The 72,089-nt window shown below is 41.9% G+C and overlaps 2 protein-coding genes across 3 annotated transcripts; one reads left to right on the top strand and one right to left on the bottom strand.

The window, feature by feature from the left end:
- Positions 1 to 16,793: 16,793 nt before the first annotated feature.
- Positions 16,794 to 34,065, bottom strand: LOC143300542 (uncharacterized). Its single transcript, XM_076614293.1, has 7 exons — positions 34,042 to 34,065; positions 29,628 to 30,696; positions 24,855 to 25,276; positions 23,898 to 24,061; positions 18,509 to 18,719; positions 17,794 to 17,937; positions 16,794 to 17,324 (listed from the first exon to the last, which is right to left on the bottom strand). The coding sequence occupies exons 1-7, from the start codon at positions 34,063 to 34,065 to the stop codon at positions 17,163 to 17,165; spliced, it is 2,196 nt and encodes a 731-aa protein (XP_076470408.1). The 3' UTR covers positions 16,794 to 17,162.
- Positions 34,066 to 34,092: 27 nt separating this feature from the next.
- LOC143300239 (enoyl-CoA delta isomerase 2-like) lies at positions 34,093 to 53,572 on the top strand. 2 transcript variants are annotated; one of them, XM_076613825.1, is made up of 8 exons: positions 34,124 to 34,175; positions 39,988 to 40,041; positions 44,094 to 44,280; positions 44,932 to 45,004; positions 46,779 to 46,875; positions 48,939 to 49,059; positions 51,095 to 51,328; positions 51,696 to 53,572. In XM_076613825.1, exons 1-8 carry the CDS (start codon positions 34,129 to 34,131, stop codon positions 51,852 to 51,854), a joined length of 972 nt encoding a protein of 323 aa, XP_076469940.1. In that variant the 5' UTR covers positions 34,124 to 34,128; the 3' UTR covers positions 51,855 to 53,572. The 2 variants fall into 2 exon arrangements, with proteins under 2 accessions (XP_076469941.1, XP_076469940.1); XM_076613826.1 differs by lacking the exon at positions 39,988 to 40,041 and having other exon boundaries at positions 34,093 to 34,175.
- The last annotated feature ends 18,517 nt before the right edge of the window (positions 53,573 to 72,089 follow it).

Genomic DNA, 72,089 nt, shown 5'->3' with positions numbered 1-72,089 from the left:
TGACAAGCACAAAATCATTGTTGACCCCCAGCACGGATTTCGCAAAAGAAGGACAAAGGGTTGCCATCTTGCTGGACTTCTCGAAGGGCTCTGACAAGGTGCCTCACCATCGCGTCCTTCTCAAGTTCTGTCACTGTGGAATCCGTGGACAAACACTTCGCTGGATAGATGAGTTCCTCACCAACAGAACCTAACAAGTGAATGTTGAAGGACAGATCTCCACAATCGGCCAAGTGACCTCCGGGATTCCTCAGGGATCTGTCCTTGGCCCGATTTTGCCATTTACATCAACATAACAAGAGCATCAAATCCACGGTTCGACTGTTGGCCGATGACACCAATATATGCCTGCAGATCAGGTCCCAAGCAGATGCCAACACCCTCCAAGAAGATTTGAACGAACTTGAGCATTGGGAGAAGACCTGATAGATGTCATTCAATGCCAGCAAGTATTATGTCCTCTCAGTGACAAGGAAGAAAAAGCCCTTACCTACCACCTACTTTCTGCATAATGAGGAACTGCAGTTTCAGTTTCAGTTTCACTTTCTCAAGGAGGCGTCACTGCGTTCGGACAAATCCATACATGCTACACCACATCTGTTGAGCAGATGCCTGACCAGCAGCATAACCCAACGCGCTTAGTCAGGCCTTGAGTGCATGCTTACATATTTGTGTACCTATGAAAGTGGATTTCATTTTACGTAATTTCGCCAGAGGACAACATTCTCGTTGCCATGGGTTCTTTTTCAGTGCGCCAAGTGCGTGCTGCACACGGGACCTCGGTTTATCGTCTCATCCGAAAGACTAGACGCTCAGTTTGATTTTCCAGTCAAACTTAGGAGAAAGGGCGAGAGCGGGATTCGAACCCACACCCTCACGGACTCTCTGTATTGGCAGCTGAGCGTCTTAACCATTCTGCCACCTTCCTCTCAGGAACTGCAGGAGGTGGAGAAGGCCAAATACCTGGGTGTAGAGTTAACAAAGACCTTCACTGGGGAGCACATGTCCAGGCCACAGCAACAAAGGCAGACAAGAACAGTACCTACATGTACAGAAACCTGAGAGGATGCCCCCACACCACCCAGACATGTTAACTCACTCAGTACGGCCAGACCTCTCTTCTCCTCTACACAGACCCCTCGGATGTCCAGTGGGTGTCTGAATGACCCAACCTTTAGCTTCCGTCGTCAGAATTGTGGTATTCTTTGTCAACATTCACCTCTTCAGTATAAGAGCCTTCCACTTGCAATATTTTGATGATGGTAATTGGGGTGAAACGCTGTTAACGTCGTCTCTTTCGCCGTTCGTATGGAAAGAGTTAAAGGGGCTTGTGAGTCCTATCCTGGAGTATGCTGCGCCATTCTGGGAACTCAACAGTACCTCGCAACCAACATGGAGATGATGCAACGCAGATTAGCTCGGCGAATTATGCATGACTTCCGCCCCACCGCCAGTGCAGCCGAGTTTGCATCGAGGCTGGAACTTGACCCCCTCATAGGTGGCTTGGTTGAGGTGGCACCCCGGGAAGGTACTCTGGTGTGGATAAGTAGAACCATCCGAGGCCACTCACAGAAACTACAAGGCCCCCTACTCCCGCACCAACTCCCACAGGCATTTCTTCCCCCTTCAGCTGTCTGCCTGTGGAGCCAGATCCCAGACCAAAATTATCATTCCGTCCATTTCCCCTCAGGCTTTCAAGACCAGGACTGAGGCCTGGCTGCGAGCTACAAGACAGCTTTTTTTCTTCTTTTTTTCTTAATTATTTTTTTACTGATGCTGAGTGGGGCCAGGTTCCCCAAGGGGGTTGAACGGTCGTTGGCATCAGTCTCCAAGATCGTATCCCCCATCGTGGATTGCTGCCCTGTACAGGAACTACTACAGGAATATAGACAATAATATAGACAGGACGAAAGGACACATACCCGTGTGCATGTGTCACATAAACGGAGGTGTTCTTTATTCAAGGTATTGTTGAAATAGATATGTCTTTGATGCTTTTTTGAACATTGGTTTTGATCTGATATGGTGAATGTTAGGTGGCAATGAGTTCCATTGCCCGGGTGCATTGAAAGAAAAGGCGTGTTCTCCAAATATCTTTGTGCGGGTCTTTGGCATACATAGAACTAGCTGATTTGTGGGCGGACGAAGTGGCCGACTCGGAGAAGGCGAACAGACAGATAAAAGATCGGAAATGATTATAGGCTGGTGAAGAATCTGAGAAGAAATAAGGCAAAGGAGAGGTAGTGATAATGTATGTGTGTTTCAACAGGGAGCCAGTGTAAGTTTCAAAGTAGATTTTCATCTCCACCTGAAAAAGGAACCAACACACGACTTGCAACAGCAGGTATCCATTCCCCAGTCCCTTGCTGTGTCCTACCTGCGCACTGTACTCAACAAGATAAGTTTATCAAGCCACGCTGTATTCATTCATACCTGCCTCCACCGCCAAGTTGTCCCAAACGGTTTTCAACTGAACTTCAATCCATCATGTGGTGCTTCAGAACATTCCTCCAGAAAGATCCTCATGAAGGCCAGTCGCTCTTTGGTGCATTCAGTGCTCACCACACACGACAAGTCGCTCTTTGGTGCATTCAGTGCTCACCACACACGACAAGACGCTCTTTGGTGCACTCAGTGCTCACCACACACGACAAGACGCTCTTTGGTGCATTCAGTGCTCACCACACACGACAAGACGCTCTTTGATGCATTCAGTGCTCACCACACACGACAAGACGCTCTTTGATGCACTCAGTGCTCACCACACACGACAAGACGCTCTTTGATGCATTCAGTGCTCACCACACACGACAAGACGCTCTTTGGTGCACTCAGTGCTCACCACACACGACAATCGACGCTCTTTGGTGCATTCAGTGCTCACCACACACGACAAGACGCTCTTTGGTGCATTCAGTGCTCACCACACACGACAAGTCGCTCTTTGGTGCACTCAGTGCTCACCACACACGACAAGACGCTCTTTGGTGCACTCAGTGCTCACCACACACGACAAGACGCTCTTTGGTGCATTCAGTGCTCACCACACACGGCAAGAGAATCGCCTCAATCGATTATCGTCTCCACCACCTGAGAAGCCAGCTGAGTTCTCTTTGTGACAAGAACACGTCACAGTACATTGTCACCAACACCCAGAGAGCCGACCAAGAACTGTATGCAACGCTGAAGCAGACCAAAACCAGGAAACTGTCCAAGCTGTTAGCACACTCCACCAAGTCGGCAGCAGCCACTGATCCACCTGCACCCCACCCTAAACTCGTCGTTACGATTCCCACAGATCTTCAGCTAACAGAGGCACAACGTCAGCTTCTTTCAAAATGACTTAAATTCGTCCCTCTCCAGCCTCCAGTCAACAAATCCAACATGCTCTTTGACTGCGAAAGATACTTCTGACATCTCCGTCTAGCCACTTTCTTTGAGGGCACATCACTGCTGTCTGACCCTGCCCCAGACCCTCAAGATTTGGCAGGCTTGTTCCCACAAGAACGCAGTATGTGGAGCCCCAAACCAGACCAGTTGGCAGCCCTCGACTACTATACTGACCAGTGCAAGCATGAGATAGCTCAAATAAATCCCAAACCACTGAGGAGATCCAGCATCAGCCACTCAGAGCAGCAAGCCCTCAAAGAACTGAATCAGTGGAAAGACATTGTCATCAAATAAGCGGACAAAGGTGGCACTTTGGTGGTTTGGCGCAAGGACCTCTATGAAGAGGAAGCCCTGAAACAGCTGTCAAACACAGCCCACTACACCCCCATGAGCAGATCCTCCACCAAGAGTGACAATGCCCTTGTACGCCAAACAGTGAAGGAAGCAATCTCCAAGGATCACCTTCCCCCAGAGGCAACAAGAGCCATCACCAAGGAACCCCGAGAATCGAGGTTCTACATGCTCCTAAAGATCCACAAGCCAGAAAATCCTGGGAGACCTATTGTGTCTGCATGCGCTTGCCCCACTGTTCAGCTCTCTGCACGGCATTTCTGGACAGGCTTTTCCAGCCACTTGTGGAAAAACTCCCTACGTAGATCAAAGACACGAATCACGCCCTTGAGCTCTTTCACAAGTTCCGTTTCTCCAACCAACTGGAACCTCCTCTGCTCTTCACCATGGACATCACCTCACTCTACACCAACATTCCCCACAAGGATGGACTCATTGCCCTCAAGCACTTTCTGTGCAACAGCACGTACAACGTCCATGTGCCCACTATCCTTCACCTGGCGGAACTAGTGCTCACACTGAACTCTTTCCAGTTAGGAGACTCACACTACCCGCAGACAAGTGGAGTAGCCATGGGAACGCACATGGGCCCCAGCTATGCTTGTTCGTTGGCTACGTGGAGTCCCAGATCTTCCAGCAGTACAGTGGCCCCATGCCAACCCTTTTTCGCCAGTGCATCGACGACTGTGTGGGCCTGTGGACAGGTGACAGAAGCGAACTGCTGTCCTTCATCAGTTGTGTCAATGCCTTCCACCATTCTCTGAAGTTCACTCATGAAATATCTGACAGCTCTCTCCTTCCTGGATATCTAACTCATGATCACACCTGACAACCAAACCATCTCTACCTCAGTCCACTACAAGAACACAGACTCACATTCCTACGTGCTCTGCTCCTCAAGCCATCCAACCGCCACCCAATGTGCCATTCCATTCTCCCAGTTCCACCGCCTCAGACGCCTGTGCAGCAATGAGGAAGATCTTCACACCCAGGCAACCCAGATGATCAGCTTCTTCAAAACATGAGGATATCTCGAAGAGTTGATCGCACTGGACCAGGCCAAGCGCATCTCCAGAGAGGAGGCCTTAACACCCAAGACCAAGGGAGATCACAGTAACCGCACCCTTTTAACTCTGACATACAATCCTCACAACATGGAAGTAAAAAAATTCTCTTCAAGAACTTTCCTATCCTACAGTCTGACCCCAAAGTTGGCCAGACATTCAAGAACCCTCCTCTGATGGCCTTCAAACGAGACCATAACCTGGGCGATCATCTGGTTAGGTCGTCATTCCGACCCACAGCCCCCCAGAACCACCGCTCCCTGGGCAACAGTTGCTGTGACAGACCAAAGTGCAAACGCTGTCCCTTCCTCAACACTACCACACTCACCTTCAAGGGGCCCTCAGGACGCCAGTTCACCACGAGGAGCAGTTTCACCTGCCGAACCATTGATTTGGTATATGTGGTCCACTGCAGCCTGTGCGGTCGTATCTACGTAGGCGAGACATACCGCACACTGGAAGAACGCAGCAAAGAGCACAGGGACAGCATCCTCCAGAAAAAGCAAACCCCTGTGGCTGTACACTTCAACACTGATCCCCACAGCAAAACCCACTTCTCCATATCAGTGGTCTGGCGCAACAGCACTGGTGACCCCTTCAAGAGAAAGAACATGGAGAAACGGATTGTCCACCATCTCGAGGAACTTCAGCACCAGATGGCCTCAACATCAAGGACTAAACCAAATCACAGCTTCTCTCGTCCCCACCCTGCCCATTTCCCCCTTCCCTTCCCTCCCCCTCTTTTTCCTCTTCCCCCGCCCCCCTTTCCTCTCACTGTCTAGATTCTCTCTCACTTCCTTCGCCCATCCACCTTTTCCAACAAGCAGTGAACTGTTCTCAAGACAAGTGAATATTATTCAACAGCCAGAAAACTGCACTTGAAACTGCTGCTATCTTCAGTTGCTTTGAAGATTCTACGAGTCGAAGTACACAACTTCTCCTCTCCCAAGTGGGTTCAAAGTTGTTGTTTTTTCCTCTTGTGTTTTGTGTCCATGAATCTCTCTGTTCACGTTTCCCACTGTGACGTGTGCCCCTGCGCGTAAGGTAACGACCAACACGGTGCTCTCTCAAATGGCACACAAGGTCGGGGGGTCAAGGAAGCAGCACGCACTGACAACAGCTGTTGTGTGTTTCACAGTGCCATTTTGAGATGAACGGTTCTGTGTTCATCTTCTCAAGCTGTGTGTGAATGTCTGTGTAGGCGTGTACGTGTACGTGTGTGAGTGTGTGTTGACAATGCAATGGTTCCTGCTCATGTCAGCTTAAGTGAAGATTCACGCATTGAATTCGTGTACTTGCTCGTATCAAAACAAACGAGAATCACGTGCCGAGTTCATCTTCTGAATCTCTTTTGTTTGTGTCGTTTGTTTTTCACAGTGGTCTAAACACTTGCCATGGAAAGATTGCCTGTCATGATCTCATGATCGGCATTTTGACAACTGTGGACTTGACATCAGTCGACCGCCACACTAAGGGAATGTGTTTGAAAAAGGCGCTCTGGCAAGTCACTCTCAGCTCAAACTTGAAAGCCCCTTTAGAGTGCATCTAATTCAGATGAAGAACCATGCGCGCAACGTGTAGAAGAGCATGGCGTTTGGTGGCGTTTTGTAACTGGTTCTATCAGGTCATAGCTTGCATACAGTTCGCCGCATTTTGTATCAAGTAAGAATCCAAACCGCTTGGGAATATACGGATCGATTTTCTCAAGCTCGACCCATGGGGCTCCCAATTTTCGTAAATTTACAGAAAAACCTCTTAACTAATTTTGCCAGACTCCCAGATTTTATGAGCTGGAGGACAAGCAACCACAAACCTTTTGTTCAATTTATTACTCACCAAGGTTTTGGAATCAGTGATGCACAGTAAAAGAATATATCCTGAAAATTTAATTCAAGAACCGTGACAGCAGTTTAAAAAACCCCAACTTATTATATATATATATATATATTTTTTTTAAATCGATTTCATTTATAATCATCAATCATGCTTAAAACCGGAACAGTTGTTGAAAAGAAAATGTCAGGCAGAGGCAAGATTCAGCCAATCCCAGTGATCTTGAAGTCCTTGAATGGTTGATTGCTAATCTTCAAAATCAGATGTTAAAGTCCTGTTCATCTTACTCAAAAGAATCTATCGTTCTATGGCAGCAAAATACTTGTTCCTGGCAAATGTGCTAAGAAAAGCCCGGATCTGACAGAAATGTTTGTACAAAGGGGAACAGAACACTAGATTATGGTCAGAGCAGCTTGAGTCTAATAAAGAGATGCAGAACATAGAGAAACCCGTTTTTTTCAAGAAGAAAACTGCATACAATGTCTCTGAATCAGCCTGGACTGCAACTGGTATGAACACTCCACTGCACAACCAACTGTGTGAACACCCCACAAACAAAACACTTTTTTTTCTTTCTTTCTTTTAATTCCAACATACATTATGTTGCAACGAAAAATTACAGCCACACATGGAACTGAAGAACAGCAAAATTTACAGCACAAATGAAGAAAAGAAAAAAAAACCTCCCATGCCCTGACCTGGCAATAAATAAAATGAGACATGTACACAGCGAACACCATGAATGGCTGTACACAGTACGCTTCTCCAAGCTTGCTGTTACACCGCAAGAGGTATCAAAATGAAAATAAAGCAATGATATACCGCATAAAACAAAAACAATCTAAACCATGCTGTATGCTTTCTTTCTTTTCAACATACTGAAAAAACAACCACCCCTCCCCCCCAAAAAAAAACAACCAAAAAACAACCCCACCCCCCAAAAAGAAGGAAAACAAAATGGAGGGGTGTGTGTAAAAAAACAGCTGCACACCTGTTAAATGAATATAGACATTGACCATTGGCATGCCCACTGGAGATTCTCTGAATATCAATCAAATCACAAGTGTAAGCATCTCTGAACATAATCCATCTTTCTTCCCAAACAGTAATCCCTGAATGGTAAATGCAAAAGGACTAATATCCCAGATTTTTTTTCTTTTTCGATTAGAAACATAATAAAGCAGCATAGTCTATCTTAATGTATTAACTCCTTCAGCTCTCATGCAAGTCTTGAAGAGGTTTGAATGAGACAGGCTCCATTTTCTGTATTTCATCAATTTCTGATGAATATTTGTAATGAAGCTTTTCGAAGTGATACTCAAAGATAGGACCTCCAATTTTTCATATCTGCCTACATTAAAATCTGCTGAGAGAAAAACACCACCACAAGTACCCAAAACAACTTGCCTCTGAAAAAACACAAAAAAACCCAACAAACTTACACACAGAGAAAACATCATTTTTCATTTTCATGAATGGGTAGGACCGAGATCACTTTAAAAATACACAACAGTCTGCAAAATGCCAGCATAAATCTGATCCTCTCATTCATATTCACTTGTATGCACCTTTTATTTGTATGACCAGTTTTACCCTCACCATGTAGGCATACTCTGTTTTCAGGGGTTGGGGTAGGGGGTGCATGCCAATAATGTTCTTTTTACAATAACGCAGCAAATACTGATATGGACTGCGTGAGCTTTAACGTGCATATTTGATCTTCTGCATGCATTTACACAAGAAGGGGGTTCAGGCACTGGCAGGTCAGCACATCTGTTGACCTGGGAGATCCAGAAAAATCTCCACCTTTTACACACCAGGTGCCATGACAGGGATTTGAACTTTAGACCCTCATTTTGAAAGTCCAGCACTTCAAGACTTTTACTGATCTGTTGCGCCCGTCAAAGCCTTGATGTCTCACATTGTGATACTGACTTCACACTAGACTTACTGAATAGGAAAAAAAAAGGACACTGTAAAGAATATAATTTTGTAACGTTTATAATTGTACACTTGTGATCTTGACCAATTACCTTTAAACTTGACTTTGATAGCATTATTGCTGTAATTAACCACTCTACCAGGTTCGATAAAAATTGGATGGAAAATAAATAAGCTGTATCATACCGCTACATTAAATTTGGTTTCTCGTTATGTCATGTAACCTTGAACTCTGACCTAGACTCTATACAGGAATCTTTTTTTTTTATCATGACCAGTCACTGTACCTAGTTTGTGCACAAGACCTTACTTCTTTTTGCACCTATAAACTTCCCCCCCAATTATCATGATATGCTATTGTAATCTTTGACCTTGAATTTTTGTGTTGCTATGGCCAGTCATAAAACTAAGTTTGATGAAAACTGATTGCAAGACGTGAGTTCTATTGAGCCTTTTTATTTTTTAAAAATAATCTCAACATTTGACCTGTCACCCTGCTTGCCACAACATCAAAAGTGGGTGATTGGATAGGTCACATTTATGGGGACCATCCTACCAAGTTTGGAACTTCTACAACTTGGACCATCCTACCAAGTTTGGAACTTCTACAACTTGCAGTTGCTGAGAAAGTGCCAAAGCTTAAGTCGACGATGGATACAAAGCACACACACACTACCAAGAATGTGTGATTACACAGACTCATTTTGCACACAGAAGTCAAGACGGATTGTTTCAAGTCAGAGATAATACAATAGTGAGGGTATTATAATGTGTACTACAAACATCGACTCGTTTAAGTTAAAAACACAGAAGGAAGTCCAATAATGTTCAGTCCTATTTCACCTTCAAGACTGAAAAAGTTTGAATGCATGGCAGTTTGTTGATGCTGGTCAATGACAACATATAATATAATATACAGGTCTCTGCGCTAAGGATGGACTCTGGTGCATTATATCAAGTATGAAAGAGAGTGTTCCCAATATGTATGTCTACAGACTTTTTCTACATTCCATTTGTTTTCTGTATTTCTACTTACTGAGCAATGTGTATATTAAAAACTTAGAAGGAACGGGGCGGGTGGGGGGTGGGGAGGGGGGTGCCAGGGGGGTGGGGTGGGGGGAATGACAGATAAAAATGGTGAATGGCTAACGTCTGAACAAACACCCAAAAGAGAATTCCAGGTTGCTACTCTGAAGTCTGAAGCACACACCATTGGTTAGCATCCTACAAGTGCCACCACTGTCTTAAGACAATCAAACCCCCACAAATTCCATATGCCCTGTGCTGATTAAAATACTACTACACATGATACAACTATGTCAATGGTTTACAAGGCAAAAACAGCATGATCTCAAACCAACTTGTGACCATGCAGAATTCTGACTAGCTGTCTTGCTCAAATTTGCAAACAACAAACTGTTCTGCTGTTTATCACAAATGTGGATGGTGAATCTAGTTCTTAATAACAAGCGTTTCACATTTCTTTGTTTCAGTCGAACTCTACAATCAAGACCAATGTGCATGATTATGTCAGTGATGAAACTCAATAACCTTTGCTCCTAACAATGGCACAAAACTTAAGCCATTACTACACTTCCGATCAACTTGCAAACAGGAAGATAAAGAACACATCATTTTCAGTTTCCTTGTGTTGTGATACATTGTGCCATTGACATTTCCTTACTTACCTGATGTGCAATACTAGTAAAAATTACATGCACAGTAATAAAAACTGCATCCACTGTAATCTTTGATCTGTAGCTTTCAGGCAAGAGAATCCATATGGTCAATCCATGGGGCCTCAACAGATCGCTGATTGTCATTAATGTGTAACCCATTTCATCAAAGTCGGATAAAGTATGTGCTTCTGTCATTCTGATATATCTCTAACAAAATGAACTTCAGCTTCATCATTGATTATCCAGTTACATTTTTCAGTATCTTCAGCTCATTTTTATCTGAAATGACCGCAACACTCAATGCATAATTGTATGACTGTTGAATTTTTTCAAATGCACATATAAAATTTATAAAATAGGTCAAGTTCAAGTCTTTAACACTATTTCTATTTATTTCAATATTAGTGTTATTCATTACTGAAAGAGTGCACATTTCATCATTCACATCACCAAGGGAGAAAAAAAAATTGTATAACCAATACATAGCATAAAATATCATGTTTGTTACATGGTAGCATTCACAGCTGGTGCTCTTTTCAAAATTCATATTTCCTAACATTTTTTTTCCCCAGCAAGAACCCCAACAAATGAATAAACATTTCTAAATTTGGAAATCTAAAAAGGACTTGCTCCAAACAGACTACAAGTTTGATTCTTCACATTATACACAGCATGGAACATGCATGCGGCGGCTCACACATGAGATCATAGTATTTTGCACAGTTAATAAATAACTGAAACAACTGTTCTGAACACAGTGCAAAAGGATATGAATGCATACACATGCCAGCTACTCTTATCTCCACCTCAACAAATTGCATAATCCATGTGGAAAATGATGAGAGGGCAAGTACAGAAGAAGAGAAACACATGAATCTGAAATATGCATGAACATACTTGTCAAATAATAATAATTAAAAAAAAAAAAAAGGACAATAAAAATATAGGTGGTACACCAAAAATAATTGTGGTAAACAACCAAAAGTCTGGTAATAATATCATTTTTTCTTTTCTTTTTCAATTAGACATCCATCAAAGCCATGGAAAAATCAAGGATGGAACATAGATTATGGCTTTCTTTATTAATGCAACCTAAAAAGCCAAAAGCTGCAAGCTACAAAGCCAACACACAATTTACCCGTAAGAGATGGTGGTTGGAACAGACAGTACTGTGAGCAAGCAAGACACGTTTTGTCCTCCATCTGCTGAACCCACAGTGAATCGTTCAAAGATGTACTGTTTGTACAATGATCTCTGCAAAGCTTTAAAAACACCCTTTCTTTAATCTCCCTGGCAATCCAAAGTCCTGTTTTAAAATGTAGGATTGTTCTTCATTTCTTAGCTTGACATCACTTCACAGATGGGAATATTTAGACCATAAGAGGTTGTTTGGGAATATGGAAATAAATGTCTTTTAATTAAGTGTCAAATGCCAAGTTTTTCTATCATTATCATTTCTGCTTCAGACTGATACAGAATGCAAATGGTATTGTCATGAATACTACAATGAAATTAAAAGTCCACTATCAACTCTGCAAGTTATTTGGTAACCTTAAGTCCTAAGGGCCAATGCACCAGGTGTTTGGAATGCTTGGTTTCTGGAAATTCTCCGACACTGAGAAAAAAAAAAGAAGAAGAAAAAAAAAAAAGCTGCTTCTGTCTCCCATTGGTAGCTGAGCGCAAGAACGTAGGAAGAATTAAGGTGACAACAAAGCTGCCAGTGTGTGTCATTGTTAAACTTTCTCCAGACACATGGTATGCAAGCTTTTCTGCCCAGTGGACACACCTGTAATTTATTCAGACATGACACACCTTCTCTCACAGACACACACCTGCATGTCACAACAGATATGAATATAAATTGTTGTACATTTTGTTCTCTTTAGTAGTCAAAAATGTTTATCCTCCACAATCAATTTACTGACAGTCTTACTCTAAGATCTGTGTTGAACTGGGTTCATACACTGAAAAAACAACAACAAACAAAACCCCCCCCTCTGTATAGATATCGCAGAATAAAACTTGATGGACATGGCAGAATTAAACAGTACCTATGGATGTGCTTGGAACAGAGACACATGAGCATGTGATCTTTCTGCTACATATGACTGGAATTTCCAGCGTCATAAAAATGTTAGTCAAACATGGTGCTGATGTGTTCTATCTTTCATTTCTTTTTTCTTTTCCAAGCTCCAGTCACTTCTTTTGGAGTACTACAACAAGGTTTTAGTGAAGATGGATTTTGGGGCAGTGAGCTGTGTTCTCTGACAGACAACTGAATGAAAGCTGAATTCTCTGATACATCACTGAATGGGGGTGCTTAGTGAGTGGTTTTGGCAAACTAAAAAATAACATGCTGGAAGCCTGATCTTTCCAATGATATAAAAATACACTGCCACTTGTATGTGAGATTTTTTTGCAAAGTTGTAAAACTCAGGACAAACAAATCAGAGCCCCAAAAAATTAACCAATAACTGCATTAGCGAGTAGGGAAGGGGATTTGGGGGTAATGGAAATATAACATTCTATGCACTTCTAAAAAGTGATTATATTCCACTGTAGAATTTCACTTGAAGCAAACTTCATAAAGGACACATGTTGAAATAGAAAAACTAAAAATTCCACTCAAAGAATGATATCTTACCACACAGAATGCAAGGCTGAAAAAAAACCACAAAAAAACAATGAACAGAAGAAAATTTGAACTGCTGATACTAGACGCATATTTGTCAGAACTGGTATCAGTAATCCTGGCAAGAAGAATGATTTCAACAGAAACCAATCTCATTTTTGTTTGTTGTCATCACACTCTGCATTTAACACATCAACACAGCAATAAGAACATGTTCCTCATTGTATTTTCACCTCAGTTTAAACCATCAAATTTGTTTGAAAGAAACAAAAAGGGAGAGAAAATGGATTATCAGAGGTATATAGTGCAAGCAGAACCCCCCCCAAAACAAAACAAAAAAAAAAAAAAAAAATTTTTTCACACGCACACACACATTATTCTTTCTCACCACTAATGTAAACTACAAATTTATCCCTTTAAACTGCAACATATTTGGCCACATTGTTTATTTCACTGTTCAGTGTACTGCTAATTCAAAGGCATTGCAATTTATTCACATTCATGGCAGTGTTACTCTAACCATTCCCAGCTGACATCTTTTACTTATTTTATATTCATCATTCGTTGACAAACCAAAATTAACCACACATGACTGAGCAAGAAAGCAGACATCCAAATAATGACTCATTAAAAAATGTATAAGATTCTGCAAGGAACATATACATACAAAGAAACTTCTCATAGAAACTTATGAATCACTTTTGTCTTTTACTAGTTTTAGATTTTTTAATTAGTTTAGTCAATTTCTTTTTTGTTCTTTTGTTTGTTTTCAATCTGCTCAATTTCTTTTAACTACCTTGAAGTAAATCCTGGCATTTTAATAAGGAAATGGCAATGAATGAATACTATCTCATACTTCAAAGTCATTTTTAACAATTCAATTATCTAAAGTAAATATGTCCATCAACAAAACTAAAAATGATTATTGTGAAAATGGTGTTAAAAGATTTTTTTTCAATTATGTACAGTGCACAAGTGACCAATGAAGAGTGAGGAAAACTGTGCAATGGTAAAACAAGCACTCATTATGACACAAAATATGACATTCATATTCTGCATCTGGTTTGCCAAATTTCAGCTGAAGCATACTAACTCACCCAACAGGCACAAACCTGTTGCATTCTGTTGAATGAACATGTGTGATTGGTGACAACTCATGCTGCTAAGAGGCATGATTGTTCTGGCTCATAGTGCTGCTGCCTTGGGGGGCTAGTTGGCCTTCAAGAACCACCAAAATGCTGACTGTCCTAAAACCCTCTTGGCCAAGAGAGTGGGGATGTAACTTGTGCACGACACTCTCCATTATTATCAAATTCTAGCCCAGATAATTGTGACAGCAGTTACCTAGTCTGATGTCCGGATGGTCATTGTCGGGCACGGCTATCATACATCACACATGTACATCACATATAAGACGTATCGACACATCTACACCATAACTTATTGAGCACAGAAGAGAATCATTCTTTTCACAAAACGAATAGTTAGACAGCTGTTCTCACAACTCCATTTTCATACAAATAAAACTTTTTTTGGGGGGGAGGGGAATGGTGGTTAAAAAGAGTTCAAAAGGCACAATATCATTCTGCAATGACTCCGGATACTGCAAGATGAACAAGTTTAAAGTCTGCTGCCTGATGGTGCTTCTATGTGCTTGATTTCATGTTCTGTCATCTCAATGAGATTTCATATGCAATATTCTGATCAAAGCTAAACACATACCTGTATCAACCCCTGCGTCTTCTGTCAGAAAGACAGCACACACGTTATCTGTCAGTTTTGCTGTTGTTGATGCTTCCTTGCACATTTTTAGAGTGTTAATTCAATAAAATACCTGACAAATATTGACTTTCTGTTTCACAATCTGTAAATGTGGGGGCTACAGGACAACACCTTTCTCCAGAGCATCTTTTGTATGGCCGTATCAGTTTAACTCATTCTGCCCAGCACCCAAACATTACCCTGGTGTACATGTTCCTATGTATGCATTAACCACAAACAAAGGGAACTAACTTCTACAGTATTTCCAGCTGTGTCCCCATGTGTCAACATGGAAGAAAACCAAGTCAGTTTCAGCACGTTTTCTTCATTTTCCTACATCAATACTGCAGGGGAAATCTACCGAGGCTGTAAATTCCTGGGGTTGAACGGGTTAAACAGCTCTTCGTACAACTTATATTCATCCATAAAAACAGGTCTGTGTCCCTGTCAATCCATTCAAAAGGTCGATTACATTGTATGCCCATCTGTCTTGTCCACCAGACAGGCACCAGCAGGTGTTCTGGGTCCATATGCAAAGGCAGGATTCTCTCACACACATGCCGACACTATTTCTGACATCAGATGTTATACACAGCAATGACAGCCAGGTTCCCACCTGAACTCCTTGCCATGTTCAGTACCAACAGCCAGAATAACAACACCTGCTGCAGAACAGAACAACTCAAGACCCTGAGGTACAACTTGGGTACCACACAGAGACTGGCACTTCTTTGCTGCTTCCCTACATATAAGAGGGCATAATGGGTAGTAGGAAAGTGAAGATAACAATCTCTCTGGCTATTTAGTATCAGATTTGGACTAAGCTGTTTATATGCTGTTTCAGACTAGTACTTTAAGTTGCTTGTTTTTTATTTATTCAATTTTCATAATTTCTATTTCATCTTATTTTTATTTTTTAAAACAAAATAAGATCAGACATGATGTTTCACACATTTGAGTTTGTTTCCTCGGCCATTGTATCGGGTGTAGAATGCTAGTTCAGTTTATCCCAGCCTGTCTGATCTGTATTTTAATATGAATTTACTGTTATTCAGTGAGCCTCAGTTAAACCCTCTTTAAGTATAGAAATTTTCTTCTTCTTTTTTTCTTTCTTTCTAAATCACGGATGTGTCCTGTAGCCCCCAAACTGCAATACCAGGCCTATGACCTGACCACTATCACAGACAAGGGGACACCAATACAACATCCACAGTACATCTCTAACCCCCCCCCCCCCCCCCCCCCCCCCCGAGTCCTTAACAAAGACGACAAAACTGTCCTTGTAATTTGAGTGCCAGCCTGTTTGCAAGTGAGGAATGGAACAATTGTACACTTCAAGCAGCCCCACTTATAAAAGACATGCAAACATTCTCAATGAACACCTGGATAAAAGAAGACTAAATTACCACTGTTGCTGATCAGACCTACCCCGCGAACAGCAAGGGAACAACAAAAAGCTTTGTCACCTGTAATCAACAATGTTTTCATTCATATATCATAGCAAATAAGATATCATATAAATCAAAAACTTAAAAAAATAAAATAAAATAAAATAAAAACTGGGGTACAAACCAGGGTCTTGGGAGTCCAGAAACCAAAAAGATAGCTTGTATTTCAAGACACCTCAACAATCGTTTCAATTTGACTCAAAAAAGAAAAGAAAGAGAGAGTGGGAAAACGAACCCTAAAGAACTGCTGCATTTTCAAACAAACTATAGAGAGAAAGAACCCTGAACAAATGATGCATTTCAATACACATGCTAAATTTATGGAAGGAGCAGGGATGATCTCCAACAACAGCAAGATCACACAGAAAAATGCTGCAATTCCATGCTGCCAAATAAGCTTCTTTATTTTTTTCTGAAAGTGATCAGTGCAACAACATGAGCACTGACTTTGCACTAAAAAATTCATAAAAAAACAAACAAACAAACAACAAAAAACGAAAGCTGCTTAAGTGGCTTCCTTCAGACCACAATGACTAGACTGACTGCTGCATTACGCTGCCTTTTGCACTTCTCTTGCCCTGACAGCTACCTGTTAAGCAAATAAATAAAAAAATAAGATCTTAAAAAAAAAAATAAATAAAAATAAAAATAAAAAAACCTGACCCTCAGCTCCAGACTGGTGGGGGGTCTGAAATCTTGTCATGAAATATATCAAGTCAGTTTTTGCTGCAAACATATATATTTAACTTGTTTCACACACACAAAAATACACAAATGGGTTAAGTTGAAAATAAAAATAAAAATATTTATAAAAAAAAAAAATCAAGGGGGAAGGGAAACATTCAACGGTCAACAAGTCTCTCTCTCCCTAGGAGAACTGTCGTCATGGTCATTGTGCACCATGGAAAACGAGGCGAGGACAGACCACAACAAACCAACACTATGCTGCAGAGAGAAGAAGAAAAACAAGTCCTTGTAGATGGGCGCTGCTAGAGATGCTGCTTAGTGAACGGGAAGGTCAGCTGCCACAGGCGCTAAGAGGGCAGACCACTGGGGCCCGTCATCAAGAGGTGAAGTTCTTCTCGTCGGCCAGGTAGGCCTCCATGGCCTGCTGACACTCGCTGGACGACCAGTGCTCCAGCAGCAGATTGCACTCTGTTTCGTTGGTCAGCTCCATCTTGGTGCGGTGATGGGACCGAATCAACAGCTTTGTGTTCTCCAGCACCTGGGCAGAAAAAATAACATGTCTGTCTGGGTCCACATGTGGTGACTCCGCTCTTTCTCCTCCTGGTATATCCCCTCCTCCTCCTCATCTGTCTATCTATCCCTGCTTCTGGAATCCAGTTCTAAGAATAAGATGATCGTTTTGTGATCAAATCAAATCAAAGATACCATTCGTGATGAAATCAATTATAAATCTTTTTTTGGTTGTTTTTTTTGCATAAATCTTTTTTCTTTTTTTTCTTCTTTTTTTGGCAAAGAAGGTTCAGGCCAAAGTCATCACCTACACCACACTCCAAAATGTTTACCATTTTCCTCTAAACCTAAGAACAATTTCTATACCTGGAATAATACAACTGTAATGAAGTGCCCTGACCATATCATGATATGACATACAAGCTGCCCAACCCCATTCCCACTAATAAACCCTGTGCCCCACATGCACGTTGTTCAGGACGAAAACAAAGCCTCACCCGCGGTGACCCCTTGGCCATCTTCTGTGCGCGTGGAATGACCTCCTGCATGAGGGTGGTGGGCCAGAACACCTGGGAGACCAGTCCCAGCTGGTAGGCTTCCAGTGCTGTGATGCGCCGACCTCCGAACAGCAGCTCATTCGCCTGTACATGAACACAGTCAGTTTTAGTGTACTGTACCCCTCAGTTTGCTTTCATGACGAAGGCAAAGCAAAGCAGTGATAGTCTGGATGCACACAGTTTTGTTGTACCCTTCAATTTACTTACATAATGCAGGCGCAGCAAAATTAAGGTCGAATCACTCCCAGCAGTGTAAGTATGGTTATACTCACAAGCTAAATATTCATCCTGCTGTGTTAATTTAATTGGTGATGTATTAATTAAAAAGAGCTCACCAGAATGTACCCCATTAATGATGGATTATTTGTATCACCTTAGTAATCTGTAGAGATTTGCTTTGTATTCTAGTAATAAAACACTAATTCCGTTTTTTCTTGCTTGGTACAGTTGGCATTTTAAACTGAACCGTTTACGGATTTCGGAAGCTTGAAAGCGAAGCTTTGACCAATTAAATCAACAATTATCCATCAATTTTCACCGTTCTAGTGAACCACAGAATTTTTTTTTTTAACTGCAGAGGTATCATGAAATGCTGGTCCATGGGAGTTGTAGCAAGACATGTAGCTGTGGGGTAGAAAACAGAGTTCAAACTCACCGTGGCCAGTCCCAGGTTCAGTGGCAGTGTGAAAGACGAGCAGCCCTCTGGTGGCTGCAGCAACTCGCAGTAAGGCAGGTGGAAGGCGGCTTTGTCGCTGGCATAAACGATATCACAGAGACACAGCAGGGCCACCCCCAGCCCCACAGCAGAGCCCCCCACCGCAGCTATCACAGGTTTGGGGAAGGTGATGAAAGCCTTGGTCAGTTCCCTGGTTGCAACACACACATTTAACTCATGAACATAATGGGGCAAAAAAGACAAAAAACGAAACAAAACCAACACCCATGAATATGAAGGATAAAAAATATCAAACAAGTACAGTATCAGTATCTCAAGGAGGCGTCACCTGCGTTTGGTCAAATCCATATACGCTACACCACATCTGCCAAGCAGATACCTGACCAGCACCATAACCCAAACACAAAACAAATACAACAAAACCATTCAAATTTCAAACATCAAAAAGTATTACTCACAGTGGCAACCAACAACGCCTGCTAACACAAATGTATTAATGCTGCCGTATATTGCGAGAATTCTGGAATGACACAAAGTTCATGGCTGTACCAGCCACAATGGCAAAGTAGTTAGCCTTGCTGACTGATGGCTTGGAAGACGCTGGATTGGTTCCCAGTGGAGGTGTGTTTTATGGCCGAAGGCCAGCTCCTACCCAGAGTTTTGTGTGCTTTGGGCTTAAATGGGAAGACTGAGACCATACAGCTGAGTATCATCCACTTCACAGATGTGTCTTTAAAGTGTGTTACTCGAATTTCTTGACCAACACTGCAAGTATCTGTATCTCTTGGGCCTGGTTAACGCTGGGATACCATCATGACAGGAAACGTAAAGTACACATAGTTCCAAACCTAATGAATCTCCATAGCAATATCATCATCAGCAGCACCATCCTCCAATACAAGAAAAAAAAAGTCATGGTGATCTCTGTTTAAATCCCACTCCACTTCTGTGATTGGGGTGAGTCCTATCAAGGTCTTAAGGCCGGACACGGGGGTGAAAAATGTAGCAAATAGATTATTTTTCATGATTTTAGGTTTTTGCAAACAATGACACAGAAACAGGTCTTCTTTCAGAGCCCAAAACTTGTTTTTGCATTCAAATGTTGAAAAAACACAATAATGTAACATTAAAGATGGCAACCCAGTCACCTACTTTGCCGATTTTTGTCTGGACTGCTAAAAAATGCGATTGTTTTGACTGTAGCAACAGCGTGAAAGCAGACGTCCCACATGTGACACATGCACAGAAATGTCTGTTTATCGGCTTTTCGAAAATTACCATGTCACAGCTGCGAGACTGACCTAGTTTGGAGTATGGACCTATTTTTGACACAGTGTTTGAAAGAAAATTGCTAAAAATAGTAACTATACCATCACATGGTCCAATCTGACCAACCAGCAATCGCGATTTGCAATGACATAATCCCACAATCCTATGTGAGGCAATGACTGCTCATGTAAACACTGCTAGCTGATACAACTAGTGACTACCAGTGACAGACTCCCATCTTTTTCTAACCATTATACTCTGTATCATCAATTACAATGCCTCGTCTGGGGAAGAAAAAGAAAGTCTGAGCAACTTGCCTATGCTCACAGCATGAGGAATTTCAAGAAAACTGGTGAAACAGACTGCGAGACGGAGGAAATCAAGTACTCCACGTGTTCGCCAAGAACTTTATATCCGACTGATAGCTGATGCCGAAGTTGAAACAAATGATGAGCAAAACTGGATACTGGTTCGTGTTTTTCAGATCACAAATGATGTAGCCTGTCATGACTAAGGAGAAAATCGGTTGTCGGTAACTATCAGTGAGGAAGAAAACATGAGTTTCGCTTTGAAACTGAAACCCAAGTGCTCGGTTTGAAAACTGTGTTATTCACCATGACTTCAGGCTTCAGGACTGTAAAAAAAATATATTCTGAAATCAACCGCAAAATGAATTTCTTCTACCAAAGGACTGGAAAAAGCCACACTGCTCTGAAACCCTTTGGATCAATTGTGGCAATGCCAGCAACGTGACTGGTGAGTTTTCATTTCATCTTTTTGATTTGTGTTAGTGTTAGTGTTAGTGAGTGAGTGAGTGAGTGAGTGAGTCTGTGTGTGTGTGTGTGTGTGTGTGTGTGTGTGTTTAGACAGTGTGTGTCTGGTGAGAATGGGCTGAAATTATGTATCTGTAGATATATGCAAATGTATGTGTGTGTTATTAGACTGAATACATGTGTGTGTGTGTGTGTGTGTGCCCAGACTGTGTGTGCAACTACTTGTTTCACTGTGTGTGAATGTGCACATGTTTTTGTGGGGGTGGGTGGGTGTACGTGCCATAAATGAGACTTCCTTTTCATGTGTGTGTGTGTGTGTGTGTGTGTGTGTGTGTGTGTGTGTGTGTGTGTGTGTGTGTGTTATACATACATAATATACATGAAATATATATGTGTGTGTGTTTGTGTGTGTGTGTGTTACAAGTCAATATAAGCAGTGTTCTGTATCATCTTGATTCATGAATTTCAAAAATCATTAACAAAGTTCCAAGTGTTTGTTGTATTATCATTTCTATTTAAAACACAAATTGTTTGCTCCAGATGAACCAGGCTGATGCTGTCAACACTGCTGTCTCGCAAGGACTATGCCGCACAATGCCGCCGCACTGCCTGCGAGAAAGAAAGGGTGGATTGTGATGTGTATGGCGCTGGTGTCTATTGGCTGCTCTTCAAGTAAATGTGGACATTATTAGCATTCTCCTGATTTTAAATATGTTAATGTGCTGCACTACTGGAAATATGAAGGAAACAGAACTCCAGCAAAACAATATAGCTGGTATCACACTGTTTTGTCATCTGAGACGAAAATACAAACTGATGTCTTGACTAAAAATTGTGGACCTGATATTGACCTGACATATATTTGGCCTCTAAAATGCCGTACACTAATGATGAAATGCTAAATTATAGCTAGACAACTTCCAGCAGCAATTGTCTGTTTTGGTTTATGGTGTGCTGCATGTTTGTTTTTCTTTCCTTGTTTTCTCAGTTTGTTTTCCACCCACAATATGCTTCTTTTAAAACAACAAAACTTAGTTAAGAATTGAGCTACAGCACTAGAACTTGGCATGTGGTTTGTTTATGGACAGATCCTAAAACGTACAACTGGCTTTATCAATATCAGGTATATGTTATGAGTTAGGGCCATCAAAAGATCTTTAGTGGTGAAAAAATGCTGAAATTTGATTGACAGATCAACCAGTACAGTGCCAAAGAATTTTGTAAAAAAAAAAAAGTGCTTTCCCCTTGCCAGGGAATTCTGAGGATTCAGGGGTAATAAATCACAAAAAATTCTAGCACAAAAGCTATGGGTGATACAGAAAGAAAGTAAACGTTTTTGTGATGGAAAATGAGTGTAGATTCTGCTTCTGGGGTCTTTTACCCAATCAGGTAGATTGTAGATAACTGTTCAGGCATGTAAAGTCAAGATAATAATTTTTGTGCAACAAAAAAGTCTATCTCCGCCTCTACATAATAACATCCATAAAGAAAACAAACAAAATACAGCTAGAAATAGCATGTCTATTGTCAGATTATACCTGTACAAGAAATTAAAACAGGCTATAAGTTTATAAAAACAAATCACAGCTTGTGCAGACACATAAGTAAATCACTATCCCAACAATGACAAAGGTGGGTAAGTCAACGTAAAAGGTCAATCACCGTCTCAGAAACTGAGCTGGCAAGCTTTTTTTGACAGCTAAGACATTTACTCCTTTCAAGTTGCACATGGGCCGACTAAAGTGTCTGCTGTGCATACGGCTTGCCATCTCTTCAAACAAGTCAACCATCTGATTCAGCAAAAAAAAAGCGTGAAAAACAAAAAGGCATGTGTTTCACGTCCAGTGCAGGTTCCACCCTGCGTTTCGTGAAAATCGTGGAGCATTGGCGGTTGTCAACCCCACAGTCTGCTTTGAAATGTGAGCACACTCATTCCAAAAAGCCACGCCCCCTTCATGAACTCTGGCTGACATTCGACCTATCGTCTTACATCACTCCTCTCCCTCTCCTCCCCTACTTCCAATACTCGCTGCATGCATTCTGTCAGTCATAGCCACTTGTTCGAAAACGCTGTCTGACTGGATAGATGGATTGAATTACCATCAAATGGGCTGTCAGTTTCGTCACTGTTGTTGTCAATCACCTTTGTTTTCAAACCAATTATCAGACAAGAGAGATCCTTCTCCAACGCGAAAGCTGTCCATAACCACAAGCAAAGCTTTCAGAATTGTGTAAATCTGCTGACTGTGACCACCTCCTTTACTGGACAGTTTTCAATGCTTTATTTTGCACATGATGCAACCCCCTTTCCATGCGCGTATCACGTTGTCAGTTAGCAAATTATTATCAAATAGGAAGGGGTCTTCTACCTGATGAATGTTCATTTAAATAGTATTTTTATAATCCAGACACACCAAACTAACTGTTCAGAGTCTGTTTATGTGAATTGAACCAAACTCCAATGAAGGAAAAATTGGAACATATGCAGAATGTCAGTGGACGTCTTATAGGCACTCTCTGGTTAAAAAAAACATCACAGAAAATCACACACTGCTTGCACACAAAAACAGTTGTAAACTTTTAGAATGTGTATTTAGTCACTTATCTGAGCAGACAGAATCAAAATACTTCCATTTCTTTTGAAGTTTTGTCCTTTCAAAAAATTACTGTTTTCAGCCTATTTTGAATGGTTTCCATAGCAACGGCAAGTCAGATTGCAAAGTTGAGAATATTTTTTTGCTTCCCAAGTCACATATGATGCATTGTGACCATCAGAATATATCAAAATAAAAAATAGTTTTTGTTCAATTTGAACCCCCATGTCTCTCCTTAGGTGTCAGCAGATTCATGGGGAACTGTGGCTGGAGGGATGTAGTGACAGTCTCCACTCTTGGGGGAAAGCTCAGTCAGTCTGAATCTGTGACGAAACTTTTACTGTTATCAGAAGGGGGCTTAGTTGGTACTGTCCTAAGTACATTTAATCAGAACACCATCAGTTATCTACAGCTGTGCAGGGTCTCCTCTGGTGTGTGGCCTACTGGCGACTTGACATCAATAGTTCCCTATAGCCAGTCAATTCTGGGACTATGACAGATGAACCCGGGTGTGGCTGTGTATGAGAGAGTCGGAATGAGCGGAGTGGGGGAAATGCAAGTGAAACGATGCAAATGATGGGACAGCAAAAGAGAGATACCTAAAAAAAATAATGAAAATCACAAATATATTCCTTATAAATATACTATAGACAGAACGAAAAGAATGGTCACACACACACACACTCACACATACAGCCCTTCCCTCCCATTTTCCTTCTGTCCAACCCCTACCTCAGGGCATCTGACATCTGGCGTGCTGCCACCCGACGGTCTCCCGAGGTGAGAAAACGAAGGTCGACGCCAGAGCAGAAGAAGTTGCCGATGCTGCTGAACAGCACCAGGCTGCTGTCATCATACTTGGCAGTGTTCAGTGCTGCCACAACTTCTTGGACCACCTGAAAGTTACAATACTCTATACTGCAAATGTCTTTGCTCATAATGATTTCCTGAAGAAAGCAAACAATAAGCATGCACATCCCTGACTGTAAATATTCCTTGTTTTCTCTTTTAATCATTAATATCTTCTTCATCTTCTTCGTTTGTGGGTTGCAACTCCCACGTTAACTCATATGGGTGGGCTTTTTCATGTATGATCGTTTTTTCCCCCCGCCATATAAGCAGCTAAACTTGGTTTTCGGGGGTGTGCATGCTGGGCATGTTCTTGTTAGTGTTACCATCACCCACTGAACGCTGACATGGATTACAGGACCTTCATGTGCGTATTTGATCTTCAGCTTGCATTAATATAACATCATTCATTTAATATTAATTGCAAAGACTTCAGTAAACAAACACAGATGAAATCAGCAACATCCAAGTTATCAAGAGGCGAAGAGATGAAAAAAAAAAGGAAAAAAAAAAGGAAGCAAGAATAAAGGGGAACAGAAATAAATGATTTTAACAAAGTCCCCAAACAGCTAGATCTGATATAAAACTTTCATTCCCTCCCACCATCATCATTTATTATTTAAAGAGCTGACTCTACCCCTTGTAGTAATTAGAAACCTAGCAATAATACAGACCCTTCTCCATTATGACATTCCAAACATTTTTTCCCCTTAAAACATAATCTATCAATCCATAAAATAACAACAACAACAACAAAAACCCACAGAAACAAGTCAAATTATCAATAATTGAACAAACGTGTACACAACCAACACAACCAATTCACACAATAGGTCTAACCTGAGGATTGATGGCGTTCTTCAATGTGGTCTGAGTATTGAGCCAGATCTGCGTGTAACGATGGCACTTCTTCACCACAATCTGCTTGTAGCGGAACACACACTCTACCGACCGCACACTAGTCCTTCGCTCAATGGGGCCCTGCCCTGAGCTCTGCCCACTGCTGCCGCTGCTGGTGCTGGCGCCATTGCCGTTGTCCTTGCGCTTCTTGCCCTTGGGGTGGAGGTGGTTGGGGAGGTTGTCAATGATGGCACGATAGGAGACAGTGGAGGGGCTGAGGGGTCCGGGGGGCACGTCCCCCACCAGACTGTGCATGGTGAGGGAGGTGTTGGGTGCCATGCCCAGCATGGGGCTCTGGACCGCCTTCAGCGGGGTGAACACCGGTGTCGGGGAAGATGGGCGGAGCAGCTGTTCAAAAGCCCCTGGCAACCAGAGACAACGCTCATGATTACAACAAAAAATCAAAAGAAATGAATAGAAAGTAAATAGCTCAGGGCTGCCTTGGAAGGGTTCAGGAACTTAGCAGCTGCTCAAAAGCCCCTGGCAACCAGAGACAACGCTCTTGATTCTGACAAAAATCAAAATAAATGAACTGAGATTAATGAAAATAAAAGGCTTAGGGCTGGGCCACCTTAGAAGGGTTGAACTCTTGTTGTCAAGGAGGAGGAGGGGGACTTAGCAGCTGTTTAAAAGCCCCTGACAACAAGAGGCGATGCTAATAACAACAACAAAAAACACAAAAAAACTGCACATAACATCAAACGAATAGAAAATAAATGGCTCAGGCCTTCGGAGCGTTGAAGACTGTTGTCAAGGAGGAGGGACTAAGCAGCTGTTCTAAAGCCCCTGGCAACAAGAGGCTACATTGACGATTAAAACAAAAAATAAAAATTGTACAAAACATCAAATGAACAGAAAATAAATGACCCAGGCCACCTTAAAAGGAGTGAACGCTGTTGTCAACGATTAGGGACATAGCAGCTGTTCAAAAGCTTCTGGCAATGTGAGGCAACACTACAGATTACACCAAAAATAATATATAACCTGAATAAATTGAAAGTAAATTATGCCATAAAGTACAGCTGCTGTTTGCTACAGTATATTACCTGTCTCTCTTCATTTTTGAAGAGAAACAAATTGCACCCTGACTTTGAACTTGCGTTAAACTGTTTTTTTTCTTCAGTTTTTGTCACTAGAACTGACTGCAGAGGTTCATCACTATCCAAAACAAATGGGCTTTTTGCCTCCCATAAATCAAAATAACACAATCACTTGACACCTTGCCATGATTTTGTTACAGCTGAATCCTTAAAAGTACCAGTGATTCATAAAACCAATTAAGACAAGCCCTGTTGGGAACTGTAATCCATCAGAGCAATCAAGAAGCAGATATGACAAATATAATGATAAAAAATTAACACGTTCATGAACACCAGTCAGTGAATCACTGAAGTGTGTTGCTGGGATGTCCTGTGAACTGGCGTACCTCCTTCCATCACCAGTAACCTAACCCAATGACCAATGTAAGACAACCCCAAAACAGAGTATGGTTGCCTAAAAAAAGAGGGGCAAAAATAGCCATGCATGCTTTAGTTACTGCACAGATTCCTCTGTGTGAAATTTGGGCTGCTCTCTCCGGGGAGAGCACTTTGCTTTTCTGCCTGCAAGTGTATTTGTTTTCCTATCAAAATGGATTTTTTTCTGTGGCATTTTGCCAGGGACAACCTTTTTGTTGCTGTGGGTTCTTTTATGTGTGCTAGTGCATGCTGCACACAGGACCTCAGTTTATCATCTCACCTGAATGACAAGCATCCAGACCACCACTCCGGGTCTACCAGAAGGGGAGAAAATACTAGCGCGAGTAGGCATCAAACCAGTGCGCTCAGATTCTATCGCTTCCAAGGCGGGTGCATTATCTCTATGCCAAGACTCCACTAAAGCCCACTCACAGATCTTTTGATATCAGTGAACAAGGGATTTGCAGCCCACAAATACAGAATAATACATCATGTTACCCTTTGCTTCAATCAGCACTATAACAGTATAAGAATAGGCCATGCTACCTGCACAACATGGCCACTGTGAGAAAACACAGCACACTGAGTGAAATCCAGAGAATGCACAATTTTAAGCTAGAAATGTAGAAAGAAGTTTGAAATATTTATTTAAAATTCAAATTTCTGAATAATCTATTTTCAATTCCATTCTGGAGCTTTTTCCCCCATTAAGTACTGTACTATTGTAAATATCCATAAAACACTTTCACAGCATTAAAACTGCCTGGTTATTGAGCACTGCAGCTGGCAATGAAAGGTGTTGTCCTTTATATCATTTAACTTAAGTATACCGTCCATAATTTAGTTCAACTGCAACCGTACATCACTACAGAAACACTTCTAAGTATTCCTGCACCCAGCAAAGCCAGATGTTTGACTTTGAGGAACTGTAATATCTCATCAATGCTTAATTCAACACATCTGTTAACACGGCATGTAGCCCAGGGATCCATTAAAAAAAAAAAGAGAGAGAGAGAAAAAGTGGGGAACTGGGGCTAGCAACCTACAGCATGAAGTGATAATGGGGTCATAGTACTAACCTTCTAACAGGATTTTAGCACTCAGTGACAAACAGGGTCATACTCATAGTATTAATTAGCTAACCGGGTCAGAGCACTAAGTGACTAACAGGGTCAGAGCACTAAGTGACTAACAGTCACAGCACTAAGAGACTAACAGGGTCACAGCACTAAGAGACTAACAGGGTCACAGCACAAAATGACTAACAGGGTCACAGCAGTAAGAGACTAACGCAGGTCAGAGCACTAAGTGATGAGCAGGGTCACAGCACTAAGAGACTAACAGGGTCAGAGCACTAAGTGACTAAAAGATTCACAGCATTGAGAAACTAACTGTGTCACAGCACCAAGAGACTAACAGGGTCACATCACTAAGAGACTGACAGGGTCACAGCACAAAGTGACTAGCAGGATCACAGCACTAAAAGACTAACAGGGTCACAGCACGTGGTGACTAACAGGATCACAGCACTAAGAGACTAACAGGGTCACAGCACATGCACGTGGTGACTAACAGGGTCAAAGCACTGAGACTAAGAGACTAACACTACAAGGTCACAGCGCTTAGTGACTAACAGTAACAAGGTCACAATACTAAGTGACTGACACTATGACAGGATCATGTGACTAACAGGGTCACAGCACTGAGTGACTAACAAGGTCACAGCAGTAAGCACTAAGTGACTGACAGGGTCATCGCACTAAGTGACTAACAGGGTCACAGCACCAACGGACTAACAGGGTCATGGCACTATGTGACTAACACCAGTAACCGAGTCACAGCACTAAGAGACAATCAAGGTCACAGCACTAAGTCACTGACAGGGTCATAGCACTAAGAAACTGACAGGGTCACAGCACCAAGTGACTAACACTAGTAACAGGGTCATAGCACTTAGAGATTGACAGGGTCACAGCACCAAGTGACTAACACTAGTAACAGGGTCACAGCACTTAGAGACTGACAGGGTCACAGCACCAAGTGACTAACACTAGTAACAGGGTCACAGCACCAAGTGACTAACACTAGTAACAGGGTCATAGCACTTAGAGATTGACAGGGTCACAGCACCAAGTGACTAACACTAGTAACAGGGTCATAGCACTAAGAGATTGACAGGGTCACAGCACCAAGTGACTAACACTAGTAACAGGGTCATAGCACTTAGAGATTGACAGGGTCACAGCACCAAGTGACTAACACTAGTAACAGGGTCATAGCACTTAGAGACTGACAGGGTCACAGCACCAAGTGACTAACACTAGTAACAGGGTCACAGCACTTAGAGACTGACAGGGTCACAGCACCAAGTGACTAACACTAGTAACAGGGTCATAGCACTAAGAGATTGACAGGGTCACAGCACCAAGTGACTAACACTAGTAACAGGGTCATAGCACTAAGAGACTAACAAGGTCACAGAACTAAGTGACTAAGAGACAAACAAGGTCATAGCACTAGGAGACTAACAAGGTCACAACACTAAGATACTAACAGGGTCATAACACTGAGTAAGAGAAAAATAGGGTCACAGCACTAAGAGACTAACCACAGTAACCAGGTCACAGCACAAATGACTAACAATGGGTCACAGCACTGGGTGACTAACTAGGTCAAACACAATGCCCTTTGTCAGCTTCTTGCTTATACAGTCAAAGGGTAATACTAACAGATGCTGGCATGTTTTTTGGGGGTTTTTTGTTTGTTTGTTTTTATTTTGGGGGGTGGTGGTGGTGTTGTTTCTTTGTTTTTTTAAAAACAGCTTTTTATTTAACAAATCTGAACTCTTACTTAGCTTTGCCATAAGACCCAACACTTGATATCAGGAAAAATACACAAGTTATTCTTTTAAAGCCTAATATACTCGCAAATTTCTATGTGGTAGAAGAAATACAGCTCTCTATTTACATGCAGGTATGTAGACTTTTCATCATTTCATTATCAAAATATTTGGTTTTCACTTTTCAGCTTTGCATGCTCAACCAATGCAGCTGGTCTTGAAACCTACCAGAATTCAGCAATGCCTTTTTTGTTTCTTTTTTTAAATTTTAACATTCTAGCACAACTAACAAGATGAAAACAAATGAATGTCAAAAGCAAACACTGTATGTGTGTGTGTGTGTGTGTGTGTGTGTGTGTGTGTGTGTGTGTGTGTGTGTGTGTGTGTATGGCAATACAAACATATCATTATGATTACCTGGTTTTTGTTTTGTTGCCTTGGGTTTTTTGAAGTCTATCAGGGATAAGCGTTTGGAACTTGATGCCTTGCTAGAAGAACTGGATGAAGTCTGGTGACTGTGTGAAGACTTCTTTGATGACGTCTTGTCACCACTTGACTTGTCAGCCATTGTTTGACTGTATGCTGACTTAGCAGGGCTGTCATCCCCGCTGACATCAGCATCCACACCATTTATCAAGGAGTACAAAACATCATCATCATCCGACTCACTGTCCGATACTATTGTCACCTCACAGTCCGTAATCTTGGACTTGGACGCTTTCTTTTTCGACCCTTTACTTGAATCAAAGCTCTTTGTTTTTGAACCTGCTTTGGATGCAGATGAGTCTTTTGGGGACTCTGACTTTACAACAGTATTCTTCTGCTTTGAGTCTGCTTTGGCTTCTTTAGTTTCTTTTGTGGACTTGGCACTCTTTTTTGCCGGAGTTGGTTTTGGAACGTCCAATAAGTCTAGCTTTGCTTTTTTTGAGTCACCTTCAGACAGACTTTTTAGTTCAGAGACAGATGTTTCTGAGGCCCGTTTGGAGGCAACTGTTTTCCCCATCAGTTTTTTGTCATTCCCTTCAGCTTCCTCTCTTTTTACACTCAATTTCTTGTACTTCTTTTGCATTTTGGTACCTACAATTAAACTACCTGATTTGTTCACTAACTTGTTTGCTTTTTTGCTCTTGACTAACGATTTGGTTTCTTTCGACAGAGTCTTGGCAAGATTCTTAGTTTTTGATTTCAATTCTGCAGCTATCTTTTGTCTGGCAATGATCTGACTTTTTTTCCTCACTGCGTCACTGGTGATTTTAGCTGCATCTCCTTTCGTTTTAGAGAGTGCACTGGTCCTTTGCAACAGTTTGGCTGCAACAGCCGCTGACTTCTTTGACTTATGTTTTTTATCAAAGTCTTTGAACATCACTTTGCAGGCTTGTAAATTCTTGGCAGGTTCCCATGTGTCATATTCTGGTGGGTAGTTCTTCCATCGCACAAGATAGAAGACTTGCTTCTTCTCCAATTTCTTTCCAAGCAATCTCTCCACCTGTTCAGAAAAAGAATAAAAATTGTAACAATTCATTCAGTGCAACTCAACCATAAGGTCATGTGATACCAGTGGAAAAAAAAACAAACCCCTCTCATTTCACTTTTTTTTCAGGAAGAACTACATTTTTCCCCTGATGGTATCAGACAAATGAAAACTGTTGCAGATCTATGGGGTATGCTTCCTTATCATCAAAATATAGACCTTGCTGTGTCTTCATTTCAAAATTTCAGTAGAATATTAACCAGTTATCAGTGATTCAATATGGAATGTCTTGAATCCGGAAAAAGAAAAAATGTCAAAAGCAGTGAATAAAATGGTGCACGGACAGAGTAATGTATGCACAGTCAACCAAGTTAGGAACAAAACTGATTACACTGATCTGGAAAGCACATACACTAATACAGTAGAGTGGTGGCTTAGTGGTAATGCGTCCACTTAGGAAGCAACAGAATGTAAGGTGTGGCACAGAATCCTACACTCATGTGAACTGTCTCCTCCTCTGCTTGACCTTGAGTGGTGGTCTGGACACTAATTAATCAGATGAGAGGATAAACTGAGGTCTCTCCTGTCTTGTGAAGCATTCACTTATTGCAGGTAAAATATCCCATGGCAACAAAAGGATTGTCCAAGGCAAAATTTGAAGAAAAATCCACTTTAATATTTATCTCTGTGAGTGCATGTGACTGGTATGACTGAATGACACAAGAAAAGAATGAGGAGCACATAACAGCAGTGGTCAGTCGGCTCTACCCAGGTGCAAATGACTGTGTCTGCAAAGCGCTTAGAATTTAATCTCTGGTCAAAGATAGGCACTATGCATAGGTATCAGATAGTCAGTCAGTAACTGAGCAAGTAATAGTTCACTTGCACTGGATGTTGCAGCTAACTTCAACACAATCTCTTATCATAAAAGGTTTCCTATTATATATTTAAAAGCCTTCTTTCCATTAATTCAAAGTAACTTACTGCACATGACCTCTCCTGTCTTGTGGTACATCTGAACTCTCTCAAATATAAACCTTATCAGCACAGAATAGTGTACCAATCACCTGTTACTGTCTGGCTAAATTATCATGTTATACCTGAAAATCAGTTTTTAATTTAATCTCTCCACTTCAAGTTTTCATCTTCCTTACTAGTACTTATCAAATGTCATTATGTCCTTTTCAGACAGTAAAAATTCATTAACTGGTAATTAAATTATGGGTAAAATACTGGTTGTAGTTAAAATATTAATGAACTTTTTTTTTCAACTGCCAATCAAAGGGAGTGGGGTGTTTTTTTTGTTTGTTTTTTCTTTTGTGTGTGTGTGTGTGTGTGTGTGTGTGTGTGTGTGTGTGTGTGTGTGTGTGTTGTTGTTGTTGTTGTTTGTTTTATTATTTTTTCTTGGGGGGTGGGGGTGGGGATGGGGTTGTTTTTTGTTGTGGCTGGTTTTTTTTTATTGTTGCTGAAAAAAAACTGGTAAAGACCCAATCAAATACTTTTTCTTTCAAAGTGATAGTTTGCCAGCTTCCACCACCACCACCTCATTCCCCTTTCTTTGAGCTGACACAGAGTAGTCAATGGTGACAAAACTGAATCAGCACTTTCAGTACTTTGGAAAATTAACACTGTCGCTGGCTCTGATCTATGTTTCTAGATAAAGCTGCATTCATTCCATTTTCCAGTCAGCTTTTTGCTGAGTTGCAGAAGCACTTTTCAAATCTGCATTATGCTAGTTAAGTTAGTTGCCTTCATCTTGTCTACTTTTACCATGGCAACAACTTGTGAACAAGGCAGCAAACTTATCTCCTTTTTTTTTCTTTTTGTCACAAAAGAAATAACACAAATAGTCAAACTGGGCAATCAAAATGTACAGCAAAAGATGACTCAAATCACCATCAAAACAGATAACAGGAACTGACTCTGTACAGAATATGTCTACATAGTACATTCATGAAAAAGATTATGAGAGAGATGTATGTATTTCAACATGACAGAATACCAGAGACCATTTCTGTTACTTTGAAGGAATGCAGAAATTAACAAGGTAAACACTAAACAGCCTGTAACAGCAGTCTTCATTAAAAATGAAGTATACCTGTTCAAAACAAAGATTCCAGTGGTTCTTTTTAATATTTTGTGTTTTTTTGTATTATCTTATTTTGTTTTGTTTTCATAACCATAAATTGTTTAGCTGGAACCAGTTTTGCTGTTTATGATTGATTGAATGTCTTCAGGGACATGTGAAAAGACCCCATTTCAAAATCCCTGCTCCCTGATGATGAGGCTAACATGGAAATCAGGACACTTTGACAGATGCTGAGTTGAAGTACCAGTGATGATTTAGTTCAAGAGCAGGGGATACCTTCTTTAACTTCAATATCTGTCAATGACTTTTTGGGGAAAAAAGTCAAGCAGATGACTTCAAGTGGGTGGAGGTAGAAATGGAGGTGGAAAAACATTTCTGTCAAGGCCACAAATAGATGCATTAATATTACACAACAAAATACAATGGCATATAATTCATATAAATATCACATAACACAATACAACCAAATAATAACAGTACTGATCGTGAACCACATATCTCATTACGACACATGTGTACATCAGTTATCTCTTTCAATATATGACTATATGAAGTCAACAATGTAATCCAGTTTCAGTTTCAGTGGCTCAAGGAGGCGTCACTGGACAAATCCATATAGGCTACACCACATCTGCCAAGCAGAAATGTAATCCAAATAAACCAAACCAAAACTGGATTACAATTCTAAGACTATTCTTTTAGAATACCATATCATCCATTCATAATGCACTAATCATTTATTATTTGAATTACTCAAAATAATACCAAAAATGGCAAAAAAGGAAACACATTTTTTTTCACAGTCACACACGCACGCACGCACAGACGCACGCACGCACACATATATATAGGCACAAACACACACTGAGACTCATGTGAACAAAGTAACACAACGACAAGGACACTGTGATCTGCACGTTGGCGCACACTAACATTAACTCAGAGACACTGGAATTTAACCGAGTTTCTGTGAGTTTCACGCATTTTGGCGAAAAGAGTGTTCGCGGAAAATACTATACACAGCTGGTCGATCTGAATGATTCTCTCCAACAGGACGATAAAAGTGCTAAGCGGCAGGGTCGATCACCTCGTTGAAGACGGCGCGGCAAAGCCAAAAACTGAGCGCTGAAGACATTGAAAAGAAAGCGCTGCTATGTGTCCATACACTAAAACATAACGTGAGTAAACAACGAACGCCTACATAAGGAAACTTTCATGCATGCTATTGACCGATAGAGGCATCATATTATTTTTTTTTAACAACGGTTTACCTCGTAAAGCACTGAGTCCGCCATTGTTGTGAAGAGCAAGGGAGGTAAAGCAGTGCCCCCTAACTTCCGGTGTTTTCCAGCACGTTGATGTCGGGACGGCTGCAGTCGATCCGAGTCTCAGGTGTTCAGAAAAGGTATCCTTAAACATATGAGTCCAGACATGTGGTACCCGTGATGGAAATTAATTAGATCTAGTTTGCACAGAGTAGACTATCCTTGTTTTTTGTTTTACTGAAGGTATTTGCGTTCAGAGAAAAAAATCGTCTGCTACACACATGAGACGCAAACTCCAGGTAACGTGATCAAGGACCAAGACAGGACAAAGTCCAAAACCAATATATGACAAAGTAATAATCATAGTGACTGATGTAAGTGATCGACAGGGTATATAATGGGGCAGTGGACGAAATTATTTGAAAAAAATCCCATAGAATTGTCATTTGATTTACAAAATACCTTGACTTGTATTATGTGTGCACTTTCACTTTCGGGTTCAATCGTTTGTCACTGAATCCATAAACTTCTGGCTGCGAATTCTCAATCTGGATGGCAACAAATAACCGAAGAACTTTACATATATGTAATTTTCGAAATACAGTTAATACACTCATCAGGTTATTCTTTGAAATATTGTGTTTTTTTCCCCCACTTAATTAATATGAAAGCTAGATTTTTGTTTCTCCCCATCCCCACTCCCCGCCCTCCTAGGAACCTCACACTTCCTAGTCCTCCCCGAATCCTCATTTTTAGACACTCTTGCATGCAAAAAACATAAAAACTCATACTAAATATCACCATTTGCAGAATATAGGCAACATGTTAAAATGCTCACACACACACACACACACACACACACACACACACACACACACACACACACACACACACACACTCTCTCTCTCTCTCTCTCTGTGTCTCTCTGTCTCTCTCTCTATGTCACTATCTCTTTCTCTCCACATGCACCCATATGATAAATTATCAACATTCCTGATATTTTATTTTGAGGATATTGACAGAACATTTGGAATTTGTTTGATCTACATTTGGTTTTGTGAGTGTGTGTGTGTGCTTTCTCTCTAAGACCAATTATTATCTTTACAGAAGATAGCACACATGAATGGATGCAGAGGTGGACAAACTGTAGAAATTGCTACACAATAAGATATATTGTTTGACAGGTGCAATAGTTGAGAGTGGTCAGAGTTTTGGAATTTAAAACTGAGGGTCCTGCTGGGTTCAACCCCAGCATTGGCATCTGGCAGTTTAAGAGTGGAGATTTTTCCAGTCTCCCTTGTCAAACATATACATGTGCAGACCTGCTATTCTGTCTGAAAATAGCCCATGATGAATATACCCCTTCAGAAGATCAAAGATGCATTTTAAAGATCCTGTACTCTGTTGTCAGTGTCTGACAGGTTATGGTTGTATAAATACTCAGCATGCACACCTTCAAGAACTGGCAAATGAACGCAGTCATATTAATTTATTTGTAGAACAAAGTTCATATCAGGCATAACACTGCGTTATGTTTTATGAACCACTTGTGTGTGTGTGCATGTGCCTGTGCATGTGTTTGTGGGATGGGGGTGTCTATGTATGCGTGTATACCACTATGTGTGCGTGTAAGTGTGTGTGTGTGTGTGTGTGTGTGTGTGTGTGTCTGTCTGTCTCTATGTGTGTGTGTGTGTGTGTGTGTGAAATACTGATGTTATTCAATACAGGAATGTGTATGGTCTTGGTTTTGAAATTCTGCACTACTATGACAATCAGTTGTTGTTTTTATGAATGCAATGTTTTTATGTGCATGTGATTAAAAAATAAGCTAAAAAAACTGTTTTTTTTTTTTTTTGTTTTTTTTTTAACTACTTTAACATCTCACCATGCTTTGATGAAGATAGCTGGGGAAAGAAACTAAAGAAAAATAATGGAATTTTCCAGTCTGAATAGTAAAAGAACTATCAACTATCCACAGAGCTTGCAGCAGAAAACACAAATTCCAAATTTCATGTGTTCTAACTATTAAGTGAAGTTTGCACAATGATGAACTAATTGTTGAGAGAGAATAAAAAGAAAGCAACCTGAACAACATGCAGGATTCAACTGGCATTGATCATTTTGATGAGATGACAACCTGAGGTCCTGTGTGTGGCATGCACTTAACGTGCGTAAAAGAACCCATGCCAACAAAGGGGTTGTCCATGGCAACACACTCACTAGAGAGAGCGGCCCAGTTGTGACAAAGCATAATGAAACACAACACATTGCCTGCATCGATGATCAATGTACATTGTATCATCAAAAACAAAAACATCTAAATCTATAAATGAAAGTTTTTATTTTTTAATTTTTATATACGTATCATGTAAGAATTCTTTTCATCATACAAAAATTGTCAGTAAGATGATTTTCAAAAAATTAAGAAATTGTCTCAACGCATCCACACAATAAAAAATGAAATAAAAAAAATTACACACTGATAGAACTTCATCATATATATATATATATATTATCTCTTTATATATATATATCAATCTGTGTGTGTGTGTGTGTGTGTGTGTGTGTGTGTGACTGAACTAATGAACATGCTGAAAGAAGGAATGAAGGAAACAAAACAGAAAGCAAAACCCACAAAAAACCCCACAGGAATAATAAAGAAAGATTAAAAACAACAACACCAAAACAAAACAATAATCTGAAGTAGAGTAAATAAAACTCAGTGAAAAGAGCTGGCTTGACAGATAGATTTCAGACAAGGAAGGGGGAAGGTGGGGGTCAGTGAGGGGAGGAGGGAGCCAACACAGAAAAAAGAAAAGGAAGAAAACAAAAGCAATAAGAACAAATAAATAAAAAGTTATAAATACATGAAAAGAAGTGACTAAGTCAAAAAGAAAAAAAAGAGAAAGACATAGCCTACAACAGACATAGAACAAGAAGGAAAGAAAAGAAGTGAGAAAGAAACAAAACATGAAGGATACGTGAAAGAAAAGATTGATTTAAGAAAAGAACAAAATGAAAAAAAAAGAAAGAAGTTTTTAATGATTTGTCAGAGAAAGAAAGAAAAGACAGAAAAGAAGAAAGAAGCACGATAAAAAAAAAATTTTTAAAAGAAAAAAGAATGAACAGTGAAAAAAGGGGGAAAAAAAAAAAAAAAAAAAGAGGCAGAAATGTGCTACACTAATTTTAGTAGTAAAAAAGGTGAAGAAAAAAGTAAACATTTGGTTCAGTAGTTGCATGTCCACATATCATGGATATATATATATATATATATATGTCCATATGTTGGGTCTGCATGTGTTGTTCTGTGATGGCCGTTTGCACTGGGTATTGCATGTTCACTTGCGGGGTCGGGGTTTGATGCTGCCTGCATGGATTATTCAATGTTAAATGGCATTTCGTCCCATGCACTCCCCATATGGTGATCTCAGCCCAGAATGTCCCATCCACGTTCATGCTTGCGGTTAGTTCCTGCCAAGGTCTTTGGTGTCGGCAGATTCATCATGGAAAGATTGTCGCTGGAGGGACATACGTTATGGCGGTCACCACGCACAGACTTAAAACAGTTCTACAGTTTACAAGTTCGCGGTCGCCACTTTCACTCTGTCTGGCTTCGCACCTAAGCGATTATCATTAGCGGCCTTAGTAGCCTGCGGGTTGTCCGACATTAGTGTGGGAATCAGGACGTGCTCGCCACGAACACTATCGATTGGGATCGAAGCAATTCCTTTAAGTAGAGTTTAACGGCGGGCAAATCCCCATTAGGTCAAGTTGTTCATGGCTGGGTTCTTGGGAAGAGATGCGATCAGCAGCAGTTTATACATAATACATACATCAGGGTCTCCTCGGTGTGGCACGTGGCTTCTTGGCGACCTTACGCTGATACCGCTCCCTGTTGACTGCCGGCACGTGCGTGGATTCAGCAAGATGATCGACGCCCTTTTCAAAATGGTTGTGTGGGTTTGTCAGAATGAGCAGCATTTGACTCGAGATCGGCCGAATGTCTCTAACAGCGCGGACGATTTGACAATTTAAAGAGAGGAGAGAGAGAGAGAAGAAGAAGAAGAAGAGAACCAGAAACAAAGGCCGAGAGACTGATGAGGAGAAAAGAGGTAGAGGATAGAGAACCAGAAACAGGTAGAAAAGGGATAGGTGAGAACCAGAAACGAAAAGAATGAATTTTAAAAGGGTGGATACGAAGAGAGAGAGGGTGGGAGAGACAGAGGATGAGGGAGAGAGCTGGAGGGAGAGAGAGAGACAGAGAGAGAGAGAGAGGAGGAGGGAGAGAGCTGGGGAAAGGGAGGGAGAGAGCTGGAGAGAGAGAGAGAGAGAGAGAAGACGCTGTCTAGTCTCAGCAGTACAAAGTCATGCGAAATAACCTTCAGTGATAAAAGAAAAGACGTTGTAATATGTTTTAAAAGATAATAACCTTTTGAGAGACGCACAGAGAGAACGCTACAATGATACGGGATTAACATACCTCTGTTTTTGGTGTCAGTTACTTATGCGGGGCGTCTTGCCCTCAGTGCACGTGTAGATTGGACCGCTCACAGACTGTGTGGCTGCCAGCGAGTCTGGTGAGAGACTGAAAACGAAGTGAGCTAGAGCCCCCAGTTCCGTGACGGTTGACTGGAGACGGCATCGAACATCAAGCAACCTGAATGCTGACGTAGGCAACGTGTCTGATTGGTCGAGTCCCCTTTCACTAGGTTTGGTGGCTTGCAGGCCACAGTGTGGAGTGGCCCGTGTGGAGTAAGCATGTCGTAACTATTATAGGTAGTAACTACCACAACGCTTTAGACACGTACTACATGGTCGACTGAAAACCCGAAACGTTGTTTTGGTGTCATATACCATCAATAAAACAGTTCTAGTGTTGATTAGCGTGGACTATTCGTATTCTATAAACAGAACTGTTCATCCATAACAAAAAAAGGAAAACTGTTCGCGCATAATTATAGTCAGTACAAAAGGACTATTCGACTACATATAGTGAAAAAAGGGATATATGTAGTATGCAGTGTGCCAGTTTAACCTTTCGCATTCAACAGTGAATAAAGAGGCATCCCGCCTCTGACGATTATAGTCTTTTTCAGTTTTTAAACAGATAAGAACAATCTGATTGTGGTGAAAATGCTTGCCGTTCTATCAGTACACACACACACACACACACACACAGAAAACATGGCGGCTTGTGACGACAAGTTTCGGTTCGGTTCTTGTTATGGGTCATATCGCGTCGTATTCTGCCTAAGTCTTGATTAGAAGGATCGATTACATACAACATATCAGTTCTCAGATGCTTCCATTGCAAATCACACAAAGTTTTCGTTAAAATAGGTCCCAGAATTTAGGACGCTAGAATAGGACATGCCCCCTCCTATACATTTGACACTATAGTATTCCCATCGATGGATGGCAGCCGGCTGTCACGTGGACTGGCAGCACAACGTGTTCGCCGAAAGAAAGAAATATGTGAATGGTGGTTGTTCTCTGGTCATTGTTTGGTTTGGCACATCCCATGCAGGCTGCTTTGCTTTCAGTTCGTGTCGTGAAGTGTGTGTGTGTGTGTGCGCGCGGGGGCGGGGGGGTGGGGTGGGGGTATAGTTTTAGTTTGAAGTGTTGTATTTTGCTAACATGTTCCGTGTTCCTGTTTTAGTACTGTGTACTTGGTTTACATGCGTTTCCCAGTTTGAATTCACGTCCTCTTGTGTGGAAAGAGCGTTATTTAATTACAGGATTTGCTGTACACACGTGTATTTCTGTCGTCACCCTTTCAACGCGTCAGTTTAGAGTGCAAATTAACCTTGTGCAGGAGCCACAGAAAAGATGGTGTCTAAGAATAGCTGGGGATTCCTCTGTGATGTGTAGAAAAAAATGGCCAGTCCTACCACTGAAAATTAAGAGCATTAGGTTAATGCACAAAAGGCCCATCATCTGATTGCATTTCAGTGACATGGGTGCTTTGCCTTGCTGGAGCCGAAATGCGACCATGGCGGTGAAAAGGTAAATTATAAAATAAATTAATTAAACCAGTTTTCCAGACTGGGAGGCAGTCGTAAAAGCCTGTGCTGTGACTGACCTTGCGAGTTCGTCGTCCACTCATCATTAAAATTTCCCCCTTAATCTGTCAGTTAGTTCCCCTGACTTTCCCCACATTCATTTCACACTTCATGCAGGGCAAATCGGTTCGAAGCACAGTGCACTTGACTCAGTTATAGGAGGTGCACTATCCCGGCAGACCAGCCTCCAGCAGTTTGAAGTGTTTGTTTTGCTGCAGTGTGCTGTGTCTGTGCGGGGACGGGTTAGGCTGATCGGAGACGTGAGGGTGTGTAACTTGGACATTATATCTCGTGGATTGGCACATGGCAACATTTCCATGACACTCTGAATTTTGACTACTATTTTCCAGAGTGGTTTATGTGTGTGTGTGTGTGTGTGTGTGTGTGTGTGTGTGTGTGAACGTGCTTTGGTGATGGCTGGATGTCCGTGTTGGCTATGGATGTTGGTTTTTCAGTTTGTGTTCAAGTGTATGTCTTACTCGTGGGCCGGGTTTTACACTGTACAGCGCAATCAAGCATGTTTTGCACAAGGGGGACCGTGCATGTGGACTGGATTATTATTGCTACTACCTTTGTATGTTTTTTTCTTTGTTGGATCAGCCTGCATATTTTAATGGATTGTACATGTTTAAAAAAAAAATAATTGGCACTATTGAAAGTGTAAAGCGCCCAGAGCAAAATTATTTGGTTAGGCGCTATATAAATAACAACAACAACACACACACACAGACACACACACACACACACACACACACACAGAGAGAGAGATTAGTTGATTTTCTTTTAACAAATTGAGAAAGAGCGGTTTCTTTTATGCAGTGCATTATTATGCAGTTTTCGATGAAAGGGATCACAGACCACAGTTACTTTTCTATTAAAAAAAAAAAGAAGACAGAGCTGTATTAATAAAAAGAAAGAAAAAAAAATTAAAATGCCAATCCACATCGAAACCTTTCAAAGTATGAATTATTAATTGAATGTTTCTTGTTTCACCTTATTTCTGGACAGTGGTAAAAGATGCCTGTTTCCTGATATGATCTTTTCCCCGTTGACTGTGTAAATGAACGAAAACATACTTGATTTTTGTCATGATCAGTAAGATGTGTCCTTTCTGTAATCTCTGTTCGATTGTACGTCTTTTTGTTGTTGTTGTTGTTGTTGTTGTCTTTTTTGTCTTTTTGTTGTTGTTTGTTTTGATTTTTGGCGATACGAAAAATTACAATAAAATCACACACACAAAAAATGTTTCACTTTCGAGTTAGAGTCTCGTCTCCCATGAAAGGATTCAAGAGACCTCAAAGCAACCCGTGCGCATGCTCTCTCTCTCTCTCTCTCACTCTATTATTTTTTTTATTATTTTTTCCCAAGGCCTGACTAAGCGGGTTGGATTACGCTGCTGGTCAGGCATCTGCTTGGCATATGTGATGTAGCGCATATGGATTTGACCGAACGCAGTGACGCCTCCTAGAGCTACTGATACTGATTCTCTCTCTCTCTCTCTTATCGGGATCCAGGACTCATTGTGGGATGCTGCCTGAGGGTTTATACCTCCCAGTCGGTAATGGGGCGCTCGAAGACAATGTCAACCGACTGACGTGGCCAGTCACAAAGACCTCCCCCACCCCCACCCTTTCTTTAGGTCAGCTGGCCAGTCACAAAGACAGCGTCATTTGACTGACATAGCCAGTCAGCACTGAGTCACCACCACCCTTGCCCCAGAGCGCGGACCGACGCACACATTTTCTTCTTCTATTGTTCCCACCCCTTATTGTTAACGTCCGACATGCTGGTGTTGATGATGTCATTCCGATGGGAGCTTTCAAGGAAACCACAGTTTGGACCAACCTTAGGTGTTAGGAGAGATGGACGGAAGGGAGGAGGTCTTGGGGTGGGGGCGGGATCTAGAAGATCGAGTGATTTCAGCAACAGGGAAGAGAGAGATGATGGTGAATGGAGGCGGGAGGGGTGAGATAGGTCAACATGAGAAGCCTGAAGCACAAAGCTTCATCATAAGCAACCATTGTGCACGAGAAGATGGGCAAGAGATGATGAGCTTCACGCGGCCGTAGGAGGCTATTATCACGAGTACTCACTATGCCAGCACCTCACTGCGTCTGAACGAAGTTGTTACGCTCACTGCTGGGACGGGTTGGGGTTGCATGGAGACCACTGAGATATATATTTACATCTGCTCTATATAATTATGTCTATGATGGAGACGCGAGTTTGTGTGGTCTCATTCGGCTCTCAAGGCCTGACCAGCGTGTAGGGTTTATGCGAAGTACTGGCATGGCTCCCCCGCCCTTTGTTTTATACTACTTATCTGTTTATTAGTTTGTTAATTTATTACAGCAGGTGCGATGAAGCGGATTATGGTTCTGTCCGCACGCTCTGACACCCCAGTTCAAACTGAACTGAACCGAAGTTGTTACATCACAGACAAGCGCTCGAGAATGTCGGCTTTGTGTAGGCCCTACTTGCCTTGTTAACCCCACTGACATCCAACAGTCTGAAACAGAATCGCATAGCATGCACTCTTATGTAAAGACGTAAGACTGTGTGACTACACCTGGAATAGTGAGTCCCTGATGTTAAAATCAACAACGCGTTTGTTTTTCAGAAAGAAGTGTCAGCAGGACCAATTAAGTAAAGAAGAAGCCGACACCATTGTCGCCTTTTTCTCTATGAATACAGGTGCCTTCCACAAAAGGAATTTCCATGAGAGCTGTCCAGCCAGTTTACGTGTGTGAAACCAAGTCCTGTTCTATTTACGGAGGGGAGGGTAATAATTCGCAAGGAAGACGTTTGTTTTTTTGTTTGCTTTTTTACACCTAGCACGTGTGTGCCTGTTCACTCTCTCTGTCTCTCACTGACGTGTATATATTGTTCTCTGACATCACCGTCAGCCGGTGTACAAACGTCAAAAACCGAACGAACGGGTTTTGTTCACTTTTCATGACGTCAGTTGTCAGCTTTGAAACTCAAATTCGGGCACGTGACGGCGCTACTATTTCCCGCGTTTGCCATTGTACGTATTGGCCAACAGCAACCACACGAAATCGATTGTGGGTGTGTGTTGAGCTTTATCTGATAACACCTTTGCTAGACTGAAGCAACGGCCGAGTGGTTATAGTGTTGAACTTCCAATAAGAGGGTCCTGGGTTCGAGTCTTGGTCAGAACACATGCCGCTGAAGAGAGCACCTGTAATACCTACCGCCGGGCGTCTGGCTGTGCACGATGACGTTCACCGCCGCCATGTTGACTTAACTGTCTTCTACCGTTCAGTTCTGCTGGACCAATCGCTGATATTGAGATGTACACTAAGAAATACTGACACACCTGTAGGCAACAGGCAATATTCACCCCCCCCCCCCCCCCCCCCAAAAAAAAAAAAAAAAAAAAAAAAAAACCAACAAAAACGGAATGAACATTTTTTGTTAACAACAAGGCGTGGACGTTCGCTTCGTCAGTCACGACAGAGGGTGGAGGAGAAATGTGGGCTAGGCTACACACGCGCACAGACACAACACACACACACACACACACACACAGAACGAATGCATGAATGAATGAATGGGAAGTCAAAACCAAACAGAATGAATTTATGTATCAGTAAGCACATAAGGCTCATTTAAATCAACCTTTTAGCATGAATGCATCTTACATACGCAGAGTATGAAATGTATGTGTGGCTGTGTGTGTCTGTGCACATGTGCCGTTCATGGTGGCAGAGGCAGTAATAGGAATATGTGTGTTAATTAAGTCAGCAGACTGTCTCATTAATGCAAATCTGTAGTATTTCATGTGTGTGATGTTGAAAGATGAATAATAATATAAAAAAAAAATCGATAACAGAAATAATAAATAAATGATAATAAATGAATGATTAGATAAATTGATAAAGAATAAGATACAGACGTGTGTTCTTCACTTGCAAGACAGGGGCAGGAAGACACAAATGTTGAAGGACTAATGATAGATTTGTGTGTCTTCAGTTTGGAGGCAGCCAGCAGGATGGAAATTGAGCCCACAGAGTGCATGTCGGGACCACAGAGTGCAAGGGGCCCAGCGGACACCCAGGGAGCAGAGGATCGATACCAGGGCATGATAGTCACCAAAAGCAACAAGGTGTTCAGCATTCGCCTGAACAGACCAGAAAGGAAAAACGCCTTCACAACGCAGGTGTGTGCATGGTCAAGAGTACGTGGTAAATTTAAGAGATGGATAAAAAAAGAAAAAAGCAAAAAAAAAAAAAAAAAAAAAAAAAGGACACGTACATATGCATAAACTGGCATGCACACATACACACACACATACACACACACACACACACACTGAAATGTACTCTGACTCTCACACACCCATACACACACACACACACACACACACACACACACACACACAGAGGTGCTCACATACACTTAGTTTAGCCTGTACTCCACATAAATGCACAAACATGGAGACACATATGAAGACATGCACACACTTTGACATGCAAACACATGGATGCATGCATCACAAGTGTCTGCATACACCAGCACACAGTTGTGTGCTGATACGCATGCACACTTGCGCACATGCCCATCCACACACATGTGCAGACAGAGCAATAGACAAGTAAGTGTAAGAAGCAGCAGGTAGGTAGGAAAGCTGGTGGATGATTAAATGATCAGAAGAAATGAGTTTGATGACAAATGAGGATCTTGGAAGGTAACAGTTTATTGTCCTCAATTTGCATTTTTGTGTTTAGATACACATCTGTCTATCTGTATCTGTATGGGGGTATATTACATTACCACAAGAACAGTCATGTGACACTGTGTTTTTCCCCAGATGTACCTGGACCTAGTCAGTGCTCTACAAGAGGCTGCCACAGATGAAGATGTTCATGTTGCTGTCATTACAGGCAAGTTAGTAAAGAGGAAATCCATACCTCAGACCATTGTTGGGTGTGCCAGATGAATGACAAGGAAGGTAAAAGTTTTTTGGTTTTTTTTTTGCAAAACATTTGAAATGAATAAGCAAAATACTGTTGACATTAAAGAGGGGGAAAAAAAATCACACCATTGTCTGAAGTGCACAGAGTGAACTGAAGCTGATGTTCAGTACATCACAGTGGCATTTGATGAAGATGAGAATGACAGGAAGCGTAGAGTACAGCCTTGTCACGCAGTCGCAAACCAAAATGGACCTCCATAGCAACATCGTCATCCTCCTCCTCCTTCATCTTCATCAGTATAAACAAAATAGTCTCACAGTCTGTGGCCTTTCATGCCCTGCTGTCATGGTGACCTCAGTTTCGATACCCCTCCACTTCCATGCTTGGGGTGAGTCCTGTCAATGTCGTCAGTGTTGGCAGATTCATGGGGGGCTGTTGTTTGAGGGGCGTGGTGGCGGTCTCCACTCTGGGAGGGACACTCACTCAGTCTGGCTCCTCGACTAAGCCATTATTGTCGTTAGTAGGGGGCTTAGTGGGTGGTGTCCTAAGTACGTTAAAACAGAACAGGCACCACTGAACACCACCGAAGTGACTCAGCAGCAGTGCAGGGTCTCCTCTGGTGTGTGGCCCTCTGGCGACCTAACATCGATGGTTCCCTGTGGACTGCCGACGCTGGAACTGCGACGGACAAACCCGGGTGTGGCCGTGTATGGGGGAATCTAAATGAGCGGCGTGGGAGTAATGCCACTGAAACGGTGCAAGTGATGGGGCAGCAAAGCAAAAAAAAAAACCAAAAAAAAAAAACAAAGATGAAAATGTTGTACTCATGCAGGAAGCTCAAAGCATCCAGTTGTCCCTCTATCTGTATGACCCACAGACTGCTTTATGAATAGGTTCAGTGCCTCAGCTTACAGTTCTCTCTCTCTCTTACATTTTTGTCTATTTCTCCCTCAATGTATACTCATACATCTGCACATATTTCAGGCTATAAGTGAGTCAGATCTAACTACATTCTCAGTTTCGATCAGTCATTTTCTCTCTTCCCTCATTTTTTTTTCTTTCCAATCTTCTTTATTTTCCATGGTTTATCGTTTCCATTATACTGCATTTGTCATGAAATTGTTGCCATATTACTATTGCCCAAATGAGAGAATCAAATTCTTAATGTTTTATCTAATGACCATACGGCTTCTGTATGTTTGTGTGTGCATGCTTTATATGTATAAAGAAGTGTATCTGTTCTTGTGCACATGTTTATGTATATGTGTGTGCACATGTGTATGTATGTGTTGTGTGGTGTTTGTTAAATTGCAAAGTCCAGAATATATGTGTGACATTGTGTGTCTCCAATAGGCCCCCAAAGCACGTCAGAATGTAATGCATATTTGATTATTTTCGCCCTTTCTGAAAAAAAAGGTCAGTAAAACATTAATTGATAGTGCTCCTTTTCATGACTAAGAGAATGTATTTTGAGTGATACTGTTGTGTGTGATGTTTTTGAATGTGTATGCGCGTAAATTACTGTTTGGTTTTGATGTTTGTCTGCAGGGTTATGAATGGAAGCGGTCATGTTAGTGTTTATATGCACATTTACACTTTGATTTTTACAGTGCACAGCACAATTGAGCATGCTTTACATGGAAAGGCACTATGTAAAGTGTATTGTAATTATTATCATTATTGCAATATGTTATTATTATTATTATTATTATCCTGAATGTCATTGTTTTCCTGTAAACAGGTACAGGAGATTACTACTCCAGTGGGAATGACCTGGCCAACTTTAAGGCTCCTAGAAATCCAAACGAAACACCAGAAGAGAGAACGATGCCTGTTTGGTGAGTTGATTTGTGTGTGTGTGTGTGTGTGTGTGTGTGTGTGTGTTGGTTGGTTGGTAAGTTGGTTGCTCTCTTTTCCACAGCTAAGAATTCATAAAATGGATTTAGTTAGTTGTAGGTTGTTGTGTTTTGTTGATTTATTCCCCTTCTTAGAATGGACAAAATGGATTGTGTTTGTTGGGGTTGTTGTCCTTTGTTCATTTGTTCCAGTTCTTAGAACTGACATCAGCAGCTGAGCTGTGTTGCACCTCACATGGTTGAACATCCTTCCGTGGACATCAGTTTCTTGCACATGGGTAGATTGGTTTTGGTGCAGTTTGAACAAATTTGTATTTGTATTTGTCATTTCTTTTTATCACAGCAGATTTCTCTGTGTGAAATTCGGGCTGCTCTCCCCAGGGAGAGCACGTCACTACACTACAGCGCCACCCATTTTTTTGTATTTTTTCCTGCGTGTGGTTTTATTTGTTTTTCCTATCGAAGTGGATTTTTTTGTTGCCGTGGGTTCTTTATATGTGCGCTAAGTGCATACTGCACATGGGACCTCAGTTTATCGTCTCATCCGAATGACTAGCGTCTAGACCACATCTCAAGGTATAGTGGAGGGGGAGAAAATATCGGCGGCTGAGCCATGATTCAAACCAGCACGCTCAGATTCTCTCACTTCCTAGGCGGATGTGTTACCTCTAGGCCATCACTCCACAAATGGATAAGGGGCCACCATGAGAGAATTGATCAGGTGTGGGACTTCCGATGCAGTGTTTACCAGTGATCAGAGTTGAAGGTTCCATTTTGGTGTGGTGCTGTGTCCTTGGGAAAGGCGCTTTACTCCAGCTTTCCTCACCCCACCCAGGTGTGGGGACCAGTCTTTGAGTTGGGGACGGTTAAAACAGCAGAGAGGATTGGTCCCCACCTTCCTTTGCCGAGTCCTAGACACAGTGGATATGATTCCACTGCCCCAATGCCCATGAAAGGCGATGGGACCTTCAGCCTTTTAACTGGTGGATGTATAACTTGAATATGTGTTGATAATGTTCTGCCAGTTCTACCTTGTTTCGGATGTGATGCAGTTTGTTCTGATGGATACACAAGCTTGAATGTTTATCTTAAAAAAATGTTCAGTTTGACCTTGACTTTGGTTCAGGGTGACAGGGTCAGAGGAACATTTCATAATTAAAGTATTTGTTTATCAAAACCATGTTCACTGACTTGATATGTGTAGCATGAGCAGCTCAGAATTGCCATCACTGTGAGCTCACGGTGTTGAAACTGCACAGACACGGAAATCATTATTGTGTTTGGCCAGCTCAGTTATTTGCTTATATGTTTGTACGTGTGCTTACCTTGAGGGGTGGTCAGCAAGTCGAATGGTTCAGTTTGTGTTTGGTTGGTTCAGGTGATTGGCAGTTTGCTCAGTTGGCTGGACAGGCATTGAGTAAATGGACTGGCTGGTTTGATTGAGTCTTCTTCTTCTTCTTCTTCTGCGTTCGTGGGCTGCAACTCCCACGTTCACTCGTATGTACATGAGTGGGCTTTTACGTGCGTGACCGTTTTTACCCCACCATGTAGGCAGCCATACTCTGTTTTCGGGGGTGTGCATGCTGGGTATGTTCTTGTTTCCATAACCCACCGAACGCTGACATGGATTACAGGATCTTTAACGTGCGTATTTGATCTTCTGCTTGCATATACACACGAAGGGGGTTCAGGCACTAGCAGGTCTGCACATATGTTGACCTGGGAGATCGTAAAAATCTCCACCCTTTACCCACCAGGTGCCGTCACCGTGATTCGAACCCGGGACCCTCAGATTGACAGTCCAACGCTTTAACCACTCGGCTATTGCGCCCGTCGATTGAGTCACTGACTGAAGGAATATTTAACTAAGTAACTGTTGGATTGATCAGTTTATTGACCGAATGACTGGGACCAAATTACTGATTCACTGACTGAATATTCTATCAAATTGTTGACTGTTTTTGATTTCTCAGGTTATTGATTGATGCATCAAACTATCAAATGATTGTTTAATGATTGATTGATCAATCTGTTTTCTTCTTCAGTAATCTGGTAAAGGCTTTCATAGACTTCCCCAAACCACTGATTGCCTTGGTGAATGGGCCGGCAATAGGGATCGCAGTGACTCTGCTGGCGTTGTGTGATGCCGTCTACTGCTCTGACAGGGTAAGTCATTTCTTGTAGACGTGTCTCCACTTCTGAAACAATAGTCACCTTTTAGCATTGATCACTGCTGAAAGAAATACTGTCTGCAGGTCAGAAAACACAGCGGTGGTGGTTTCTACTATACATACCATCCATCACTGAAGTCAAATGTTGATGTTGACAATAAAGACACCATAGCTTCTGAAATAGTAGGAAAAACAAAGGGGTGGGGGTGGGGGTAGGGGGGGGGGGTAAGTTCTGATTGATGGGTGTAAAATTAAAAAATAGTCAATGTTTGTTAACTAAAATATATTTAAGATTAGATATATTATGCCTGACTTCAGTTTCATTTCTTGTTAATTCTGTGTGATAAATGACATAAACTGATAAAATAGAACAAAGCAAAATGATCTCCTGGCTTCATCGTTTATTAATTTCAAGTTGAAAAACCACCGAGGCAACCAAGTATTTGTTCTGTATTGTCCGTGTGTTCTATGTGACTTGTTCAGGATTAAAGAGGCTATGCCAGTCTTGAATTTGTGTTTGCACATTTCTTCTGTCATTGCTGCTGTGTGCACATGTCAAAGGACAAGCCCAGCGCCTCCATTTTTGAGGAAGTGCCTGGGTTTGTCCCAATGTACCTTTTATTTACCTGTGTGCTAGCTGAAATCGGTAGCGTTAGCAGCACTGACTTGATGTTGTGTACCTTGTGAATGGAGAGAGTTACCACTCTTTACTATTTGCAAAGCAAAATGAAATTAAATGACCTTTTTTTAAAATCAAGACATCTTGCTATAGAACAAGCACATTAAGGCCATGCCACAGAGAAGAATTACTCCGGAAAAACCCAAAAAGGAACATGAGAGAACAAATTCACATCCTTTGCCAGCTCAACTATTTCCATAACACAGTAGCCACATACTGTGGCAGAATGGGCTAGACATTTGTACTTCAGTCTTCGGATCCAGTGTTCATCAGTGATCAGGGTTCGAGGCCCCGTTTGAGCATGGTGTTGTGTCCTTTGGGAAGAGGCATTTTATTCCAATTTCCCTAAGTTTTACACAGGTAGAATGGATACCCAACTTCAGTTGGGGAAGGCTACAATGGCAGAAGGAGAGTTTTGTACCCTGCTCTTTCCTGTGCCAAGACCTGTGGGTTTTTGTTGTTGTTGTTGTTCTTTGTTTCATTTTGGTTTTTTCTTACTGCTTTACTGTTGTTCTTGAAAGTGGGAAACTGTGCTATATAAGCCTTCACAACATTATTATTATTATTAGACATTGTGGATATGAATTATCAGCCTGCTGAATACGGGACCTTTAACTCAACACACAATATAATGATGATTGAGAAATAAATTGTGGCAGTGACATTGCCCTTCCTCCTCCTTGGTTCTTCCTCGAGACCTGTGGCAGAAAAATCTTTCTCTGTCTTTGCCCCCACAGTCTGGAACTCCCTGCCTATGTCCCTCAGTGCTTTTCAACTTTTATAAAGAACTTAAAGATGCACCTATTTCAGTTTCACCCGGCATAGTGCATATAGAGTACCTGTTTGTGCATGGTGATGTGTTGTGGGGAGGGGGAGGGTGTGACTGCTTTTATATTTCATACTTTAAAACATAGATTTTTTGTTGTATTGTGATGTGTGCGACTTGGCGTTAGAGTTGGAGGCGAAATTTCAGTAATGTGGTATGGTTTTGGTGAATTGTGGTATTGGGAGTATTTTTTGTTTAGTATTGTGATAAGGTTTTTAAATATTGTGATATGAGATTGCATCATTTAAGCATTTTTATGTGATATATGTGATGAATTTATATAGCCTGTGTTGATTATGTATGTATGTGTGTGTTTGTGTGCGTGCGTGTGTGCATATTCAAATTTGTGCTCAAGTGTTTCGTTGGCTGACTGTAAAGAGTTGTGCATGTATTTTTTTCTTTCATTTTAATATCTAAATGCGTGTTTTAAACGTCAGTTTTTCTATTGTACAGCGCAACGGAGCACGTTTTACATGGAAAGGCATTTTTAAATCAAATTAACCATTATTATCATCATCATTTCAGGCCACGTTCCTCACGCCCTTCACCCAGCTGGGACAGAATGCGGAGGCCTGCTCCTCCTACACCTTCCCCAAGATGATGGGTGGGGCCAAAGCGGCAGAAATGTTGCTCTTCAACAGGAAGATCACCGCTCCGGAGGCCTACGAGAGGAACCTGGTCAGCAGAGTCATCCCAGATGCTGATTTCCACAAGGAGACGGAGGCCTTTGTGTCCTATGTGGCGTCTTTGCCTCCAGTGGTATGTGTAGTGTTTTGGGATGAGTGTGATTTTATTTGTTTTATCTAGTTTTAAATTTCAAATCGAGTTTTTCTTTTCTTTAAAGAACAGATATGAAAATGGCGCAGTACTACATCAAAGTATATCTTCATTGAGCTGCGTATCAAACACGGTCATGATGACACTTTGACAGTCAAGAATGGTTACTGTGATGTCAAGAATGGCTACTGTGACGTATATCTACTATCCAGATCCAAGCACACACACACACACACACACACACACACTACATGCACACAGACACACATTCTGTGTTCACAAATATGTTTCCAAAATGTTATATAAATTGTCATTTTCTCTCTAACTTTTTTCCTTTCATTGTTTTCAGAGCATGCAGTCTTCAAAGAAACTAATACGTGGCAATGAGAGAGAGGTGTTACACAAAGTCAATGACACAGAGCTGAAGCTGCTGGCCAAACTGGTTCAGTCTCCAGAGACCTTGAATGCTGTCTTGGCTTTCTTCTCCAGACAGAAGTCAAAGCTGTAGGGGGAAAGATGTTTGTGCAAGACTGTCATGGCAAAATGGCTCAAAATGCATGAGAATGTTGGTGACGTTTCTGGTCAAATTGTCTCTCGCTCTCTTTTTTTTTTCTGTCACTCTCTATCTGTCTGTTTCTCTCTTCTTCTTTTTTCCAGTCTGCTGGTATCTTTCAGAGGTTTTATGAACACCAAATCCTTTTTTTAAAAAGATTTTTTTTAGACTGAAAAAGAATATAATGTCCTGTTGACAAATTTAGTAGATCAGTTTTATTGTCCACAGATGTCCAAAAATGAAGCTCTCCTAAAAATCTACATATGCACCCTGGAAATGGAAGAAATTTCTAGATAAAGAGTTTTCCAAAGCTGTAACCCATCTTCAGAGTCTAAATTTGTTGTCTGGAATATTTCTCAGGGGTCAGCAGTATTTGTTTTGTTGTTGTAATTGTTAATTTTGTGATCATCCATACATGAAAATTATGTAAGTTAAATGGAATCTTTGATTCTAAATTCATAAGAAAGTTCATATAAAGATGTTGCTTTTTAAAATGAACAACCAGAGTTAATGTTAAACTGAGTTCATTATTTTATGCAGGTATGTTTTGAATGAATTTGATGATTTGTATGATTTGACAAAAAAATTAAATGATTGATATGACACTCTATTCAATTAAAAGGAAAAGACACCATTTATGTTTATTTTGTATGCGTAGCATTACTCATGTCACACACACACTCACACACAAATAAGATAGATAGATATGATGTTCATAAGTTTGACAGACCTACACATGTATGGTCATAAATACTGAATAATTTACTTGTTTGACACTTTGATACTCATGCTCATGTGTGCAACACATGGAATGTTTCATAATGGTGATGATGATGGTCCATATACAGTGACTGAATTAATCAGTAATCTTGTAACCAACATCAAGGTATCAATGACATGATGCTTGCATGGATATGTAAAACAATCAGTTTTTGCTTGTGTATGACTTGCACAATAGAGCACATCAGATGTCAGCATCGCCTCTTTTTGGTCTTTTGTATACTTCCTTTAATCAGAATCAATATTCTCTTCAACAGTGAACACCACTTTCAGATCCGATCAGATGCACAGTGTCTTAGTTAAAATCTTATAAAGATTGTACCCTTCCTATTGTTTTGACGAAACAAAAAACAAAAAGAAAAAAAGCACAAAAAACACAAGAGAGTTGAAACTGGTAGTTTCAAAGGCTTTATTTTATTTTTTTACCACACCAGTGTCTGTAATTTCTACACTGATATACATTTAAAGAAAACGACAATCAAATCAGAACCACCCCCACCCCCCCCGACCCTCAGCTGAGTATTTTACGCCCCAGAGCCTGTTTCTTGCTTTGGTGTAAGACTGTGAAAGGTGACTTACGACTCATTTGGTGGTGGAGGGTCACATATGTTATTGTGTCCTTTATATTTGAAAATTGTTCATACTTATTATGTGATATTTGAATGTTGTGACTGATTTTACTTATTGATGACTGACTGATTAGCCCTGATAGGGCCGTGTACAAAGCAACACTGAGTTGAATTGATTGATTGATTGAATGACCAGATTTTGATTTTAAAAATAACTTATTTGTATTTGATTTTCATGCCTAGTTGTACTATGTATTTATTTTCTTGTTCCTTCATTTATTTGTATATATATTCAAGTACATTGTTATAAATTATCAAACTATTCATACTTTTGGAAATTTTTTTTCCATCGGATGAAAGTGAATGTGTGTGTGTGTGTGTGTGTGTGTGTGTGTGTGTGGATGCTTGTGAAACTGGAAGATATTGCACCTGGATAATGTTTTTTTTTATGTCACAGTACAGGTACAGTACAGGAAATACATATTTTACTTTTGTTGTGTTTGTCTTTCCAAAGCCATTGGAATTTCTTTACTGTATACACACCCCCACTCTTCCACTCAACCCTCCACAGACACACTCATGAACAGTCACACACACACACACACACATACACACACACATAAACACACACATGCATTAACAACAAAGAATTTTACAACTCAGACTTACATGAATTACGGGAACAATCTATTTCACACATTCATTTCTTGCACACGTTTTCACCTCTCTGCCTGCCTGCACATACACATCGATTCACAGCACAGTTCCTTACCCCTGTGTCTGCATGGAGAGTAATTTCTCACACAACATATTTTGTTATTGTTGCGGTTTACAGTCAGTCAGTTACTTCAAAACACATGCATTCGCCAATCTGCTTTGATAAAGTTGTATTGTTACCGGAAACGAACGGACAAAATAAAGCCAGTGCGATGCCCGAAAAAGTACTGTGTTGTTTTGACATTAGGAAACCCAATAGTGCAGGGTACGTGTCTCTTCAGTGAGTAGTATGCTTGAAATGGTCGGCCAGTCATTTGAACGGCCAGGTCTAGTTCCAGGCATCATACTGATATGTAAAAAACAGACACACACTGTTGCGACCTTGAGCTGAACAAAATCGGAGCCCCCCACCCCGAAAAAAGGCCTTCAGTTGTTGAATAACTAAAAGTTGATCAAAATGACCCGTACGTAACAGTCTGAAAAACTACTTATAAACTACTAAAACTACTAAGAACCCCCAGGCGAATCAGAAGACATAAAATGACTGAAAACGCGATTTGAACTGCCCAAAAACATCACCAATTTTTACCGACTTAAACGTCACTCGTGTTGAAGGCACCCGATGTACGTCATGCGGTGTGGACCCCCCACCGTACCCCCCCCCCCCCACCTCATCTCCCTCCCTCATCACACATCGTCCAGTTTGCTGCCGGTCCTGTTGTTGATCTCGGTGAGGACGGTCTTCCAGCTCTCCTCACTCTTCCACCTGTCCAGCAGGGAGTTGCACTCCTCCGTGTTCACCTGGTGCAGCTTCTCCCGCTCCGACTTCCGCAGCAGCATCTTGGCGTTCTGCAGACCCTGCGCGCGCGCGCGCACACACACACACACACACACACACACAGACGCACTCACACACACACGCACACACACACACACACTGTTAAAGGAAGGTGGCAGAATGGATAAGACGCTCAGCTGCCAATATAAAGAGTCCGTGAGGGTGTGGGTTCGAATCCCGCTCTCGCCCTTTCTCCCAAGTTTAACTGGAAAATCAAACTGAGCGTCTAGTCATTCGGATGAGACGATAAACAGAGGTCCCATGTGCAGCACGCACTTGGCGCACTGAAAAAGAACCCATGGCAACGAGAGTGTTGTCCTCTGGCAAAATTATTTCCGCAGAAGAAATCAACTCTGACAGGGTACACAAAATGTGAGCATGCACTCAAAGCCTGATTAAGCGCGTTGGGTTACGCTGCTGGTCAGGCATCTGCTTAGCAGATGTGGTGTGGCGTATATGGATTTTTCCGAACGAAGTGACGTCTCCTTGAGAGACTGAAACTGAAACTCATATTCCACGGGTGCCGTGGATGAATAGTCTGAGCGCTGGATTCTCGCCCGAGTTTTCCTGAGTTCTATCTCTGGTTTCCGCGAACCAGGTGGATGGTGGGTGGAGATATTTCCGGTCTCCTAACTCAACATCATATGTGCTGACCTGTTACAGTGCCTGAATCCCCTTCTTGTGTGTACGCAAGCAAAACATCAAATACACACGTTAATTAAAAATCCTGTAATCCAGTGATGTCTGAGTTCGGTGGGTAATGGTAATAACCATAACCAGCGTGCACCAACCACGACAAATGCAACAAAAAGCTGATTTTGGTCGTGTAATGGGAGAAAAAAGAAAGAAAGAAAGAAAGTAAGCACGCCTTTGACAGTCATTACGTGGACAATGTTGAGGAGGCGTTTTGGCAGAGTCGGTCAGACTTTGGACTTCAGGTCCATTGTTCACTGGTCAGGGTTCGAGGCCCCATTTCGGCTTGGTATTGTGCGCTTGGGAAAGGCAGTTTTACTCCGATTTCCCTCACTCCACTTAAGTGTCAATTGGTACCTGACTTCGGATGCGAAAGGTTAAAACAGCGGAAGGAATTTAAAGGACTGGGCATCGCCTTCCCATGCCGAGCCCTAGACACTAACGGGAAGACTAGTGTCAACGGCCGAGCCCTAGACACAGTGATCATGAATTCACTGACCCGCGTTGTTATGCATGTGTGGGTGTATGTGTGAATGTGTGTCTTCATGTTTTACATTTATTTGCTTATTTATCATCACTGTTGTCTTATTTATTTATTTATTATTATTATTATTATTATTATTATTATTATTATTATCATTACTACTACCTTTTTTATATCATAATTATTATTTATTTATTTATGTAAGCTTATCTATTATTTATTCACCTTTTTTTTTCTTTTTTTTTTCTCAAGGCCTGACTAAGCGCGTTGGGTTACGCTGCTGGTCAGGCATCTGCTCGGCAGATGTGGTGTAGCGTATATGGATTTGTCCGAACGCAGTGACGCCTCCTTGAGCTACTGAAACTGAAACTGAAACTCACTGCCCCGATGGCCGTAGAAGACCATGGAGCCTTAAACCGTTCGCTACTCTTGCTTGCCAACCACTCTTGATATCAGCTACGTTTTTTCTGCTGCCGAGGCCGGTGGTGATGTATGTCGGTGTAGGCCTTTGGTTTGCAGCTGTGTCAATTAAAACGCCTTGATATGATAATTATCATCATAAATTCTGGGTTCCCCAGTGACAGTTGCATTGAGTTACACTGTTAACCTGACCCCCTAACCCCCCCAAACAAACAAAACAAACAAAAAGCACACAAAACAACGACAACAAAACCAGAACCAGAATGAAAGAAATGAAGCACCACGAAGGCGGATGATTGTAACTTAGTGTGTCTAGTCATGTGAGACGTGTGAAAGTCCGTGCATGATAGGCTGTACCTTGTTCTAGTTGTGGTGTGTGTGTGTGTGTGTGTGTGTGTGTGTGTGTGTGTGTGTGTGTGTGTGTTTACTGAGCTTAAAAACGTGACAATTGGTTATAATGAATGTGCAATATGTAGGAGGAATAATATGCAATATGCAGGATGAATGTACAATGGAATATGTCTAATGCTAACGTCCATATTCTAAATATATTTCTGTTAATAATTACGATGTAATAATTAATTGCAATGTTTTTAAAAGCGAATATGTGAAATGCTTTTATTTGAGAACATATGTTTATTACTCTTGTTTAATCAAGTCATCCGCGTGTGTGGGGTGGGTGGGGGGTGGGTGGGTGCGGGTGTGTGCTGATTATCTGGTTGCGGTTTTCCGCAATTTATCTTTACTTGTCTATGTTGTGATAATGCACCTGACCAAATTTCTCCAGTTGGAGATAATAAAGTTATTCTTATCTTATCTTATCTTAGTCCAGGTTCAAACTCCACTCTCTCGGCCAAGAGGGTTTTAGGATAGTCAGCGTTGGGTTGGTCCCCAAAGGCCAACTAGCCCCCCCCCCCCAATCCCCCCGCTCCCAGATTGCAGCACTAGCTGTCAGTGCTATTTTGCCTCCTAGTTTGGACCTTTTACAGTCTGACAAATAAATAGCATTATCTGGAATCAAATCACAAATCTTGGCACCTTTTTTGAACAGGCTGTAACACTGATCCATATCACACACATACACATACACGCGCGCGCATGGACACACACACACAACACATACACACGATGCACACTGTACATACCCCCCCCCCACACACACACACACTGCAGACACTAGACCATCCTCTACACACAAACACACACACACGCACACACACTGCAGACATTACACCAACCTCTACACACTCACACGCGCTCACACTCACACACACACAGACTGCAGACATTACACAAACCTCTACACACTCACACACACACAGACACACACACACTGCAGACATTACACCAACATCTACACACTCACACACACACAGACTGCAGACATTACACAAACCTCTACACACTCACACACACACAGACACACACACACTGCAGACATTACACCAACCTCTACACACACACACACACACACTTACACACACACAGACTGCAGACCTGTGGAGGGAGAGTGGCGAAGGTGTTGATGAGGGCTTCAGCCTCCCTGCGGAAGACTTCCCGGGAGAAGAGCTGGTTGACCAGGTTCCTCTCCAAGGCGCCACGGGCCGTCAGCTTCTTGTTGAACAGCAGCATCTCTCCTGCCTGTGTGCACACACAACACCACACACACATGCGCGCGCATGGAGTCAGCGACTTCACACACGTACATACATACATTCACCTACATGTATACATATGCAACTGTTCGCGGGTACACGCACAGACATGTATACACAGAGACAGATACGCACACACACACACACACACACACACACACACACACTATGTGGCAAAGGCCTAAAAAAAATTAACCATTTTGACTTTGACACAGATATGCATGCACACACTTACATACACGCATGCACACATCAAGCACTGGAACACACACACACGCGCGCGCGTACACACACAGGCAGAGATAAAGAGAGGGAGAGAGAAGAAGAAAAGGAAAACATAGGAGAGAAATATTGGATATGATGCAAACCACATACTCGGTCGTCGTGTGATTCTCTCTGTGTGTGTGTGTGTGTGTGTGTGTGTGTGTGTGTGTGTGTGTGTGTGTGTGTACGCGCGCGCGCGCGTTCGTGCATATGTGTGTATGTTTAAGGAGCTGATAACCAGATCTTCGTATAAACCCAACGCACTGATCAGGCCAAGAGAGCCTAACCAAGCTTTGAGAAAAACATTTACACAGAAAAGAGGGGTGTGTGTGTGGAGGGGGGCGGGGGGGGGGGGGGGGGGGGGGGGGGTCGGGGGTCTGGGGGGGGGAGGTGGGGTTAGGGGGGGGGGGGGCTTGGGGGGAGAAACGACAATGAAACACAGTGAAGAGAAAGCTGTACACAAAAAAGTGTGTGAGTGACCTTGACACTACCCAAGAAACGATATTAAAACACAGTGAAAGGAGAGCTGTACACAATAAGCTGCGGGTGACCTTGACACTGCCCCAAGAAACGATATTAAAACACAGTGAAAGGAAAGCTGTACACAAAAAAGTGAGGGTGACCTTGACACTGCCCCAAGAAACGACATTAAAACACAGTGAAAGGAAAGCTGTACACAAAAAAGTGAGGGTGACCTTGACACTACCCCCAAAAACGATATTAAAACACAGTGAAAGGAAAGCTGTACACAAAAAAGTGTGTGTGTGACCTTGACACTGCCCCAGGAAACGACATTAAAACACAGTGAAAGGAAAACTGTACACAAAAAAGTATGTGTGTGACCTTGACATTGCCCCAAGAAACGACATTAAAACACAGTGAAAGGAAAGCTGTACACAAAAAAGTGTGTGTGTGACCTTGACACTGCCCTAAGAAACGATATTAAAACACAGTGAAAGGAAAGCTGTACACAAAAAAGTGTGTGTGTGACCTTGACACTGCCCCAAAAAACGATATTAAAACACAGTGAAAGGAAAGCTGTACACAATAAGCTGTGGGTGACCTTGACACTGCCCCAAGAAACGACATTAAAACACAGTAAAAATGAAAGCTGTATACAATCAGCTGTGGGTGACCTTGGCACTGCCCATGATCCTGGGGAAGATGTAGGAGGAGCAGCCGGTAGGACACTGTCCGAGCTGCATGAAGGGTGTGTGGAACGTGGCCTGGAACAGCAACAGACTCTGCTAGTTGATTAGTGTGATCATGATATCATCATCATCATTACTATTATTGTTATCGTTGTTACAAGTAGTAGTAGCAGAGGCAGCAGCAGTGGTATCAATATAATCATGATATCATCATCATTATTACTATTATTGTTGTTGTTGTTAGTAGTAGTAGTAGCAGCAGCAGAAGTTGTATCAATATAATCATGATATCATCATCATCATTACTATTATTGTTGTCGTTCTTAGTAGTAGTAGTAGTAGTAGCAGCAGTAGTGGTATCAATATAATCATGATATCATCATCATCATTACTATTATTGTTGTCGTTGTTAGTAGTAGTAGTAGTAGTAGTAGTAGTAGTAGTAGTAGTAGTAATAGTAGTAGCAGCAGCAGCAGCAGCAGCAGCAGTAGTGGTATCAATATAATCATGATATCATCATCACCATACTATTATTGTTGTCGTTTTTAGTAGTAGTAGCTGTAGTTGCAGCAGCAGTGGTATCAATAAAATCATATCATGATCATTATTACTATTATTGTTGTCGTTGTTAGTAGTAGTAGCAGAGGCAGCAGCAGTGGTATCAATATAATCATGATATCATCATCATCATTACTATTATTGTTGTCATTGTTAGTAGTAGTATTAGTAGCAGCAGTAGTGGTATCAATATAATCATGATATCATCATCACCATACTATTATTGTTGTCGTTGTTAGTAGTAGTAGTAGTAGTAACAGAGGCAGCAGCAGTGGCATCAATATAATCATGATATCATCATCATCATTACTAATATTGATGTCGTTGTTAGTAGTAGTAGTAGTAACAGAGGCGGCAGCAGTGGTATCAATATAATCATGATATCATATCATCATCATCATTACTATTACTGTTATCGTTGTTACAAGTAGTAGTAGTAGCAGAGGCAGCAGCAGTGGTATCAATATAATCATGATATCATCATCATTATTACTATTATTGTTGTTGTTGTTAGCAGTAGTAGTAGCAGCAGCAGAAGTGGTATCAATATAATCATGATATCATCATCATCATTACTATTATTGTTGTCGTTGTTAGTAGTAGTAGCAGCAGCAGAAGTGGTATCAATATAATCATATCATGATCATTATTACTATTATTGTTGTCATTGTTAGTAGTAGTAGTAGCAGCAGTAGTGGTATCAATATAATCATAATGTCATCATCTGCATTACTATTATTGTTGTTGTTAGTAGCAGTAGTAGTAGTAGTAGCAGCAGCAGCAGTAGTGGTATCAATATAATCATCATCATTATTATTATTACTATTATTTACATTATTATTTTTTTAATTACTGTTATCATTATTATTATTGTTATTGTTGTAGTTAAAACTTAAATAGCTCCTGCATTCGGTCAGAGATCAAGCTCTAAGCGCTTTACACAGAGTCATTTGTACAACAGGCTGCCCAGCCGGGTAGACAGAGCCGACTGGAAACTGCCTTTTGGTGCTCATCATTCGTAGTTTCCTGTGTCATTCAGTTAAGATTTCAAACACGCGCACACATACACATGCATTATATCACACCACATCCTCTCACTTTCTCCTGCTTAGTGGTTTACTGTCTCTGCACAACTGACATTCACACGTTTTTTTCTCCCGGCTTTCAGCACGCCGCCCCGGCGTACGCACACTGGCATGTGAAGTTGGGAATGGAAAGAGGTTGAGAAAACAAAGGAAACTGGTGATGGGACTGATACGGGATGTCGTGGAAGGCATTTGTGACATTGCCATTGGAAGGAATTATAATTATATTCATTTTCCTTCTGTAGAATGGTCAGTGTGACTTCGGCTGATGTTACAGGTTGCTCTGTTCCTTAAAAACACATCCAACATCACGTTCTTCTTTTTAAAAAACAACCAAAAAAACCCCCACAAAAAACCAAGGTTCCGGAATGTTCAATATCAAATAATGATAGCCTGCATTAGCCCACAAACAAGCACCACAGCCTAAGTTTTGTCCCCCCACCCCCACCCCCAAGTTTCAGAGGCTTAATTACGGATGTATACATGTTGGGTATGTCGGATCTTCTTTTTCTTCTCGTTCGTGGGTTGCAGATCCCGCGTTCACTCGTATGAACACGAGTGCGCTTTTACGTGTATGACCGTTTTTACCCCGCCATGTAGGCAGCCATACTCCATTTTCGGGGATGTATGTCGGATCGAGTCTTCCTGATAAACATTTTCGACATGATACCCCGTTACGATTAATTAAAAAAAAAAAATGTGGAGAAAAAAAGAGTAATAAAACAAGGCCAAGATTATCAAATGTTAAACAGCGTACTGTAGAAGTCTATATAACCACACATACAGGTACAGTAACGTTTGCTCCTACAACTGAGTTCTACAAGTGTAATTACTGATGGCCTATGGGGATGTGGAAATATTAAGACGATTCCAGCCCCCAAACCCCATTCTTAAAAAAAAAAGTCTTTGTTAAAAAATCGAAGTAAGCTAGGCACATCAAGTATTAAACAATGGTGCACCGTCAAGGATACAGACAAGCACGACAAGTTTTGCTCCTGCAAGAATACATAAGCCTCAGATATGATGGAGAGAATGTAGGAATGGAGACTTCTAGTTCTTTTTCTTTCAAATCTTCCGTGTTTCACTGTTTGAAATTGCTGGGAGGGTATATTTCTGTTATAAACAGAAGCCCCGCTTTTCTGGTGCTAAATCACTCACTATATATTGTCACGTTTACTTTTTATTCTTCAGTCTTTTAAAAATTATTATTATCATTTTTTTGTGTTTTTTTTGTTGCAATTGACTTCACTTTTTTGTTTCGTTAAAACCTAAAGAATTAAACAGGAATGGTTGGTATTATCCGTCCTAAACTCTAGTGACGTACGTGATTGTAAGTGACTGACTGTTGTGTGTAAAGAGGTATGTAGCTATTGAACAACATTGGACCGCATGAGATATTAGTGTCTATGATTGGACCCTCTCAGTTACGACCTGATCGAAGTTTGCTTTGCGTCTGCCGGTTTTGACTTTTTAGTTCTGTTATATCTCACCGATTAGTTGGGCTTTCGACATAACGAAATACCGGCCTAGAATCTTATTGCTGGATGTCAATGATCGACTGGGTTCTTCCTCTGCCTTAAAACATAACTGGCAATCCGCGTGCAGCACTGCTTGTATACCTGTGTTGAATCATGTGACCTGAAACAACGGAAACAATAATACAGGTCAGAGTTCACAGTTGGGTTCAGCGGTCTTGTGTGCTGTCAAACGTCTACTTGATTTCACCGTTTCAGTTGTTTATTTACTCTTTTTAGAACAGACTTGTTGACTGTGATTTTGCTATACAGGGGAAAGTCATACCTGGGTGCATGTGAGAGGAACAGAATTGAGTGTGAACTGCGGACTACTTGTGTTCCTCCGCCACGGATATAGCACCGGCTGTGAGGAAAAGCAGACGATTGAAGAAAGAAGGGTTGAGGTGTTTTTATGCGCACAGCAAGTGTTTTCCCCCCGAAGTAGCTGCACAACCATGTTACGAGTGACTCAGTTACTGTGTAAGTGGAGGCTGTTTTTTCTTTATAGTTTGTTTATCCAATGCTTTTTGTGTTTTTTCTTTCTTTTCTTTTCTCAATATTTATGTGACTTAAAAGAGCATATTGGGCAAAACTTCAAAGACCACATACACAGAGGTTGAATGAACACCAGACACGTGTCTTCACGATATATCAAATCTTACCTTCGTGCTATTGTCTGACCCCTGATCTCAATCTTTGCCCAAGACACGCTCATTCAATCATGCTCATGTAGTTTGCATTTCCTCTTCGACGGAATCGTTGATAAGCGTTTTAGTTTAAGATTTCTTTACTGGATTGCAGTTTACGTTTTACGCCCAAGTGCAGGTATGACTCTGACGGTAAATTACCAGGTTTTACAATATTTTGTTCATTTTTCGTGCGAGTGTCAAATGACTGCTCGCGAACCGGGCCTGTTCTTATCTAATGGCTTGCAGTCAGGCCGACATTTCAACTCCGTGAAGGTCCCAGATGGGCATAAAAGCTTCCATTTCAATAGGGCCCAGAACTTATCTTATATAGCCTGTTCCAGTGTTTCCTCACCAACTGCCATAAGTTTTCAATTAGTTCAAAATTATCTTTCTTCACACTTTTATACCACAGATATGTTCAGATCACGACTAGAATATTTTCACTGATCTTTCCGTTAAAACTGGCAGTGAAGTGACGGGAAGACATACTGATTAAGAAATTGTCGTTTTGTGTGTCTGGAGCACCATTTATAATCTTATGAACACTGACATTGTTGTCTAATCGGAGCATCGGTTGATGCATCGATAATGTTATTCACTCTGGTATTATCTGAAACGACTGAATCGTTATTTCTGTTGAAATCTGTTTCAGTTTCGTGGATCAACTACCGTTATTCTACTAATTATGGAAATGAATGCTCCAATACTTAATTCAAGATGAGCAGGCTGGAATTATACCGTGGCAGAAATGTTCAGACCGCAGTTGCCTAACGCGTTAATGAAAGCTCTAAAGCGTAAGTCAGTCGTGTGTGTGTGTGTGTGTGTGTGTGTGTGTGTGTGTGTGTGTGTGTGTGTTCTTCTTCAAGGACGTTCATGTTTGAAGGTCATTACCATGTCCATAAACCATTGAACAATATTTTGTGACAACGGAAGGAAGGTGAAGCGACACAGGTTAATGAGGTGATTACCGTGTCCACAGCATATACAGCATCAAACAGCCCCAGCAGACTGACGGCTATGCCAATGGCAGGTCCGTTCACCAGGGCGATCAGAGGCTTGGGGAAATCGATGAAACTCTGCACAAAGTTTCTGAAACAGTCCCGGCTCTCACAGGTAATATGTACCAGTGTGCTCGCGCACGCGCGCGCGTGTATGTGTGTGTGTGTGTGTGTGTGTGTGTGTGCGCGCGCGCGCGCGTGTGTGTGTGTGTTTGCGTGTGTTCATCCAATGCACTGATGATGTACGTATGTGATTGCTCGCGCGCACAGACAGAGATGAAGAGACTTGACCAGGCCCTGTCTGTATAACACAAATATGTAATTTATGTAGTGGTCATACGTATATCATCGACGTTCGAAATTGATGGAACAAAGATTTGAACCGAACGGTACATGGACGGCTTTTGTAAACCGGACAAGCTGCAAACGAATTCAAATGTGCATCAGTTATTCACGACTTGGTGCCCCCCCCGCCCCCCTCTCTAATAAATCTTATAAGAGGCAATGGCCTATAAATGAATGAATCTTATTAATCTAGTCTATACATGGTGTGCAGGGCAGCTCAGCTAGTTGGCTATGTGTAGCCAGATTGACAGAACAATGCAGTAAACGACTCACTTGATAATAGACTTGATCTCTCTGGTCTGCGCTTCGATCCTGTTGGGATCGATGTTGGTCAGGTTGTTGAGGTCGTTGCCACTGCTGAAGTAGTCGCCAGTACCTTGGTGGGCGGGTGGGGGGAGAGTGAAGGAGAGGATGGGGGTGGCGTGTGGTGGTGGAGTATTGGGAGAATAAACGGAGGGCATTAGAGAGAGAGAGAGAGAGAGAGAGAGAGAGAGAGAACGGTTAAGTTAATATAGCTTTTCACTCGGTGAATCTGATGACGTGTGAGTGTGTGCAGATTATTAATAACTGCATGGTGTAAGGTATGGTCCGGCTTTTTACGGGTAAATAGATGTAGCAAGATCACATGCTTTTGCACGTGCACATTCACGCATGTACCAACAACACACACACACACACACACACACACACACACACCCCTGTCTCCCCCTCCCAAACACCATCAATTATCATCATCGCAAGTTCATAGTTCAAAACTGTCACAGGTTACAGATATTCAACGCCAACTGAACAATCAGCCAACTCAGAGCCAACCATACGACGTGAACCAACCACCAACCACCATCAAACAGCCAGCCCTCTGTTACCTTCATTTTACTTTTATACACACCTGTGAAGACCACCAGGTACACGTTCTTGTCTTCGGCTGCATTTTCCATGATCATGGCGATCTCATCATACATCTGACCAGCAGAAAAACACCCACATAAACACATATAACCCCCCCCACCCTCTCTCTCTCTCTCTCTCAATGCATCGATGAAGAAAGTATACCGACATAATATATGTGAATCACCTAGTTATGTATTACTTGAGAACAAATTAAATGATCCACCCAATTCTTTCACACGCACACACACTCACGCGCGCGCACACATACGCACGCCAACTGTGACATACACACAAATAGTGGAAATGCACAATTGTCACACTCATACCAAATTCTCCCTCTGTCTTCAGACATACACACACACGCACGCACGCACATACACATTAAAACACAGACATACACAGATTGTGAAACATGAACAATCGTCACACACACACACACACACACACACACACGTGTACACACACACACACACACACACACGTGTACACACACACACACACACGTGTACACACACACACACACGTAATACAGGACGCCCTTCAGGTCGTCTTGCTCGGATTTTGAACTCAGAAAAAAAAAACACAAAGTCGGGAGACACAGGTGAGTTAATGACTTTCTAACAACAGTTGGTCAAATTATGTAAAAGAAAATCAATTTGTCAGGTTTGTCTCCAGCGAAAAAAAACAACATTCTATGAAGAAGACCAGGTATATGTCCTTGTCTTCAGCTGGAAAATGTTCCATGATGATTGCGATGCCATCATACATCTGACCAGCAGAACGATACCCACGTGAAAACACATGAACCCTCTCTGTCTCCCTGCCTCTAAATATACATCTATCATGATTATTATTTGGGAATAAACTGAATAACCTACACATCTCTTTACACACACCCACACACAACACACACACTTCCACCTCATCCCATGCTCCTGCTGTATGCACACACCCGCAGAGTGAGCGCGTTTTTCTTGGCGGGACGGTTGAAGCGGATGTAGAGGACGTGTCCCTTCTTGTTAACCCTGATCTCGTCACTCCATTCGTCGTCGGCTACCGCCCGCCGATCTGTCACCTTGCTGAACAGGGGCCTGAACAACCCGGACCCTGCCGCCACGCTGTCCACCAGCTCGATGTACTGCTTCTTCGCCTCCTCCTGTCCGCGTGTGTACCGTATCATCGTCACTGAGAACTCTACTGGCAATCCTAAACACGTTAACTGGTTAACGCGGGGGGGGGGGGGGGGGGAGACAGGAGTCGCATACGTAGAGCCTGTTATTATCAGCAAAGGAAAGGTTTAGTGTTTAGAATTGTGTGGTCTCTTTCTGGCCTGTTAGACTGATGGGGGAAAATAGTTATAAAGTTTTCATCTTCTCTCTCCTCCCTCAGCCTCGCTCTCTTCTTCCTCATTTTATCCTTCCTCAGCTCCCTCTCTCCTCCCTCTTCTTCTCTCCTACCCATTGGGACGCTGCACAGAACTGTTCACCAGATTCATGCAGGTCTGTTGGTTGTATACCAAACCCGGAGTCTTTTCCCCTCCGACAATTCTGCAGTGTTGTGAGCTCATCGTACGGCAAAGAGAATGCGACTGTTGGCAATGTGATCGTGCACCTTGAGCGGCGTTTCAGCTGAGAGGCCTGTTGCGATAATCTCTGTTGCAGATCTCGCATCTGAGAGTTGATGAAGATGTGCCGGCATCATGCATGTAATCTGACCGTGCCTTACCCTGCCGCCGTTTCTTTATCCCCAGCTCCATTGATACCCTCTTCAAGTCTTGTCTCTCCACTGAGCTCGGCCCCCGGTGTTGTGGGTGATGGCTGTGAAGAGTCTACTTATGTATGTGTGCGTGTGCGGTGTGTGTGTGTGTGTGTGTGTGTGTGTGTGTTGTGGTTTTTTTTGTGTGTGTGTGTGCGTGTGCGTGCCAGCACGCGTGTGTGCTGGGATTGTAGGAGCGCATTCACGCACACACATACGCACTTTCATATGTTTCTTTAAATCTCCCGTTGTTGTGTTATTCAGAGAGAGGAGGAAAACGTTTCTGAGTATATTCGAGCATTGTACATAAGTAAAACGTTTGACTGCGAACACTATATACATATGGGTTTATGTGCACGTGTGTGCGCGCGCCGATGAAAGTGCATGCGTGCGTGCCACGTGAGAGCGTGTATGTGTGGGTAGAGACAGGCAGAGAGACAGGGGAAAGAACGGAGGTGGAGCACAAAGAACAGCGTCACTGAGCAGCACTACAGCCACGAGACAAACCAGGAACCAAGCCACCACTGATCAGACACAGACCCTAGGTGGGGTGCTGTACCATCGACATGTTCTGCAGCTGGTTCCACGCGTCCCACTTGGCATGGCTGTCAAAGTCCACAGCCTGAGGTCTGGCCTCGTTGCACTGGCCCACGGTGGCCTGAAAATACAGAAGTATACTACCTTGTAAGTGTCCACCCTGTCTTTGCGCAAATTTCACCGTATGCGTTTACTGCGTTACCCTTCGTGGGAACCAATTCCCATACTGTTTCACTGCAGAGTACTGGTTGAGCGTTTATTCCGTGCGTAAGATGTTTTAAACAAACTTTATTCATAGAAACATCAAAGCGTGAGATATCTCTCGTTAAACACGCAATGTTTCAGTTTCAGTAGCTCAAGGAGGCGTCAATGCATTCGGACAAATCCATATACGCTACACCACATCTGCCAAGCAGATGCCTGACCAGCAGCGTAGCCCAACGCGCTTAGTCAGGCCTTGAAAAAAAAGGTGAATAAATAATAGATAAGCGTACATAAATAAGTAAATAAATAAATAATAATTATAATATAAAAAAGGTAGTAGTAGTAATAATAATAATAAATAAATAAATAAGACAACAATGATGGTGAATAAACAAATAAATGTAAAACATGAAGACACACATTCACACATACACCCACACATGCATAACAGATATGCACCAAACATGCAGTTTCACAGATATGAAAACACAGTCAAATACACATAAACGTACATGAGCCCCAACACACACACACACATTACCCTGCACCTCCTCTACCCCCCTCCTCCACACACTCATTTCTAGGCTACGTATCGCAGCTTCCACGGCACACACACACACACACACACACACACACACACAGATGAACACTTACTTGTACAAGCACACACACATACGCCCATATCCCCCACCCCCAACCCCCCACAAATATATACAAAGATATATATATATATATATATATATATATATATATATACACACACACCCGCACATTCCAATATCCCGTTACTCCTACAGTGTAGGAATGCATACACTCGCATACCTTATCCTCTACCCCCCTCCCCTCCGCACCCTCACACACACACACACACACATACGCACGTGCACAGAACTCTCCTGACACTTGTGTACACTTACACCCTTGAGCATGCACAAACACACTCAAACACACAGACCCACACATACACACATATACACACACGCACAGAGGCTGCCACTGATTGGCCGCAAGAGGGATGGGAAAAGATCTCTGATGCCAAGAACGTGGCGTCTAGTGTGTTGCTCAGTCTATTGTATTTGGAAAAGCCCACAAAGACTCTGTTCCGTTTTGAAGAAATTTGCGCAATGTTGGTTTGGAAATGATGCCGATATTTGTTTGATTTGCAAAGCATCGTGCTCTACCTTTCATGTTTGACTTACAGCCGCTCCCTCTCTCTGCTTTTATTTCTTTGAGGCGATCGATGGTGTGATGGCCTTGTACCTGTTCGTTTTGATATTCTTTGACTTTTCTGAGGATTTCCGATTTTCCTAGATGTAGGCCGCTCGTTGGTGTTGCGTTACCAGCAAGTCTGTCAGCTCTGTCAGCTCGCTCATTTCCCTTAACACCTGCATGTCCCGGGCAGTATGACCATGTGAGTTTTTTAATCTGAAAGTTGCACATTGCCATATGCCACTCTGGGCTTCCCATTCCGTTTTCAATTTTCTGTATGAGGTTCATTGAGTCAGTTAGAATCAAGGCATGTTGGTTTCCGGGCGTATGGGTGGACGATAGCCACTGGAGGGCATGTGTCACAGCTTCAACTTCCATCGTTAGGCTGGAGGTTGTGACTTTGTAGGCAGCATTCTCTTCCCTAATTGTTTTTCTGGCCTGCACTGAAGGAAGGTCAAGCAGGTATCGCATGGTTTCTGTGGGCGTGTCTTTTGTTGTTCCAAGGATCAGCCTCATAGCTTCATTTTGAACTCTTTCTAATTTTAGGAGGTTGCTTTGAGATGGTGTTGTTAGCCCAAGTCCGTAGTCGATCACACCGAGGACGAGTGATTGGAATAGCAGGAAGACGTGGCGTTGTTCAATACCTTTGGTTGCCATTGCTTTTAAGACTGAAAGGTCCTTTTCGCATTTGAGAACAATATTTTCCGTATGTTTTCTGAAGGTCAGCATCCTGTCGAAGTGTATTCCTAGGTAGCGTAGGCATTCAGTTTTCTCGATCTGAATCCCGTCGAATGACACAGGTGGTGGTGATTTGCTCGCGGTTCTGTTGTTGAGGGTGCCCAGGAACGTTTGGGCTTTCGCTGGATTGATGGAAGATCCTGTGTCTTTGCACCATTGAGCAATATTGTTTAGTTGTTTCTGGACGGCTTTAGTTCTTTCCTGAGCATCTTTCGAAGTTTTGAAGACCAGGCCATCATCCGCAAGAGTAAGCACACGAGCTATTCCATTGTTGTTTAAGTCTGCAAGGCCCTTCGTGTAGACATTGTAGAGGACAGCAGAGAGCGGAGACCCTTATGGCAGTCCCATGGATAGTTTAGAAGGTGCAGACATCCAATCTCCGAGACGTAGGACGACGGTTCTTTCCTGAAGCGCTGCTGCTATCCATCTTGTCAGTGTCAAACTTACTCCATACCTTAGTAGCAGCTCATTGAGGTGCGCAAACTGGACTTTATTGTAGGCATCTTCAAGGTCGCAATGTCAGAAGGATAATCCAATGCCCAGACTCTGAATTCTACTGTGTGAAATATGTTTCGTGGCATAATGACCACCGTTGTTTATTATTAAATCAGAAATATTTAGAGAGACAGAGACAGAGAGAGAAACTGAGTATGACACTGTGATAGATATACGAACAAACGGATGGAGACAGAACTAACACAGAAAACAGCCAGAAAGAGCGAAGAACATATGTTACCTGTTTAAAGAGAGCGTACAGCTGCATCTTGATCTCTCTTCTGGGTTCCTTCAGGGTGGCCAGCCTTTCTGCAGACGCTTTGAACTTCGAGTCACTCGAACCCGAGTCAAAGGATGTCTGGCATCTCCTGGCCGCCCCATAGGATACTTCGTTCACGAGGCCTGGCAGAATCCTGAGGTGGAAAGTTCGGTAAGGTTGTTTTGGAAAATCAAGGTAAATGTATGGGCAGCACAGTGAGCTCGTGAAAAAGCAAAGAACACACACACACACACACACACACACACACACACACAAATACATTGTAGATTCGTCGTGGAAAGCACAGAAGTTTAATTTTTTGAGTGCACAGTAATTTGACTGTTAAAGTTCGTCGAGGAAAGCACGCGAGCTTAATTAATGCTGAAGGCACGGTAAGTTTATTTTCATGGGGATTACATTTGTTGCATAATTACACAGGTCTGCCTATTCGCTCGTTTTGCCTATAGCCCCCAAAGAAGAACCATGTTCCTTGTTCTGTTGAAATTGCTGCGTACTGCTATGTCGGATTAGTTCTAATCAGTGGTAGCCTAGTGGACAGTGCACAATGACTTGGGATTTTTTTTCTCCTCATCCTCTCCATTAGACCAACATTGTGGATATGGGTGCTAGTCTTTTTTTGGACGACACGATAAATCGAGGTCCTGTGTGCAGCAATGTTCATTCCGCGCGTAGTTGAAACAACGACAACAAAAGGAGATACGTAAATTGATTGACTGATCGATTGATTGATCACTTTAAGAGATAAACATTCGAAAAAAAAAGTTGCATATATTATGACTGATGATTCATGCATACAATTGACGGTGACATATACGTGAATCAATTCTATTGTGTGTTTTTTCCTACGGAACAGAACGAGCAGAACAAACATACATGCTTTGTATTATCATCCTATGCCTGCTCGCTGATTTATACAAATATGCATTGTTGGGTGCCTTTGTGAATTTTCACACACACACACACACACACACACACACACACACAGAGCTTATTCAGAAGACTGAGCTCGCACATTGCAGAGAAGGGAGACTATTGTGATGGTACTGATGACTGAAGTCTATTTAACATTGATGTCCCTTTAGCCGCAGTGTCCGCAGTGACGCCTCCTTGAGCTACTGATACTGATACTGAGCCGCAATGTCTCTGAAACATCCAACGTTTGTTGCTTTCTTCCTGTTAATTCTTTCAATGTATGATCAGTTTTTTTCACGGCTTGACGCCAGGAACACACACGTGTTTACAAACTACAAACACACATGCACACGAACGCAGACACTGGACGCACACACTGGACGCTTGTTTCTTTTTTTTTTTTTTGTTT

This window comes from Babylonia areolata, chromosome 26 (assembly GCF_041734735.1).
Source record: "Babylonia areolata isolate BAREFJ2019XMU chromosome 26, ASM4173473v1, whole genome shotgun sequence".
Classification (NCBI taxonomy): Eukaryota; Metazoa; Mollusca; class Gastropoda; order Neogastropoda; family Buccinidae; genus Babylonia; species Babylonia areolata.
This window is presented reverse-complemented; position numbering and strand designations above follow the sequence as displayed.

Coding starts and splice junctions, on each gene's coding strand:
- LOC143300542 (XM_076614293.1), bottom strand. CDS start 34,065: ATGGCGGACTCAGTGCTTTACGAG. Junction 25,277..29,627: donor GGCAACAAAACAAAAACCAG/GTAATCATAATG, acceptor TCTGGTTGCCAG/GGGCTTTTGAACAGCTGCTC. Junction 17,938..18,508: donor TGAACCTGGGACTGGCCACG/GTGAGTTTGAAC, acceptor GTTCATGTACAG/GCGAATGAGCTGCTGTTCGG.
- LOC143300239 (XM_076613825.1), top strand. CDS start 34,129: ATGTCGGGACGGCTGCAGTCGATCCGAGTCTCAGGTGTTCAGAAAAG. Junction 40,042..44,093: donor GCGACCATGGCGGTGAAAAG/GTAAATTATAAA, acceptor GTGTGTCTTCAG/TTTGGAGGCAGCCAGCAGGA. Junction 46,876..48,938: donor GAGAGAACGATGCCTGTTTG/GTGAGTTGATTT, acceptor TTTCTTCTTCAG/TAATCTGGTAAAGGCTTTCA.